The sequence below is a fragment of the Nelumbo nucifera genome, chromosome 4, assembly GCF_055504915.1.
Source record: "Nelumbo nucifera cultivar China Antique chromosome 4, China Antique-T2T, whole genome shotgun sequence".
NCBI lineage: Eukaryota > Viridiplantae > Streptophyta > Magnoliopsida > Proteales > Nelumbonaceae > Nelumbo > Nelumbo nucifera.
The window spans coordinates 59,923,723-59,983,738 of NC_142652.1; the positions used below are offsets into that span (position 1 = coordinate 59,923,723).

The window sequence follows — 60,016 nt, forward strand, 5'->3', positions numbered from 1 at the left end:
CATATCCGAATAAAGATCTGGACTAGGAGACTCCTAATTAGATTAGGAGGTTGTCTTTTTAAGGCTATAAATAGAGAGCAGGGCGGATCTGAAAAAGACACACAAAAACAACACAGAGAAGACAACTCAGTTTGACTGTTTCTGCCTTCAGTTCTTTTTCTCCATGCTCTTGCCGCCCTACCCTGTTTGTTCTCAATTTCTTGGAACTGATCAAGATTGGATCTTGATATTGTTTCTTGTTAGAATAAACAATTCTGAAGTTGTGCTCACTACCCTATTTGATTCTTGATGAAGAATCACAAGTTCTTGGTGAAGAACTACCTGTTGATCCTACCTCATCCTAAGCTGTGTTATTTTCAGTGGAGGGAGGATTTGGTACACTCTTTGGGCGTGAACACTTGCGTTGGGAGGACTTTTTTGCATAGATTTTGTATCAGGTATATCCTTCCCTAATATTGGTTTCAGATTTGGTCCGGTTTGGTTATAAGAACAAATCTTAAAAATGCAGTTTTCTAAACTGAGAATAGGATTCCCCGATGGGGGAAAAGAAATTTTTGAAATTTTGTCCAACCTTCCTGCAAGGTTCAGCCATCCATATGATGGATCTCCCATTCCTTCAGTGGTATTAGAGCCAAGTTCAAGTCTTGAACCAAATTAGATCAGATCTGAATTTGCGCAAATGGGCAAGAGGCGTTCTACCCGATTTGCATCGTTATACTATAGAACTGTTATATTTATAGATCAGATCTGAATTTTCAGATTATGGGCGAATGATCTGGAAAATAAATCTTTATTATTCTGTTATATTTATAAAACTATTCTATGAATGTTTTTTGAATATTTAGGTTGCACGTGTGATGGAGATCGAATCTTTCTGGTGCCAAGATTGGCGCACCCTACTATTTCTTTTCTATTCAATTTGGCCTGTAAATAATTTTTTTTTGGACAAATTATGTGGGAATTTGATGTGATGTAATAATAGAAAAATTAGGTTTTTCTACTTTTTTCCATCTGGAGATTGCTGGAGTGCGCAACAGGTGAGAAGAAGATTTTGCAGAAAGAAGTTATGCGATCTACGATTTTTTAAATATCGATTCTGCAATCTGCGTTAACTTTTCTTGCAGGTTTGCAGGATGTCCAAGAAAATCGCAGTGCAACCCTCTGATTTCATTTTCTTGATAATTTGATTATCTAGATTTAATTTATTTTTCAGATCATTATTCTTGAATTAAATCTTGAACTGGACACCAAAACTTGGGTCGATTTACACCAGATTTGGTCCAAACTGGTTGGACCGAATTGTTGGTTCGATGGGGTTGGTTTTTTTGACCCAAATTCGATTTAGGCTAGAGGGTTGATGGCCCACTTCAAGTTTTAATTCGGCCCACCTCTGTAAAAACCCAATTTTAATATGTTAAAACTGCATCCGCCCTGTTTTAGCTATATGGGCTAAACTACTTTTTGTAGTACAGCCCATATACCTAGATAATCTTATATGATAATATTATGGGCTCTATTGGGCTGATACTGATTTAATCAAATTAATTAAGGGTTTTTACAGATATTTTAATTGATTGGATCAATTTGTTTCATGCATGTGATGTATGGATGTGTGATGTGCTACGTACATGGGCCATAAGCACTTGGCCCATGTTAATTCGGTAGTATCTCTTTCGCACACCATGGTTGAATGCACATCATGCCAATGGTGTCCATAATATCATTGGATGATCTCCCTGCTTGATGGGCTCCACATCAACTTCCTCCCCAAGAGGAACCGTGCGGAACCCTAGCCATTTAGAGCCCATTTAAATCTAGCTTTGAGAAAGTCAGTGGGAGCCACTTTGGTTTGACCTAAATAAAACTAGGGCATAATATTTTGTTCCCTCCACTAAAATATAAGTGCATGTGATAGGAAAATTCATATGATGAACTCTCTAAAGGCCTTCCATCATTAGCATGAAGATGGGTCCTTCAAGTAATGAGGAGATGCACCATAAAATTGGGCTATCCATTTGCTGTTGGATCTGTTGGATTGTTTCATAAGATGATAGGGGCGTCATAGACCAATGTGGGAGGGGCCTATCCTAAAATGGAAGACTCTCTCACGGTACCTTAGCGTTCACGAATATGATGGGTAAGCACTTACTAGATAGAATGGTTTAACTTAAAATGGCAATGAACTTTGTCTGACAAAGGCCAAAGGAAAAGCTCATAAGATGAGTGGATGTGATCATTCACAGATGGTGGTGGGGTTATGCAGTTGAAACAGTTGGCTCCATGCACTGTATGTGATTTCCCACATTTCTAGAGACAGTTCGTACTCTCCGTCACTGAGATAAGAGGGAAATCTTAGAGATGAACAAATGGAAATGGTACATAGATTAAAAGTCATATTTATGTTGATAACATGAATCAAATAAGTTGTGGATTAATATTTGTTTTGTCTTTTATCAGAAATGGCAAACGAACAATTTGCCAAACTGTTGGACGATAATAATCTTAAGGGCCCAATTACGTTGACTGGTTTCGTAACCTTATGTTGGTTCTGACGTCCAAGAAATTGAACAAAGTTGCCAAGAACCCTGCTCCGCATCGTCCGGGTGATAGGGCTTCTGAGGCCCACAGAAGGGAATATCAAGAATGGGAAGAGAAAAACTCTCTTGCCCAATGCTACATCATAGCCTCCTTAGACAATCAGATACAGCGACAATTCGATCAGATCGAAGTGTCAAAGGATATCTTGGATAGTCTAAGAATAATGTACGAAGAGTAGAATCGTTCTACCTGTTACAAGGTCCAAAAGCAGTTTATGACTGCACAAAAGTCCAAGAACCAGCTAGTTCATGACCATTGTCTTAAATGATGGGATACATCAATGAACTGGAGGCTCTTGGATCTGGGCTAGATCATGTCACCAAAGTAGATGCCATCCTGAACTCTTTGCCTCATTTCTTCAATCAGTTCATAACGAACTATAATATGAACAAGCTAAATGTTAGCCTTCAGGAACTCAACAATATGTTGCAGATGGCCGAAGAACTGATAAAGAAGGATGGGCCCATAGCCATGCTTGTTGAAGGTTGCAGATCGGGCAAGAAGAAGAGGAAGGCAAAGAAGAAACCTCAGAAAAAAAAACTAGCAAGCCTAAAAGCAGAAAAAGGACAAGGCATTAGATGTCTGTCACTTCTACAAGCAAACCACCACTGGAAGAGGAATTGTCCTCAGTACCTGGAAACCAAGACATAAGGTAATTTCTAATCCTTTGTCATAGAGAACAATATGTTGGTCACTTCTGTAATACATTGCAGGGGTTCAGGACAAGTAGAAGACTGAGTGCGGAGAAGTGATTCTTTACTTGGGGACTTTTGCAAGTGTTTTAACTATAGCCATAGGAACCATAGAATTGTAATTTAGAGAAAGAATTATTACATTAAAATATTGTCTTTATGTACCCAATTTGAGAAAAAATTTTGATTTATGTTTCAAAACTGTGTGTGGATGGTTATTCTGTTCTTTTTAATAATGTGATTACCATCAAAAGGAATAACAAATTCCTCGCATATGGAGAATTTGAGAATGGTCTCTATGTTCTCCATCATTCTCTTGAAGCAAATATAACCGAAACTATGTCAGATAATAACCCCAAGAAAAGAACTCGTGATACAGTTAATCCCACGTGCCTATGGCAGTACCGACTTGGCCACATAAACAAAGATCGTATCACAAGGTTGGTAAAGGATGGTCCTTTGGATTTTCAAACTGTAGAAGATCTTCTAACCTGTGAACCTTGCCTTCAGGGTAAGATGATGAAACGGCCATTTATCGGTAAGCCTGAAAGATCAATAGGCACACTTGACTTTATTCATACTGATGTATGTGGTCCCATGAATGTTAAGACACATAACCAGCACATTTACTTCATAACATTTACTGATGATCACTCAAGGTATGGTTACGTGTACTAATGAGACATAAGTCTGAATCATTTGAAAAGTTCAAAGAGTTCAGGCAAGAGGTCGAGAAACAGTTGGGGAGACACATTAAGGCCCTTCGATCAGATCGAGGAGGCGAATATCTCTCGGATGAATTCAATGACTACTTAAAGGAAAATGGGATAGTATCACAACTAGCTCCTTCAGCTACATGATGTGTGTGCATGCTACACATTATTTTTATTGCTCTCTACATGGTTTTGATGGTAATTCTTAATGATTTTTACCCTAATTGAGCAAGATTTCAGGAAACTAAGAGTTTGGGACAATCTAGGGTGAAGAGAGCGTGAAGACATGTTGATATGGAAAAAAGGGAAGCATTTCGACCCACCAAGAAGAAAGGCCCAGCCGAAACCCTATGGGAGAACACTTCGGCCCACCAAGGAGAGAGGCCCAACTGCAGCCCAACCGAAACCCTATGGGAGACTCCAAAAAGGTGGCTAACTTTAGTAGAATTAGAAAGGAGGAGAACTCTAATCCAAAGGCTGGAAAGAGAAGTATAAAAGAAAAAGAAAGAGAGGAAATTAGGGCTTGACCCCTTGACTCAAGAACAGAAAGGAGAAGTGCTAGGAGGAGGATCACAAGGCTACTGAATGCGAATTGAAGAGGAGATCGAAGATTGATGCAAAAATCCTAAGTTGTCTTCTTCTTTGATTCTGCGAATTCGGTAACCTAGATTCAATTACGGTTTTCTTGTTGAATCTTTCTTTCCTTCTTTCTATTATGCGAACCATGATGGAGGTTAATTCAGATTTGTAATTAATATTTTGAGCTGATCCGATTGATAGTGATTTAGTCTTGGGATTTCTTGATTAGGGTTTTCGATTATAAGAGTAGTTTTGGCCGAATTATTCTTGTTTCTTGGATTACTTGAATTGCTTGAGAAAGGGTTTAGGTAATCAGATCAACTAATCAAGAAAACAGATTGAATGTATCTTAGAGATAATATGCATGATTCGTTTGGCATTCATTCAGCAAGAACTGATTTCCTTTTTATTCTTTGTCCTTAATGCATTTATGGCGACTAAATTCTTAATAGAAATATAGGAATTGTTGCTCATAGATAGAGTGGGTTGTGCTCGAGAGAGGCTACTCATACAATTAGGAATTAGCCAACCCATGACTGAATTCAACTTCGATTTGACAGCTTAATGGTATAATTGCTGAACCGGTTCTGCTAGTATTTTTGAGAAGCACTTATTCTCATCATTAAAGGCGGGTTGATCCGATAATACTTAGGATAATTTTTTAATTAGGAGTTAAGTTTTTCTTTGTTTAACCTTTCGGATTGTCAGATAACAAAAGGTTGATTCAGTACTAGTAATTGTTGGATTAATCCCTATGGGAACGATACTCTACTCATCATTATATTACTTGATCGACTAGTGCACTTGTTAGTGTAATCTAAACGCATCACTACACCACAGTTAAACGGTGTGTCAGAAATGAGGAACCAAACTTTATTGGATATGGTCCGATCACTTCTCGTCTACTTGAAATTACCTACATCCTTTTGGGGATACGCATTAAAGACTGTGATTTACATGCGAAATCGGGTTCCAACCAAACCTGTTCCAAAGACTCCCTATGAGCTTTGGACTAGCAAAAAACCAAGTGTGAGACACTTAAAGATTTGGGGCTGTCCGGCACATGTTAAAAGAACAAATGCTAACAAATTGGAATCTAAGACCAGTCGTTGCCTATTTGTAGGTTACCCAAAAGGCTCTGTAGGGTATTTATTCTATGACCTAGGAGAGCAAAAGGTGTTTTGTAGTTGAAATGCCCATTTCTTGGAGGAAGATTATTGCTTGAACAATTATCATCAAGAAATTGTTCTTGATGAAGAGAGCTCAGGGGTAGTGGGAGATGTTCTATAATCTCCAGTTAATAACCAACCTAGGATATCTACCCAGGCATCCAGGTCTCCAGTTCTTTACGGCTATGACAAAAAAAGTTACTTGGTGGAAGCCACGACCAGTGAGGAGGATCCAGTGACTTATACGGAAGCTATGTTGGACATTAGGGATGGGATATCCATCACATGGATGCCCAAGTCTTGCGGAATGGACTGGGTGAATTTCAAAAAAATTTCTCCCATCTTGTAGGGAATTGAATTCCCTATTTTAGAAAAACATATTTTTCAAGGATCAATCTTGAACCATGAACCAAACCAGATCTGAACCAAAAGGAGTAGAAGGGAGGATGTACTTGATACGGAGAATTAGTATCTCCCAATGGAGGTGTTCACGCCCAAGGAAGGATCCAAAGACTGTTCCCACTGAAGATGGCGCAGTGCAGGATGGAGCAGAATCAGCAATGTTCTTCAAAAGAACTTGACCCTTCGCAAGAATCAACTGGATGGCTTGTGAGTACAGATTCAATCAATCTTTTCCCAAAAGATTGGTATCAATATCAGATCTTGATTTCTCCCAAGAACTAGAGATTAAACTAAAGGTAATGGCGGCAACAGGAAGGAGGCGGCAATAGAGATTTTGTAGAGGTTTGCAGAAATCTCTCTTCTGTGATTTCAGCTCTGAAGACAAGAGTCATAGGTTGCATGTCTAAAGGCTTCCGCCCCCTCCTCCTTTTATAGATTTAAAGGGATCAGCTCCTAATCCTATTGGGAGCTGCTGATCCAAATTATATTTGGATTAGAGGTCCCTTTAAGTGATAAGGGATAACCCTTATCTTATCTGCAAATCAGATCAGCCATCTCCTAATCTAATTAGGAAGCTTCCAAATCTAAATCTTATTTAGATCTTGGACTCTCTAAGTGGATAGGGTTTAGGCCCAATCCTATCAATTGATCCATTTCAGAATTCGCCCCCTTTAATTGACTGATCAAATCAGCCCAGTTCGAAATGGGCTTAAGGCCCATTTATGGTTATGTACTCACTTAGCCTTCCAAACTGCTGCCTAGTTGGGCTTCCTTGTATGGCATGGGACCCAAACGTTGATCTACACATCAGCCACATGGGTTCGGCCCAGCCTTTGTTACAAGGTCCTGGCCGAATACACTGTTATGGACAGTGCACCCCCTGAAACTCATCTTATGGGCTCTATGGGCCCAACACTTAATCTAAGTGGTCCCTGGGCCAAGCCACCTTGTAACACCTATTGAACCAAAAGGAGTAGAAGGGAGGATGTACTTGATACGGAGAATTAGTATCTCCCAATGGAGGTGTTCACGCCCAAGGAAGGATCCAAAGACTGTTCCCACTGAAGATGGCGCAGTGCAGGATGGAGCAGAATCAGCAATGTTCTTCAAAAGAACTTGACCCTTCGCAAGAATCAACTGGATGGCTTGTGAGTACAGATTCAATCAATCTTTTCCCAAAAGATTGGTATCAATATCAGATCTTGATTTCTCCCAAGAACTAGAGATTAAACTAAAGGTAATGGCGGCAACAGGAAGGAGGCGGCAATAGAGATTTTGTAGAGGTTTGCAGAAATCTCTCTTCTGTGATTTCAGCTCTGAAGACAAGAGTCATAGGTTGCATGTCTAAAGGCTTCCGCCCCCTCCTCCTTTTATAGATTTAAAGGGATCAGCTCCTAATCCTATTGGGAGCTGCTGATCCAAATTATATTTGGATTAGAGGTCCCTTTAAGTGATAAGGGATAACCCTTATCTTATCTGCAAATCAGATCAGCCATCTCCTAATCTAATTAGGAAGCTTCCAAATCTAAATCTTATTTAGATCTTGGACTCTCTAAGTGGATAGGGTTTAGGCCCAATCCTATCAATTGATCCATTTCAGAATTCGCCCCCTTTAATTGACTGATCAAATCAGCCCAGTTCGAAATGGGCTTAAGGCCCATTTATGGTTATGTACTCACTTAGCCTTCCAAACTGCTGCCTAGTTGGGCTTCCTTGTATGGCATGGGACCCAAACGTTGATCTACACATCAGCCACATGGGTTCGGCCCAGCCTTTGTTACAAGGTCCTGGCCGAATACACTGTTATGGACAGTGCACCCCCTGAAACTCATCTTATGGGCTCTATGGGCCCAACACTTAATCTAAGTGGTCCCTGGGCCAAGCCACCTTGTAACACCCAGGGACTGTGGGCAGATGCAAGATTAGCCCATCAGGTATTATCCTCAATGGTCTTACACTTAACCTCTCAGCCCATAATGATCAAACACTGCCCGACAAGGGAGAACCTCTCCCTCGACTGCAAGGAACAGTGTTGCACTCTCTGCTTACATGGATCCCGGGAATTAAAACCTTTAGCAAATCATTTCGAAACCATAACATATATATATATATATATATATTTTGCAAAACAAAATCTCAACAATTGAAATCGGCTGCCGGCAGTCTTGGTTTCCATCAGAGAGAGTGCTTCCCCGATCATTACCTTTGTCCGACAAAGGGGCTGATCCTGTCACTATGATCATCCACTCAGATGAATTCTTGGACTGTCCCAACATACCCAGGTTTTGACCCCCGCTAAGGATCTCACTGATTGGTACATCAAAGACAGCCCAATCCGACACCTAGTGTAGTGTCATAATCGAGTCTAGGGGTCAGGTGTAACTTTCCAGTTTTGCCCGTCTTTCTCGAAGGTCCAGGGCAATACTGGAAATCTGGTCCGGTTCAAAGGTTCTATTAATCATACACTGCATGTGCTTCGGGTCTCACCCTGGTAGCTGAAACAAGCCACCCCAACAGTTGGCAGCACACCAGTGTTAGCCTTGGCAGGATAAATCTCCCCAAACTTACCCAATGGCTGTGAACATTCTAAACTAACACAAGTCTCATTAAGTATCCAGTTTAAGGGTATTACATAGAAACACACCACAGGAACATGAATCAAATGTGTACTTTATTCAATTGCAATAAACTCATAAAGTACATCATTCTGATTGAAGCTAAGGGCATACAAAACTGTCTAACAGGACATGGATTCCTTGAAGTGGGTAGATGCCATGAGAGTTGAGATGGACTCAATGGACACCAATGGAGTCCAGACTCTAGTAGATCCGCCCCCTGGGGTAAATGCAATTGGTTGCAAATGGATCTATAAGAGGAAGAAGGGCCCCGATGGTAAGGTTGAAGCCTACAAAGCTAATGTTGTAGCGAAATGGTACACTCAGAAAGACGGAATCGATTATGAGGAAACATTTTCGCCCGTGGCCATGCTTAAATCCATTAGGATCCTGCTAGCTGTAGCAGCATACCATGACTATGAGATTTTTCAAATGGATGTCAAAACCGCGTTCCTAAATGGAGATCTTACTGAAGATATCTATATGCAGCAACCGCAAGGTTTCATAGCTGTAGGTCAGGAACACATGGTATGTAAAATCAACCGATCCATAGATGAGCCATGTGTTTACAGGAAGACTAGTGGGGATAAGGTTAAGTTCTTGGTTCTCTATGTAGACGACATTCTACTCATTGGCAATGATGTAGGAATGTTGACTACGGTGAAAGTATGGATTTTGCAACAATTCTCCATGAAAGATCTTGGAAAAGCCTCTTATTTCTTGGGACTTCGACTCTATAGAGATAGATCGAAGAGGATAATAGGATTATCCTAGTCTACTTACATTGACAAGATAGTCAAGAGATACAGTATGGAGAACTCCAAGAAAGGAAATGTTCCTTTCAGGCATGGAGTCACTATCTCCAAGGGTATGTCTCCCAAGACACCTGAGGAGATTGAGGGCATGAAGGAAGCTCCCTATGCCTCTGCCGTAGGGAGCATCATGTATGCCATGTTGTGCTATCAACGAGACATTGCTTAGGTCGTGAGTGTGGTAAGTAGATACTAGTCTAACCCAGGACAAGAGCATTGGACCATTGTGAAAAACATAGTGAAATACCTTCAAAGGACAAAAGAGTTATGTCTGGGTATACCAATGCCGATTTCCAGTCAGACCTAGATGATAGAAAGTCTATATCTGGATACATCTTTATGATGGGGTCTTGTGTAGTTAGCTGGAAAAGCAGCAAACAAGAGTCCACTACAGATTCCACAACCGAGGTCGAGTACATTACCGTAAGTGAAGCTTCCAAGGAAGCTGTATGGATGAAGAAGTTCATTCAGGAATTAGGAGTCGTTCCGTCCAGCACATCACCCATTCCACTGTTGTGTAACAACACTGGAGCCATTGGTTAGGCTAAGGGGCCACGAGCCCACTCGAAGTCAAAGCACATCGAGAGGAAGTTCAATGTACTACGGGAGATAGTTGGGAGAGGGGACGTCATGATTTAGAAGGTAGCATCATTGGAAAATGTAGCAGACACAATGAGTAACACACTAACATAGAAAATGTTTGAGAAACATATGGAAAGTATGAGACTCTGGCTTGTACCCGATTGGACTAAGTGCAAGTGGGAGATGTTAGACAGTGTACGCCCTTAGCTCTAATCAGCATGATGTACATTATGACATTTATTGTAAATGAATAAAGGACATATTTGATTCATGTTATTATGGTGTGTTTCTGTATAATACCCTTAAACCGAACACATATGAGACTCGTGTTAGTTTAGAATCTTTACAGCCATTGGATAGATCTAGGGATGAACACTTGTGTTGGGCATGAACACTTGTGTTGGGATGAGCTTTTTGTGTGGATTTCGTATCAGGTATATCCCTCCTAATTTTGGTTTCAGATTTGGTCCAGTTTGGTTACAAGAACGAACCTTGAAAATGCAATTTTCTAAACTATGAATAGGATTCCCTGATGGGGGTAAAGAAATTTTTGAAATTTCGCTCAACATTCCTGCAGGGTTCGGCCATCCATATGATGGATCTCCCACCCCTTTACTTTACTCGGATAGTCTTACTAGGGCTATCCCAACCTCAACGATGTTTAATCACAAAATAACCAATTACAAATACAACAAAGATAAACAATAAAACACAATAAAAAGCCTTGACAAACGGTAGATATGCAAAATATAACACAAACTATTCAAATGCAATAAAATGCACAAACAATAATAGGTCGCTGCTTAGGTAGAGATTTTCTCCAAGGATAAAAACTCTTTTATCTTAGAATCCCTTTTCAAGATTGCTTTCTTGTTCTTGTTCTTTCTTTATTTCAAACATTTTACTTTTTGGCACAATCCACTTCCTTAACATTTTCAACTCTAACACATATATTTATAACCAAAAATATTCTTAGAGAACATATGTTTGTTACAGATTTTTGCAAGAAGAGATTAATCCTTCCTAAGAAATGTTTAGAGCTTTTTCCCAACATGATTGATGGCTTAGTAGAAAAGGAAAAAGTCGTTGATCCTTGAAAGTTCAAATGGTAAGAAACTTCTTTGTTTTTGTGAAGTAATTCATTGGCTCGAACTGGTAATTAATTGCTTCAACCTTGTTAAGAGTTTGTAGCTAACTAATATATTAGGTGGTCAACTACTACTTGTAAGAGATAATCCTTTTTCTCTAGTAGTCAACTACTTGATACACTTAACTTCTTGGTTGACAAGGATAGTCATATATACCCCATTTCCATTAGTCAACTACTAGCTAGGCCTAGTGTGACACTAGGCTTGATTCTCATGGATAGTCGACTTCTCAGTGACACCATTTTCATCTATCACTAGTAGTTGACTATTACTTGATAGGTAGTAAACTATAGGATATGACCAATTTTAGAAAACTTTAATTGGTGACACTCAGAGTCATAAAATTAACTCCTTAGACTTTCGTACTTAGAAATTTCACATTTTAGCTTAGATAAAGTCAAGGAAAGCCTAGCCACCTAAAACTAATTTAACCATTGATTAAGATCTTGATAATGTTGAAGTTAGTTACAATTAAGCCCAACGTTGTGCATCTTGCAAATGATTACACTAAGTCATAAATAAATAAAATATACATAGAAACCACTAGAGCTTGGTGCCTTCTTCTTCTTTCTTATGTTGTCATGGTAGCACATTTTCTTGCTTTCGTGGATCAGAGAGTATTTAATTCATCATTTGAATCACCTACTCCTTTGTGCCTCAGATTATCATTTGCTTCATCGAGTCTCTTTAGTTCAACTAAAATTCATATACTACAATTGTACAGTTAACTTTCAAAACTATTAGTATTCTTAATGAGTTTGTTATTATCAAAACATATAGGTTCAACATTTACACTATACATATTTGTATTTGTACTCTTCCCAGACTAAGCTTAAGCAGTATGAAATTATAATAGGTTAATTACTTGTATATACCCTATACATTTAGGAAAATACTTAAATGTACCCTAAACTTTTAAAACCTACTTATAAGTACCTTGTTGGCCATCCCCACATAACATATATAGGACCATCATTAATGAACTGCTTAGAGCCATTAATACTTGACTCCAAATATTTTTATAATATATTGCCCCACAAATTCTATGACTAAAAAGTAAAAACCAAAACCTGGAAATTTTCTAGGTTAAAGAGATGGACGATGAAATAAAACTAAAATTCCCAATTGATGTTTTTAGACTCACCTGATGAACTCAGTACAAAAAGAAAAGAGCAGGTTCATTGGAATTTCCAAAAAACTACCTTTCCTGTACTATAAACATGACAAAATGTGTCTAAAGAAGAAGAAGAAGAAGAAGAAGAAGAAGAATGACATATTTTGAAAACTTAACCCTAGAAAAGTCTTATGTCATTTTACATTTAATCTATTAGACTTAACCGTGGAAAAGTCAACAAGGTACATATATAAGTTGTTTTAAAAAGTTTAGGGTATATATAAGTAGTTTCTCAAATATACAAGGTATATAAACAATTAACCAAATTATTATTTGGAATAAACCCCTTAAACCTCCTCTATATTTTCTAAAAAAGTCTTAAACCTCCCCTTTAAGTTTGACTTGCCCCTAATCCTCCCTTGACCTTTAGGCCCCATTCGCTTTTCAGTAAGTTACTTACCTGGGTAAATGCAATTACCTGGGTAAGTTTTTCCTAGGAAACACTTACCCAGGTAAGTGCATTTACCCATGTTCTTTTATTTCTCAGGTAAATAAGGCAATGCCTATTTTAGTTATAGAAATCCATTATTAAAAATGGCATTTTTGTCACATTCAAGTGTTGGCAACTTTCCCCCTATGTGGGAAAGTTATTTACCCACCAAGGAGATGGGTATCACTCAAGAAAGTGATACCCAGGAAAATAAACCTTCCCTGGTCCCCACATAAAGCTGAAAAGAGAACATGGGATTCTTGGTCAATGGGAACCAAAATCTCATTAACCAACTTTTCCCCCTCTCCAAATCCAAAAAATGAACGCCCCCTTAGGGATAAAGGGACTTATACACCCCCTTCTATTACTTTACCATTAGAAATCTAATAGCCTCTGCTGATGTCATGGACTTAAACATATTATAATACTAATTTTGCCCTTATATAAAATTATCACATGTTTAATGACTAAAATACCTTTAAACCATAAGGAATCCTTAACCTTAAACCTCTCTTTACCCAAAAATTGGTTTGTTTATGATGTAAAAAAATGAAATACTAAAATACCTTTACTCATACTAACAGTTTAAGGGTAAAGTTGGAATTAAGAAAAATCTACTAACTTGATAGGAGGAATTAAAATGGGCATAATAGACAGTTAATGTCTCTATCCACTTAAAAGTAACGAGATGGATTTATAAGTCCCTTTAATGGCTGGGACCACACCAATAAGCACTTATTTGCGTTTGGGAAATGAGCTCAAAATAATTGCTTATTACGAGAATAAGCAAAAGCCCAAATTTTGGGGCTTATTTTTAAGTACTTATTCAATAAGTGCTTATTTTCCTTTATGGCTTATCTTTCTCCACCACATCCTTTTAAAAATGCCTATACTACCCCTATTTAAAATAAGTGCTTTTTCACCAAATGCTCCTAAATGCTTATTAAAATAAACACTTATTTTTAATCACTTATTTTTCAAATAAGCACTCCCAAAGCGTAAGGTCTTCAAGGGATTTACCCTTTCATTTAACCAAAATAGAAAAAAAAAAGAAAACAACACTATGCAACAAGCAAACAAATAGTTCTAAATTTTCTAATTATTATTGTTCTTATTACCATCCATCCCATCTTCATCATTATTTGGGTGCTCTGGTTATCCAAGGAAGAGTCACTAAGGGAGAAAATTAATTCAAAGTTAGCAGGTTGGAAAAGCAATTCACTCTCTCTTGCCGGTAGGGTTGTTCTTATTGACTCTGTGATTTCCATGATGCCCCCAATTCATAATGAGAAATTTCAATGTCCCAGCAAATGTTATTGAAGATATAAACAAAATCCAAAAAAGAAAATTGTGGAGTAAGTCCAATGGGAAAAAGCCATTACACCTTATGAGATGGGATAACGTTTGCTCCCCAAAAAGATGGGATGGTCTGGGGCTGAAAAAACTTCAATGGGTAAATGAAGCAAATATTGCAAAATTAGGATGGAAGATTTTGAAAAGTAAAGATAATTTATGGGTCATGGTGGTAAAGCACAAATATTTGAAAACAAACAATTTTTGGATTGTTGGTATTAAAAAGGGAATGGGGTGGAATCCCCCAGTCAAGGAAAGTCTTGAAAAAGGGAATGGGGTGGAAGTTGGGGAATGGTAAATCAATATATTTCTAGAATGACAAATGGATGGGAAATTCATCCCTTGTAAAAGAAAATAATGGTGAAAACATTGAGAATCCGGAGCTACTGGTTAGTGAATGTATTGATGATCAGAGGAAAGTACAGCTGTTCACGGGTCGGGTTGGGTCGGTTTACTGAGGTTTTTCCAACCGACCCGACCTGGTTGGGTTACCTGAGATGGAAACCGAAACCGACCTAGTGTTAAGTAAAACCGACTTTGTCGGTTTGAGTCAGGTTGGGTCGATTTGGGTCGGTTTCGGCTCTAAGTTCATCCATGCCCCCCATGACCCATGTGCCTGTGTGGTGCAAGTTTGGGTTGTCAGATATTTCAGTTTTTATGTAAAACTGAAATATCTTTATTTAACAGTTTTAAATTTAAAATATATTTAAATTAAAATCGAAATATATATTTAAATAGTTAAGTAGGAACTAAGTCGGTTCAGGTCGGGTCGGTTTCAATTTTTACACAAGAAAACCGAAACCGACCCGAACCATCGGTTTATGAATTTGTACAACCCGAAACCGACCGGTACTGATGAAAACCCGGTCGACTCGGGTTGGGCCGGTCCGGGTTGGGCCTTCTTATGAACAACCCTAGAGGAAAGTTTGGAGAGAGGAAAAAGTTAGAGAAATTGTTTCTACTTCTTCTTGACAGAAAATTAGACCCATCTTTGTTCCCTCAGTGAATAAGGATGATGAGCTTATTTGGAGATTGGAACCAAGAGGTAATTTTTCCATCAAGTCGGCTTATATAGCTAAAATTATGGAAAATAGAGACACGAGTGATTCATTTAATTGGAATTCTAAAGTTTGGAAACTATGCTTCCCCCCTAAATTGAAAATTGTTCTTCTTCTTCTTTTAAGGGGTAGGCTTCCCTCTAGGGAGTTTTTGAAGAAAAAGGGGTTTAACCTAGAGGACACTTGTGATAGATGTGGTTAGAGGATATCAATCATATTTTTTACCAGTGCACTTATTCTAAACAGATTTGGATGATGATTTACCCTTACCTAGACAGTCCAAAAGATGAAGATGGAAATATGAAGGTTTGGTGGGAGAGAATTTTGAACCATAGACAAGAATATAAACTAGAAAAAACAGCTTTTATATTATGGTTCATCTGTAAGAGTAGAAACAAAAAGATTGTGGAGACTCCCCCTCCTCAGGTTTTGGAGAAAGCAAGAATGGCTTTTTACGAGAATGTAAAAGTTCATCAAAATGAATCCGATAGAGAATTTTCAAAGAAGTAGCTACTGTTTATTTGGAAATCCCCAAAATGCAACACAATCAAAATTAATTTTGATGCATCTTGTATGAATGGTTTCAATTGTGCTATGAGGACCATTGCTAGAAATTATGGTGGAAAAGTTTTAGATATAAAAGCGTATTATTTGGGTAAAGCCACAATTAATATGGCCGAGGCCTAGGCTGCATGGGAAGCCCATAATCTAGCTTTAAACTTCAAAGATTGTCCCATAATTATAGAAGGGAACTCCAAGCTCGTCATTTCTTGTTTTCGTGGAGAAACCCAACTACCGTGGAACATACAAAACATCATTGAAGACTGCACTGCTTTGAAGACCAAGTTCGAGTTTGGTTTAGAGTACCGACATGTCTTTCATGAGGCGAATCAAGTTGCTGATTGGGTTGCTCATCAGGATCAATTCAGTCCTTCAAACTCCTTAAATTTTAGGGTAAAATACAAAAACTTTCCCTGAGTTTTCTAACAATCATGAAAACCTCCCCTGTAGTTTCACTTTAATAAAAACCTCCCTTATACTTTTTAGGAAATACTCAACTACCTCCCTCCCTAGACAAAAAAGCCAATCAAATGTGTTTGTTCTTTTAAAATGCTTATTTTGCCCTTATGCCTATCTATTTATACGTAGATTTATTAAAATACCCTCAAAGCACTATTCATTTTCTTTCGAGAACTGAGAACCAGAGCCACCAACCTTCTCTATTTCTTAAGTTTGCCCTACTATCTTTAGTTTGCCATGTCCATCATATGCCCATGGCCTTTTTCCTAAACAAAGCCAATTTAAGAGACTCCTGATCAACGCATCTTGAAAATGTCTCAGTGGATTGGCAATGATAAGGGATCCACCATTAGTAAGTAGAATTTTTGGAGATCAAATGATCTGTAAACATGGATCTTCTATGCTTCTGGTTGGCAATAATGAAAATCCAAAACCCCTCTGTGCTTCAAGCATCTTTTCTACATTTCAAGCAATCCATCGACCTTATAAATCTCAAAAAGACAATTGTTTCATCAAATTTTAGAACACCATGCATAATGAAATTAAAGAAGTTCAAACCTACTTAATTAAGAGCATAAGACAAACCATTGCAACTACGAGCCTTAACACCAAGCTTCAGAAGATGGCGTATATTAATGGTTGCAGCATCTATCAACATAAGCGCTTGTTGTTGTATAGCTGGACCAACCTTCTTCGCTGCAGCTGCGAGGATAGACACCATCTCTTTAATGGAGGTGCACTTAAGCAGTTTGTCATAAGCATACATCTTTAATGGAGGGCAAAAGAAAGGACAAGGACGAAGAATACATACCATAAGATAGAGATCATGGGGTGACGAGGAGGGGCATGTTTTTGAGTCCATGTGTGGGGGAAGCATTGTTGAGGAATGATAGCTGGTCTTGGACCTAAATCTCATCATTCAGATCGATAGCACCATCATAGAAAGGAGAAGCCAAAGTAGTAGCTAACAAAGATGATGTGGGCGGAGGAGAACCCACGACCATGTTGTTCATGCCATTTATTTCCACCGAGTAGGAGGTAGAGGAGCTGGAACCAGGACTTACAAGGTTGGTCTTGGTTGGGGATATCTAAGAAGGCGGAAGCAACCTAAGGCAACAATAGTGAGGTCGATGTTTGCACAAAGAGCGAATAAGCAAGGTTGAAGCCGTCACCATGCATCCACGAAGAAGGATCCTGTCTAAAATCGAAGGAGTTGGAGTTGCTGCAAAGAACAGAGATGAAGACAAAGGCGTGGATGGTGTTGGCAATAATTTAATAAATATAAGAGCAAAATAGGTATTTAAAAAAAACAAATACATTAAGTTGGATTTTCTGTTTAAAAAAGGGAGGTAGTTGCATTTTTTTAAAAAGTATAGGGGAGGTTTTTGTTAAAGTGAAACTATAAGAGGTTTTTATGATTATCAGAAAACTCAAGGGAGGTTTTTGTATTTTAATATCTAGGATCTCCCTCCCCCTCAAGGTTTTATATGTAAGTGTGATTCTTGGGGACGTGCTACCCAGGCTTGTGTAGCACCGCTTGGATTTATCAAAAAAAAAAAGGAAAGAAATCAAGAAATGGATTTTCATAATCATGGTTAAACTCAAGTGGGTTTTCACTTAAAGGGTCTTCATCAAAGAAAATGATGGAGATGAATTTCCTAAGAGTCCGTTTGGTTTGCGCGACTGAGATGGTTTCCCACGTTTTGTTTTGAGCGAACTGCTGGGATGTGATGAGAACTGGGTTCTCATTTTTTAGGATGTGGGGTCTCACCAAATAGGTGCGACCCCACTACGAAAAGAAAGAAGTGTGAAAATTTTATCAAAGGGAGGCAACCATCTTCTTCTTAGCCATCATCCAACCATCTCATCACCGACGCGATCTTTCTCGGAGGTAAGCTCATATTTGAGTTCCTCTCATGATTTTCGTTTGTTTATATACATTTTTTACCTATTTTCATGAATGAACTCCCCACGAGATTTCCGTTCGTCTTTTCATTATATCATTTTTCATCCCATCCCATCCTTTCTCGGCAACCAAACAGACACAATCATGATAAAAAACCCAAGCATCATGAAAATTTGGTATTATTGGTTGCTCCTTAGTTCTACTTACAAACCGCCTCGTGGTCGGGCTGGGGCTGCCCTTTTGGTTAAAGAAAAATCTTCTTACTTCTCACTGTCTCTGTGCAGCAACACATTGCTTCTATGCTACTAAACTTTTATATTCTTATCTTCTTTGTTTCCTATTATCCACCGTAAAAGAATAGGATGAAATGTAAACGGGTTCTTATGGAAGGATAATTTTCAATGGGCCTGCCTGTTGACACAGTGTTTTTCCGAGGTCTTCTCGTTAAACGGGTTGGCACTTTGAAAACGTTGAGCTCTATTTTAGGTTTTAATCATTACATAACCTGGCTATTTTCTGTCTGGTTTCTTGTGGTCTTTTCCACATTTAACAATTCAAAACCCTACTTTTCTTCTGATTGGATTTATTAGCAATATTAGCTTTGTTTTTTCTTCCCACTTCTTTATTTATTGCATCAGTTTTTTGTGGGTTTATCAGATATTTCTCTTTCTCTAACAGAATTTTGTTGCCCTTTTGATCAAATAGGTCGGAACACTCTCAGAAGCCCAGTATCTATTGTGCAGCAAATCTCTATCGAGTTCTTCTTCCTTCTTCTTTTGATAATCCTTCTTCTCTTCTTACTTCTGTTTTCTGCGTTTCTGATACTCCTGAAGGTAGTCTGTTCTGCTGGCTATTTGGCTCCTTTTGGGTTCGTTTCATTTTTCTTTGCTTACCTCTCTGGTCTGACACATCTGCTCGCTTTGAGAAAATGTTCTCTTGCAAGCGTTCCATCTAAAATTATTCTTGTCTATCTAATCTCTATAAATTAATCGGTGGATGTCGGTATTTCTCACGGCAATAATTCAGATCCAAATTTCAAGGCCTATTCTGGAGAATTCAAATACCCTTCGGTATTTAAACTGGAAATCTCTTTGAAAGAAAAGAGAAGGGATGGGGAACTAAAAATGGGAATGACTTCCGGATCTCTACATATGTATTTATCATCTTGAAGACTGGTTTAGACATAGATTTCGGAGTGTTTTGGTAGATTTATTGTTCTTGTTCTTCCTTTAGGGTCCCTTTCCTAGTTCTTTCCCTGTGATGAAATTCTTTGAAGCAAACGAGAACTAGGCAAATGACTACAGATGAGACAGGTGATAGCTCCTTGTGGAGTAGGGAGCAGGAGAAAGCTTTTGAGAATGCCCTGGCAACCCATCCTGAGGATTCTGAAGATCGATGGGAGAAGATTGCAGCAGATGTACCAGGGAAAACTCTTTCAGAGATCAAACATCATTATGAACTCTTAGTTGAAGACATTAATGGGATTGAGTCTGGTCGTGTGCCTTTGCCTTGCTATGTTTCTTCAGAGGGATCAATGGACTATGCAAGTGAGGCTGGGGCTGCTAAAAAGGGAGGTAATTTTGGCAATTTCCAAAATGATTCTAGTCATGGAGTGAAAACACAAAGATCTGATCAAGAACGCCGTAAGGGGATAGCTTGGACAGAGGATGAACACAGGTAAACTGATACCTGTTGATGTTTCTTTATTTTCTATAGCCCAAATGTGTAGATATATCCTGCGAAAGAAATACTGGTATATAACTTTACTTAGAGATTGGTTACTGTTTCATTATTTTATTGATTAGTGTGTCTCCATACTTTTAATTTAATATAATACCATGCTTTTGAGGAAATTTGTTTCCAACCTTGTGTTGTGCTTCACCTAGAACTATTTAATTTGTAGTTGTAGTTCTGCTTTTTAAAATATGGATGTATAGATATTTCCTGCAAATGAAATACTGAGAATTATTTATCAGAAAAAAATACTGAGAATTGGTCTATAGTTAAAGATTGTTCTTTATTGTAGATACACCATCCGCCTTTGGCTACTCCTATTCTTGTTTAAGGCCTGGACTTACTCCATGGGTCCCTTCTTAGAATCCGGCTTCTCACATGTTATCATGTTTCCAGACTTCCATTCTTCTTGTTTTGGTTCAATATATATTTCCTTCTTATTTTACTTTTGTTCTCTCTTATGTTAGAAGTATGGAGACAGCAAGACACACTATCAATAAAATAATGAAAAGAGTAGCAAGATAAGCAAGAGAATGGTCTCAACAAGGAGAGTATAGAGGCAGAACCTAGGTACTCAAGACATTGCAATGAGAAACGACTAGAATTTATCCCTAGATCATCTGGTTTATGATTTTCATAGGAATTAATAGCTTGGCCTTGAAATTTATCTTGGTCATTATACTGATTCACCTGTGTTGAGTGAAAGCTCCACTATGTGCTAGTCTGGTAAATCCCAATCAAATGAGGTGCTAGGTTCATGGTACTAAGGAAGTTGTTATTTTCAGTTTAGGGTTAGGATGGTTTCTAAAGTAATATCAGTTGACTAATTTACTGACTTAAAACTATATCTTTATAAAATAATTATTGCACTATCTTTGCAGTGTTTAGCATTCTCAGGAATTAGAATAGATAAGATGAAAAATCCATAAAGGGGACCAATTGAACTATCAAAAAGTAAACAAATAAGGGGACTAATTGGTTCTGTTGCTGGTGGTTTTGGTAGAGTGGCAGCATTAATTGTCTAATAACTATGGTAAATTCGCAGTATCAGTAGATGGTACTTCTGGGTGTTAGCATTCAAGCTAAAACTTTAAATTTAAGGATGACAAGTATCATGTGGTTTTCACAATTTTAAAATTTCATTACATTTTCTTTTATATCCATAAATTTTCCAATTTTTCCAAGATTATTGGCATTCTGATTTTACTGTGATAGAATCTGGTCTATGGGCTTGATTTAGAAGCGAGAATGAACCTTGGTTTGGATTAGTTTGAAAACATTTATAATTATTTGTAATCATAAATAATATGTGGTTCTTTGTCCTAATGCATCATTACTGTGAGGAATTCATTAAGCTGCAGAAATGATTAAATGCGTTATCAAATAGGTCAAGCTGTGAGGAATTTATTGTAATCTCTTTCTTATTATAATAAAGTTGATTTTATCATAAAAGGGGCTTGAATGCTATTGAAGCCCATGATTTATTTCATTTTTTTCACCTTGCTTGGTTGCTTGGAGTACTAGCTTACAAACAGGGATTCATCTGTTCTACTTTCCTCTTAAGAAGTGCCTTTTTGTTACTGTATATGGATGTTTTTGGGTTGCTTGGATGGATTGAATATTTATGTAAAAACATGGATTCAAAAGCTAAATCCCCATATTTTACTCAATTCTGCTCTGCTGTAATGGATTTTTGGAGACTACTGGAATTACTCTTTCAATTGTCTCCAATTCCAGTTCCACCCTGATCCCTTATCTAAAGACAGATTTAATGAACTTTTTATGTGATGCTCCATATGAAGAAATTTAGCTGAGAATTTTCTGTAGGAATTGCTGGGAGGTTTCTAATAGTAAAGGAAATCAATGGCTGTTTGCTAGTTTTAAAATATGCTTTTAATGGTTGAAATAGTAATATACTAATATCAGCCTGTTCTTTGTCTTCTAATGTATATGAGTAGAAATAAATTTTGAGAGCTTTCTAGGGTAGGGTTCAGTTTCTTTCTATGGTCTTATGAGGGTTACTCTTATGATTTGTTCTATAGTGACTTGGTAGATTTAAACTATATTATATTGGAGAGATTTACATCTTGCATAACTCCTTTAAGTTGTACTAGGCTTAACTTTGTTGTGTTTTCTTGGCATCTTTTGCCCTCCAAAGATCAGTCTTTCTTTAGGTAGTTCCCAGCGAACTTAACTTTTTTGGTAATATAAATAAAAAAAATTATTGATTAAAAAATAAAAAAGAAAACTTTATTGATAAAAGAAGCAAAACTACATCAGGAAGGTGATGAGAGATCACCAAAAGATCAAAAACAAAGCACAAAACAGAAAACCTGAAGAGATCTTTTGCAACAGAAACAAGAGAGTTGCAGAAATTAGGGTTTCAAGAGAGAGGAAGAAGAGAAGAGAAGAGAAGAAGAAGAAGAGGAAGAAGAGAGAAAGTGTCAAGAGGTGTGTGTTATTCACTGTTCACACCCTCAAAAGATTACTTTATAATTTGAGAAAATAATAATTACAAGAAGGCCCCTATATGGGTGCCCAAATACTGAGAGAGTACGAGAAAGGAAAAAAAAACAAAAGACACCCTTGTCTAGCCATTCTCAACACTCCCCCTCAAGCTGAGCATATATGTCAATCATGCCTAGCTTGGCAAGGTTCTTAGTAAACTTTGGATGGTGAACACCTTTAGTGAGGCAATCAGTTAGTTGGCCTTTTGACCTTACAAAAGGAAGGCAAATCTCTCCACTAGCAATTCTTTCTCTAATAAAGTGTTTATTCACCTCAATATGCTTTGTACGATCATGTTAGACAGGATTGTGAGCAATATTTATGGCTGCTTGATTGTCATAGTATAGTCTCATTGGAACATTTGCTTGGATGCCCATCTCAGTCAATAAGGTCTTCAACTAGAGTAGTTTAGACACTCCATGAGCCATTGCCCTGTACTCTGCCTCAACACTAGAACAAGCAACCACAGATTATTTCTTACTTCTTCAGGAAACCACATTGCCTCTAACTGAGGCACAATAACTGGATGTAGATCTTCTATCATCGATGGACCCTGCCTAATCAACATTTGTGTAAGCCTCAATCTTTAGATGGTCGTGGTCGGAATACAACATCCCTTTGTCAGGGCATCCTTTCAGGTAGGCTAAAATTCTGTTAACTGCCTGCATATGAGATGTCCTGGGTTCATGCATATATTGGCTAACCACTCCAATAGCATAGGAAATGTTAGGTCTAGTCAAACAAAGATACAGAAGGTGTCCCACCAATCTCTGATATACCTCCCTGTCTGGAAGAACTTTTCCTTCGGTAGAGTTCAACTTGTGGTTGGGATCAATTGGAGTTTCTACAAGTTTACACTCTAATTTCCCAACCTCATGAAGCAAATCAAGTACATATTTCCTTTGTGACAGAAAAATCCCCTTCTTGGATTTTGCAACTTCAATTCTAAGAAAGTATTGGAGATCACCAAAGTCCTTAAATCTCAAATTCAGAAGTAAGGAATGACTTTAACTGAGAGATACCTGTGATATCGTCACTTGTCACAACAATGTCATCAACATATACTATCAACATTGCTACTCTACCATCAACTCTTCTAATAAATAAGGTGTGGTCAGCTTGAGATTGAGAAAAACCAATCTTTAAGATGGCATTCCTAAACCTGTCAAGCCATGCTCTTGGAGATTGTTTTGGCCCATACAAAGACTTCTTTAAGTGGCATACTTTTCCATCACTGTTAAGAAAACTTACCCCAGGTGGTAAGTCCATATACATTTCCTCTTGTAAGTTCCTATTAAGGAAGGCATTCTTTACATCTATTTGATATAGAGGCCATGAGTAATGGGTGGCAGGAGACATGATTACACGAATAGAGTTCATTTTAGCAACTGGAGCAAAGGTTTCTAGATAATCCATGCTATAAGTCTGAGTGTACCCTTTGGCTACAAGACGAGCTTTGCATATTTCAATTGAGCCATCTGCCTTGTGCTTAACAGTATAAACCCTCTTACACCCAACAAGAATCTTATCTTTGGGGCAAGGAACAACCTCGTAAGTCTGGTTCTTTATTAGGGCCTCTATTTCTTGGTTCATAGCTTCCTTCCAGTGGGGGCACTACATTGACTCTATAACACTTCGAGGGATGGAAACAGAAGAGATAGCAGAAATATAGGCACAATATGAAGGTGAAAGAGCTTCATAAGACACATAGTTAGTGATAGGATACTTGTTACATGTCCTCTTCCCTTTTTGAATGGCAATAGGAAGATCAATGTTAGAATCAATAATAGGATTATCAGGAGGTTCAAGATTACCTGAATCCGGGGAATCAGATTGTGATAGGCATTCTACTTCAGAAGCCACCCTCTTATTGCGCCTAATGAAAAACTGCTGCCAGGACCGAGGTCGATACACAGGAGGAGGAGGAGGAGAAGGAATAGAGGTAGGAAGAGAGGGAGGAATAGAGGTAGGAACAAGAAGGTAGAAGGGAATCTGATCTTCACTTGCATTTTCCCCTTGAAGAGAAGGACAAGGTGACTAGAAAAAGGAAGAGGATTCCAAAAAGGTAACATCCTTAGAGACGTATCTCTTGCCAGAGAGAGCATCAAAGCATCTATAGCCTTTCTGGATTGGAGAGTAACCAAGGAATACCCACTTAATTGATTTAGGATCAAACTTGTGTCGGGAAGGACTCATATCATGAACAAAACAAACACAATCAAAGACCTTAAGGGGTAGATTAGAAGGAGGTCCATCAGGGAAGAGTAGTTGATGAGGAGAATGAAGGTTAAGGACCCTTGATGGGAGTCTATTAGTGAGATATACAGCTGTCTCAACAGCATCACCCCAGAAACGAGTTGGAACATGAGTTTGGAACAATAAGCCTCGAGCAACTTCAACCACATGCCTATTTTTTCTTTCAGCCACCCCATTTTGTTGTAGAGTATGACAACATGAACTTTGGTGAATAGTGCCCTTGTCTTCAAGAAATCTATGCAAGTGATGTTCAAAGTATTCCTTGGCATTGTCAGATCTTATTATCTTAATTCTTTCTTCAAATTGTGTCACAACCATATTCATGATTTGAACAATCATAGGAGCTTCATCTCTACTTTTCATCAAATAAAGCCATGTATACCGACTGTAGTCATCAATGAAGAGAATGAAATATTTGCACCCCCCTCCATACAGGGGACAACATATGGGCCCAAACATCAGTATAGATCAGGTGGAAAACAACATTACTTCTTTTACTGCTTGCAAAATATATGTTTCTACATTGTTTGGATAAATGACAAACTTCACATTCAAAATTCAATTTGGACACAGAATCAAACAAGTTTGGAAACAAAAACATGACAGTATTGACAGACATATGACCAAGGCGACAATGCCATAATTTCAAAAGACTAATTTTCTCATTGGAACAAGACTCAGTCTGGCTTGACAATCCATGCTCTGAAGGTCTATCCAGGAGGTGGACTCCATCCACTTCATGCCCACTTCCAATCGTCTTCCCTGTGCTCAGGTCCTGAAAAACACAATGGTTGGAAAAGAAAGGTCATTGAGCAATTGTGGGCTTTTGTTAGAGAACTAATAGACAATAAATTTTTTTGTAGCTGGGGCACATGTAGAACAGAGTCAAGAGAAAGGTTATTAGTGATTTTGACTTCACCCTGACCCGAGATTGGGGTTTGAGATCCATCAGCAACAGTAATCTTGCCCTTCCCCGGGGTTAACTTATATGAGGTAAAATGTGAAGGCATACTAGTCATATGGGCACTGGCCCCAGAGTCTACAATCCATGGGCTAAAGGAGGTGGAACAAGCAAGTGTAATACTTGTCTTGGCATATGAACTAGATAGATTACTAAGTCCAGAACCAAATGAGGAGGATGTACCACCCTTCTATAGTTGCAACAATATATTCCTAAGTTTGTCCATCACATCAGAGGAGTCAAGCACATCCGAGGGCTGAGCATCATTACCAACTATAGCCAAGTGAGCATTGCCCTACTTCCTGGTTTTGTACTTCTCCAGCTTTAGATGAGGATTGAGCTTCCAACACCTTTCTTTGGCGTGTCTTGGCTTCTTGTAGTACTCACAAATAACATCCCCAACCTTTTCTGCAATGGGATGTTTGCTAGTATTTTGCTTGGGTCGTGATGACATAATGGTAGAATGATCACTCATAGAGGATTGCATCATGGCGGTTCTTCGACTTTCTTCCCCTTGTACAAGAGAGTAAGTAGTAGCAAGAGAGAACGCTTGCACTAAGAATGTGTTGCCTGGTGAAATCAAACTCTGGGTTTAAGCCTGCCAAAAAATCAGACTGTATTCTCCTCTATGTACTTCCGATAGTACTCACCATCTTCAGGGTCCTTCCAAAGTAGAGATTTCAAGTGATCCATTTCTTCCTAGATAAACTGTAGAGAAGAGAAATACATAGCAACAAATCTCTCCCCTTGACGCATATTGCAAGCTTCCCTCCAAAGTTGATACACTCTAGCAGTATTGTTAACTTAGGAATAAGTAGCAATCACCCTATCCCAGATATCCTTGGCAGATGGAAGAAACATGTAATTTTGGGCAATATGAGGTTGCATTGAGCAAATCATCCATGTCATAACAAGGGAGTTGTCCTGTTCCTACCTTGCAAATTTCGGGTTTTTAGGACTTGGCTTCACTTCCCTTCTTGTGATGAATCCCAGTTTACCCCTCCCAATAATGGTAAGTTTAGCAGACTGAGACCACTCTAAAAAATTAGTTCCATCCATTTTAACAGTAGTTATCATACCACTGGAAATATCTGCAATTCCCGAGAGCATGCCGGGAACCATTTGAAAATCCTTGGATGATTCCATATTCTAACAAGACACCTTTTCACCAACCAAAAATGACCCCCAACACTTTAACCACGGTTCCAGACCCAAAAACCAGCTTACCACACGGTTAAGAACCAAAGGAAGCCCGAAAAAACTAGGTTGGCGGAAAAATAGAAGGAGAAAAAAATCTCCCAAAAATCACACAGTGCTCAAAAAATTATGGAACCACATCCCGTAAATCCCAAATTGAAAAACGACCTGAATGGTCTAGGTTTTACAACAGAAAAGTATCATTAAACCTGCTGTACATGGCTCGACATCAGATCTGGAATTTCTGCGATTTTTTTCTTAAAAAATCCACCAAAAATCATGAAGCTTCATATGATGACAAGAGTCATACCAAATTTTTTCTAAAATCAGGGTGAATCAAACTGTGCTGGTTTCATAGACTGCTGCCGGCACCTGTACAGACTGCTGATGTCATCTGGCGGCGGTCTGACATCAATAGTTCACCTCTGGGTAGGAGATCTGCAGAGAACAAATCCCAGATGCTTCTACCTGCTCTGACACCAAGTTGCAGAAACTAGGGTTTCAAGAGAGAGGAAGAAGAGAAGAGAAGAGAAGAAGAAGAGGAAGAAGAGAGCAAGTGTCGAGGTGTGTTATTCACTATTCACACCCTCAAAAGATTACTTTATAATTTGAGAAAATAATAATTACAAGAAGGCCCTTATATGGGTGCCCAAATATTGAGAGAGTATAAGAAAGGAGAAAAAACAAAAAACACCCCTTTCTAGCCATTCTCAACGAAGAGAAAAACTAGATTAATTCAAGAAGGCTCCAAAAGCCAACACCCAGATCTTCCTTAGAAACTCTTTCAAATTCTGGAAGGATTAGAACCCAATCCATAATCCTTTTGCAACACATTAGTGTTAATTTCTCTCCAGAAAATGATCTGTTCTAAAAAGTTCTTCTATTTCTTTCCTTCCACAATTCCCAGCAAATAGTAAAAGGGATGCAGCTCCAAACAATTTTTGCCTTGGTATTTCCTCTCATGGCAGGCCAATGAGCAAAGATGTTTCCTGAATATCTTGGATCCACCCATCTAGTCTTAATAGGCCAAAGAAGAAACCCCAAATAAATCTTGAGTAGGGGCAGCCAACAGACAGATGAAAAACATTCTCCTCTGCATTCTCAAACAATGATGCCAGTTTTTCTAGTACTTAATTTGTATCATTATCTGAGTAGGTACAGGCTTAGGTTATGTTTGGATAAGCTTTTGCTTTTGTGTTTTTCAGAGCACGAAAGCACGAAATATGTTTCATGCTTTTGTAATTTGGTAATTATTGTTGTCAAAACATGCTTTTGAGATTAAATGCATAAATAAATTTTTGGTTATACCATGTTGCTTTACCATGTGTGACATGATAAATTCCATTTGTCAACTTGTTATTTGTTGAAATTTATAATATACAAATGTCACATGACAACGTAGTTGTGCCATGTGGCATATATTCTGCCACACATGTGGACATCAAACTTGGCATGTATTTTCCTTTTTTTTATTTTTTATCAGCAACAAGAACAAAGCTTTATTGATTAGATAATAAATGTGTCACTAATTTGACACATTTGTCATATTCACAAATTTGCCATGTGGCATAATATTTTTTTTGAAGGATAAAGAAAAAAATTAAAATAAAAGGAGGTGAGATACAACAGAGGTGATAAGATATCACCAAAGAGCCAAAACACCCTCATACACCCAAAATAAACCAAGGAACCCACAGCATACAACTAGGAAAACCCAACCAAAACCGAGCAAATTACCCTAAACATACCCAAAGCAGATCCCAAAGAAACAAGGATCACCGAACCGACAACTGATCCTCAACAAAAAACTCCTTCCTGAATCGCCCCCTTTCAATCTACATCTGTGAGAAAACCCTCCTGGTCTGAGACATCCTCATCCCATCCCTTACTTCCTTCCAGATGAATTTTTTTCTTCAATTTCTCTTCCTTTTTTTTTTCTTTTTATGAATTCTTCGAAGTTCCTCCTAGCAAACCCCTCACCCCCCAAGAAACACAGACCTAGACTTTTCCTGATCATAACCTCTCTCCACTAATTTCTGGAGAGCTACACCATCTGAATCTCCGTCAATAATATCACTACTTTGCGGCAACCTGTTCACACCAGAATCAGGCTTGATCCCACTCAGCTCACTTTCCTGATGTTCCTTCATCTGAAGGGGGACCGAAGACTGAATTTGCTTCGTTGCCTCCCTATGATCTGTACCAGATGTCCTATTGCCTCTCACTCTGTTTTTCCTGTACACCCATTTGTATTTTTTTGTAGGTCCTCCTGTGGCATAATACTTATGGGCATCATGGCATGTCGAAAATTTTGTCACATGGCATATATTTTGCCATATTCACAAATATGCCACGTGGTATATATTTATGGGCATCATGACCCATAATTGTGTCTTGTGTCACAATTTTTTCCATGTGATATATACATTTGCACCTCATGCCTTTTTGTGGATTATAAAGCACGAAGTAAAAAATAAATATGAATTTGTGCTTTTTGTTGCACAAGTATTTATACTTTGGGTATTTTGCTTTGAAAAACACATGTTACCAGATTCTGAACCATTCTTTTCGCTGTTGAAACACAAAAATACTCTAGCTAATGTTTTGGTCTTAACAGATCACATACTTCAGAGGAGCCATTTACCATTTTATTTTTGATTAGAAAAAGAGAATTTAGCTTTTTATTAAATTGGAAAACAGATTACAGTTTCTTTATCTACTCTGCATTCCAGAGTATTACAATATACAAATAAACCCAGATTATGTAGATCAACATCCCACTGTTGTGATACAGCCACCTACAATTTAGCCCAAAGTAGAGTAGGTCTATTGAACTCACTGTTTTGCTAGAGTATCTGCCAGTCCATTCCCTGTCCTTTTAACCCATCCAAAGGTAGAGTTAAATCTTTTAGCAGGAGAATCGATCTCCCTGAATGCAAATCTGTACTTCCATGGTGCTGAGTTTACTTGCTTAGCCCAAGCAATAACCAGAAGTGAGTCCCCCTCCACCTCCAATTCTCTAGCTTCTAATTGTTCTGCTAATTTCAGGCCTTGTAGGAGTGCCATTGTCTTTGCCTGAACCGAGTCTCCATACCCAATTGGTCCCAAGTACAAGGCCACAATTTCCCCATTGTGATTCTGGAATACTCCCCTTATTCCTGCTCTCCCAGGGTTTCAAAGGGAGCTTCCATCAAAGTGCAGCTTCAATTTATGTAGTTCTGGAGGTTTCCAATCCATCTTAGTAATCTCTTTATGTGTTCCCATCTGAGTCACTTCCTTCCATTTTCTCATTATATCATTTATTGAGATATCTTTGAATGTCAATAGTTTTTACCCAGTGTGCAGATCCGATTTTGATTGTTTAAATTACTTCCTCTCCTGACTTGCTCTTCTCATTGAAAATCCTTTGATTTCTCTTCCTACATAGTCCCAACTACAGCTGCTCTTGTTACCTTCCATAAGTATTTCACCCTTTTTTTTGTAGCCGTATAGAATTAGAGTTGAATAAGCTAACCACATCTTGTGGAGGGTCCCATATGCAGCCAAAGAGTGAGGAAAAGTAGTCCCAAACGCAAGATACAAAAGAGCAAGAGATTAGTAGATGAGGTAGGGTCTCACGACTAGTTAAACAGAGGATACAAACATGAGGAGAGAGGCACTTAACTGACCTTCTTTTCTGATGCAAGTCACAGGTATTAACCTTTTCAAGAAACACTTCCCAACATAGGGTTTGCACTTTAGGAGGGATTGGCTTACACCAAATTTCTCTTACTGGAAAAGTCTCCCCCAAGGGATCTAAATGGGTAAGGGTGTTGAAAAAGGAGGCACAAGTGACCATCCATGGATGGAGACCAAACTCTCCTGTCCATAGAATTTTGATCCAAGAAGACTTGCTCCAAATTTGAAAGCAGAAGAACTAGGGATTCACATTCGTTGTCCCTTAAACCCCTTCTAAAGCCAAAATCTCAGTTTAAACCAATCTTTGAGAGTAATCCAAACCTGGCAACAGGCTCAGTCTCATAGTCTAACAAAGTATAGAGAGAAGGGAATTGCTGTTTAAGGGGTGAGTCCCCTAGCTAAAGGTTTTTCCAAAAAAGGACTTTGTTTCCACACCCCATATCACACTGAATATAATCAAGGAAAGAAGGAAGTACCTCAAAAATTGCTTTCCAAGGGGAAAAAGAAGCTGCCTGAAGAACTAGGGATTCACATTCGTTGTCCCTTAAACCCCTTCTAAAGCCAAAATCTCAGTTTAAACCAATCTTTGAGAGTAATCCAAACCTGGCAACAGGCTCAGTCTCATAGTCTAACAAAGTATAGAGAGAAGGGAATTGCTGTTTAAGGGGTGAGTCCCCTAGCTAAAGGTTTTTCCAAAAAAGGACTTTGTTTCCACACCCCATATCACACCGAATATAATTAAGGAAAGAAGGAAGTACCTCAAAAATTGCTTTCCAAGGGGAAAAAGAAGCTGCCTGAGGTGCTATTCTTGCGTCCCAACCATTGTCCACTACACCATGGATGCTTTCAATGATCTTGTGCCACAACCTTTCACTTTCTAGGGGAAATCTCCAAAGCCATTTTCCCAAGAGAGCCGTATTCCTCTTAACCAGATTTCCTACACCAAGTCCTCCTTGATCCTTGCCTTTACATACCTGTTCTCATTTTACCCAATGGTCTTTCCTTTCATCTCCCGGCTCCCACAAGAAATCTCTCATTATTTTTTCCAATTGCTTTGCAATTTTTACCGGGATCCTAAAGGTGGATAGGTTGGCTAGAGTGGATCTAATCAAAGTGATTCTTCCCCCCATGGAAATGTAGTTCCTCTTCCACATGGCTAGCTTCCTAGAAAATCTTTCTATTATGGGTTTCCAAGACTTTTAGGCTTGAGACTCTCTGGAAATGTTCTACTAGGACCTTCAAGTTTCTTAAACTGGATTCTAAGCAATCCTCACAAAATATGATTATGTCATCCACAAACTGCAAGTGAGTTACTACAACCTGATTTCTTGCTACCCTCCACCCTCTAAACTGGTTTTCTAAGTCGGCCTTTATAATCAGCCTACATAGCACCTCCACAACCAGGGTGAAAAGGAAGGGGGAAATGGGGTCTCCTTGCCTTAGCCCTCTTTTTGTTGGGAAGAAATCTTTTGCCACACCATTGATTAGAATTGAGAAATGAGCCGAACTGATACTGCCTTTGATCCATTTTTTCCATCTTCCATCCAACCCAACCTTTTCTAATAAACCTAGGAGAAAGGACCAATCCACCATATCATAAGCTTTCTCTAGATCTAAGTTACAAATTATGCCTTTGCCTCCTTGTTTTTTCCTTTCTGTTACACATTCATTTGCCACAAGAATTTGATCAATTATTTGTCTCCATTCCACAAAGGCTCCCTGATTTTGAGAAATTACCTAGGGCAAGATGCTCTTAAAACGTCCAGCTAGGACATTAGCAATGATTTTGTACAAGCTACCCACCAGATTTATTGGCCTATAATCCTTTGGAGATTTGGCATCTTTTCTCATGGGCACTAGGGCTATGAAGGTTGCATTTGCTCCTGGTGAAATCTTCCCTTTGATGTGGAACTTAGTGAAGACTTCCATCAAATCAGATTTTATTATTTTCTAGCAATCCTGAAAAAAAATCCATTGAGAAACCATCAGGTCCAGGGGCTTTGGATCTCTCCATTGAGAAAATTGCCTCATGAGCCTCTTCCACACTGAAGTGCCTTTCTAGGAGGGCTACTATCACTTCCGACACTCAAGACCAATTCAGATCCTCCAACTCCATGATTCTTTTACCTACAATGGAAAACCGTGATTTTAAAATGATCCACAAAGGTCTTTGTAATTTCTTCCTCTAAAGTTATCATCCGGCCTTCAGTTTCAACTCTAGAAATTTGATTTTTCCTTCTTCCATTTGCCACTGAGTGAAAATATTTTGTGTTCCCATCACCCTCTAAGAGCCATTTACATCTCGATGTTTGTCTCCAGGAAATTTCTTCATCTCTCAAAATCTCCTCCAACTACACCTTTAGGTGCCATCTTTCCAATCTTTCCTCCTTAGTACACACTCTTTGGGCTTCCTTACAATCTAACTCCTCTATCCTTTTAGCAATTAGTTATTTTTTTTTTCAATTCTTCCAAATTCTTCCATATTCCAATCCTTAATCCTTTCTTTCAACCTCTTTAATTTTTTCATGAATCTCACCCCTTTGTTGTTGGCATTGATCCCATCTTCCATCTACCACTCTTATTTTTTTCAATGAACTTTGGGAGTTCCAACCACATGTTTTCAAATCTAAAAGGAGTGGGACCCCCAAAAGAGTGCTCTTGGCTAAGGCTTAGGGGACAATTGTCAGAGGTTACCCTAGGAAGTGCTTTCAAGGCTAGGTTTCCCCAATGTTCCTCCCACTCTATAGAGAACAAGAGCTTATCCAGTTTTGATCAAACTTGGTTTTCGTGAAAGTTGGACTAGGTAAAAGAGGCTTGCAAAAGGCGGGGTTCTTTTAGCTCTAGAGACTCTACCAGGGCATTAAACCTCCTCATACTAGTGGTTATGGTTTGGTTTGGGCTATTTGTTTCATTTGTATATCTTATGACATTGAAATCTCCCCCCAAATACCGATGTCCCTCCCACAGTCCCTTAATTGCTGCAAGTTCCTCCCAGAACAAGTCCCTTTCTCTATATGAGTTAGGGCCATACACATATGTTAATACCCATTCACCATTCCTTATTGTCTTGGCTTTTATTGATATTGAATACAACCCAATTAATTCTTCTACACGTTCCACTTCCTCATTCCTCCAAATTGTGAGAATGCCACCAGAAGCACCCCTAGAAGGGGCAAAAGACCAGCTTAACCCTCTGCTATTCCAAATGCTTCTTATGCACCTTCTATCTAAATTTGAAAGTTTTGTTTCTTGAATCATTACAATTTCCGGTTTCTCTTTCCTTAATACGCTTCGTATAACTCTCATCTTTTTAGCACTACTTAATCCCCTCACGTTCTAGCACAACATTTTCATTTCACTTTTCTTTGTAAGCCCCTTCTACTTCCCGCTTCTAGTCACCTCCTTACTTCTCCCTCTTTTTGCTTTCAGCCTTTTCATAAGACACCCCACACACTAACTTTTCCACTTCACTCAGTTTTCTCTTCCTTTTTTATTTTTTATTTTTTTAGTTTTTATCTACACACCCTTCCTTCCTAAGGTAGACTTTGAGTTTTGTCTGTTCTTTCCCAGTGTTTTTTGGTCTCCTTCCTTTCCCCTTTGGCTGCTCCCTTGATGCTCTTGCTCTATCAATATTTTTATTGAGTTCCCCCTCCTCCTCTGCTTCACCCTTTGCAAACTCCCATTTTTCCATTCTATTTTCAGCAGAATTTTCCATCTCAATTAAGGCCTCTTATTTCCCCAAGACTAGATCCATAATCTCATTTTCCCCTATATCCACACTTCTGCTTTCTATTGGTTTTCCTGGCACACTTAGGTCCAATTCCACATCAGGTGTAGCTTCCACAACTAGATCTGCACAAACAAGATCAGCAAATTTAGCAGAAGGAACAAGAGGAACAACAAGCGAAGGAGAACAAGGGGAGGCAAAAATAGAGGACGAAACTCCTTGTAATGGAAGAGGAGATCCTTGCCCAAAGGTAGACTGTGAAGGGTTGTGGTCCTCTTCTGCATTCACCTGGACCACTAACTGGATTTGTTCGTCAGTTGCACCTCGATTTGGGCTCGTTCGGAGGCCCACATCCCAACACTAACACCTTGTTCCTGAACTTGACCTGTTCCTACCTCCCCTACTTGTTTTTGCCATTGAGTTATCTTGGATTACCTTTGGGAGACCCTAAGAAATGTAGTTTTTGGAATCCGGTGGTGGAAAGATTTGAGAAGAGACTTTCTTCTTGGAAAAAAACTATCTTTCTCTTGGTGGGAGGATTACACTGATTAGGGCCACCCTAGTCAATTTACCCATCTACTTCTTATCAGTGTTCAAGATTCTAGCAAAGGTGTCCAATAGGTTGGAAAACGATGATGAGAGAATTTTTGTGGGAGTTGGGAGAGGAGAAGAGGGACCATAGAGTGGGGTGGGAGGTGGTGGTTAGAAGCAATAGGTCAAGAGGTTTAGGGATTGGGAATATTAGAAAAAAGAAATGTGGCCTTATTGGGGAAACGGTTATGGAGGTTTTCTTTAGAGGAGAAGCCGTGGGCTAAAATAGTGGCGAGTATTCATGGGCTGGAGGACAATGGATGGGATGTTGGAACTCCGGCAAGGACTACAAGTGCTTCACCTTGGAAAGCCATCCATGACTTATTACCTGTCTTTTCCCCTTTAATTAGGTATGATTTAAACTCAGGCAACCTCATAAAATTTTGGGAACAGACTTGGGTGGGGAATTCCCCATTGGAGGACAAGGTTCCGTCTTTGTATGCTCTCTCCGACCTAAAAAATGAGCCCATATCCTCCTTCATTGTTCCTTCTTCCTCAAATTCTGGGTCTGGTTGGAACTTGGGCTTGAGAAGGGCTGTTAGAGATATAGACCTGAACAACACTTTGGCTCTCCTGGGTATTCCTGGACCCCACTAAGGAAGACACTAGAATTTGGACCCCCACCCCCTCAGGTTCCTTCTCTTGTGCTTCCTTCTTTAAAGTCTTGATTCAGTCAGATAATCCCGTAGGCTTTTCTTTCCTTGTTAAAGAGATCTGGTGCAAGCCAAATCCTCCTAGGGTTGGAAGTTTTTGTTGGGAATTATTTCTTAATAGAATCAACACTAGTGATTTGCTTCAAAGAAAGAGACCCAAGACTTGTTTATCCCCTCATAGGTGTATTCTTTGTAAAGTTGATGGGGAGACTGGTTTTCACCTTTTGATTTCTTGCCGGGTTGCCAAAACTATTTGGGGATGGGCCTTTTCTCTCTTCGGGCTTGGGTGGAACCCCCCTGTGGATGTGCAGAGCCTTTCTTGTTCTTCTTTTTTCAGGTGGCATTTGAAAAGGGGTAGAACTATGTGGAGATGCCTAAGGGCTGCAGTGTGCTGGTCAGTTTGGGAAGAAAGGAATTCAAGACTTTTCTCTGAAAGAGAGAGAAGTGTTGAAAATTTGATAGAGCTGGTTCACATTAGGGTAGTTCAATGGCTGAAATCATCGGACCTATTCATAGATTTTACTGTGGATGATCTGCCAAGGAATTGGAGAGAGATCGCTAGTAGTGCCCAGGTCAAAATGGGTCTAAGTCTGTCTTGGACCCCTGCCCCCACTAGATTTATAAAGCTGAACTTTGATGGTAGTAGTAGAGGGAATCCTAGGAAGTCAGGCATTGGGGGTGTATTTAGGGATGAGAATGGGACTGCTTTAGCTCTGTTCTCAGGCCCAATCAGGAGCGATGACTCTCTCAGGGCTGTGAGATCTTTGCAGTCTTGGAAGGTGCCCAAAGAGCAAAAGATATGAACATTAGAAGGCTTGCAATTGAAGGGGATCTAGAGGTGGTGGTAGGGTGGCTGCAAGAATGACAAGGCTGGACTATGGAACTACAACGACAAAAGGAGAAAATTCAGATGGCTGGTTAAGGACATGGAAATAAAGTTCAGTTGGGTGAAGAGATCTGCTAATTCGTTTGCTGATGGGTTAGCTAAGCTAGGGGTGGACAGGGAATCTATATTTTGGGCTAAGTTGTAATTCTGGTTTTCTCATTGTGGGGGTTCATGCCTCTGCTGGGGAGTTAAGAGAGTTTATCTCCCCCTTTGTATAATTAATTATTCTGATTGATTAATGAAAGTTTTGTTATTGATAAAAAAAGCAAAGAATGCCCATAATCAAATTGTAGATAAAAAGGTTCAAATCACATTAGCAGATTGCTTTTTGAAAATATCACACGATTTATAAACGAATTATTGCATCCCTATTTTGAATCACGATTTTAAATTGAGTTGTGCAATTTAACATGAATAGTGTTTTTGAAGAGTAAAAAATCTTTCCCCTTTTAAAATTTCTTTTATTTTATGAGGGGTATGTATATAATTTCATCTCACCTTTATAAGTAATTGGATCTGCACTGTTCCTGACTGGTTGACTGGGGATATGGAGAAACCCTCACCAAAACCCTCATTTGAAGAAGCTTCATCTCCATGTTTCAACCTTGAGCTCCCCTGCTAGTTCGCTGAAAAGGTTTGAAGCTTGAAATTTCTACTTGTAAAAACATGAGCTCCACCTTATGTTCATCTCTTTTTCAACACGAGGGACCTTTATATTTCATGAACAATGGGGCTCCACCCTATATTTTCTTAGAGAGTATTTGTGAAACTGAACTTTGATGGTATTTTTTCTTCGCTCAGTAAGGATAGTTTTGATGACTATTTTTGCTGCTTGACTGTTTGTTTGGCTTATAATTGGGTATTAGACTTTTTGAGTCCAATGACATAGTTGATAGGGCCCAAACTAAGCAACCCCTAAGCTTGACCTGGAAATTATATACATATGGTAAATATTATTATATAATATTTAGATAAAAAACTTTATATTAAAATATGGATAGAAGTTTCTATATATATTTTTTAGAATAGATAAAATTCAGTAAATTTAATTTGTAAAAAAAATCATAGTTTTATAATTAACATGGGCAAGCCTGTTCCTGTCCTAGGCCCAGACAAATATTGTTACATTTGAGGTGTGGGTCGGGCTGGGCCCTAAAAGCTGTTAATTCATTATCAAAATCTGGCCTGAGATCTTTTAGTTTTTTGGTTCATTGGCCTACACAATGGGGGTAGCCCAGCCCATCCCCCATAGCTTGATTGGCTTTAATGTTATCTAAAAATAGTTAAAAACCCAAAATTAATGCATGAATGAGTTGTACTCAGTTTGGTCAGTCCAATTACAAATGTCACATCACATTGTTATTGTTAAAAAAGTTACGAATATCACATTTCTCTTAGGGGTGCAACTTGGGTGGGTTGGGTTAGGTTGAGGATCAACCCAAGTCTAGTTTGAAGACTTAAACCTTGAGCTCAGGCTAAGGTTAATTTAATTATGACTAAAAAAGTTAATCTATAGATTAATTAATTATGGTTATGGCATAATTTTATATATTTACTAATATTTAAGTAAAAATTACAAAAAATTGTAACATCTAATCATTAATAAATTAAAATAAATAAAATAGAACACAAATAGATAATATGGAAACATAATTATTTTATTAAGTAATTAGCAGTAATTTATTTTTTTGTTAAAAGTTATTAATATAATTAACCCAAGGGTTTTTTACAAAAAAAAATTAACAATGTTTCATTGATTGACAAAATCAGATATGTTTCTAAACAAATTGCAAAAGTAGTGGGGACAAAAGGTTAATATTTTGTGGGGCTAAATTGCCGTTTCTTAAAATCATTTTACAACTCTTTCCCCATTCTGTCACTCTCTCTTTCTTGCTTCCCGTAATGAAGATTTTGGGTTTGTAAGGCTTGCTGGAGGGAAACTGAAGAGACTTCAACAATATTTGAAGTTAAAACACCTTCTTCTTCTCCTCCCCCCACCTAATACAGCAACATTGGAGCACACCAATCAGAAAACCTCCCTTGTTCATCATTTGTGAAAGTGCACTGAATATCATCCAAACTGTCTCTGTGTGTGGCTTAAATACTTTCATCGGTTAAAGTAATACAAGATAGACAAGAAGAAGGCATAAGAGAGAATGAAAGAGAAACAATCAATTAAACTTGAGGAGTATGAGAGTTTCCTTGAGAATCCCCATTACCACAATTTCACCATCAAACGACTTAACCAGGTCTTATTATTTCTTTAAAGTTGTATTGGATTCCTCTAGTTGAAGAAAAAGAGCTCCTTGAGTTACAAGTAGATATGGAATGAAATTACAAGAGAGAGACTTAAAGGTTTCTGTTGTTTCACTTTCTCTTGACAAATCAAGAGAGAGAGAGAGAGAGAGAGAGACTTAAGGGTTTGTTAATTTTGTTTAGTCTTGGTGCCATGATGCCATGTACTTACCTATCCTCAGACTCAATATAACATTTTGCTTTTTATTGTTGGAAAAAGAAAGAAAATGGAGCTGAATACCTATTTTTTTTCTTTTCTTTTTTTTTTTTTTGATAGGTTTTTGTTATGTTTATTGGCTATATACATAATTACATATATATATATATATATTTGTGGTTACTGACCCCAAAAAACCCCTTTTATGCACTAGTGGAGCATTACAAGACATTTCTTTTTTTATTTTTTCATAAGTATTATTAGAATTCGGCCTGCCCTTGAATTCTGTTAGAATGATAACAGATAAAAGAAAGAGGAGAAGAGAGAGAAGAAGAAGAGAAGAGAATAGAAGGGGGGAAAGGTCTGGTTTGAACAAGAGAGAAAATCAGTCTCTCACATTCGGCCAGATCTGTTTTATATTTCTATTAATCTGGAAATGACACCTTTTCCCCTACTTAAGTGAGGGACATAAGGACTAACATAACTTTACACATCAGCAACTTAATCATAAGCATAAAGACAAAATTACCCCTACACAGTTGACAATAACAAGCATTTTAGTTTTTTTTTAATTCAATTTTATCAAATTATCAACTTCTCCATATTCTTATTGTTACTGCTGTGGAACAGATTATTTCTTCTTGGATTGGATAAATATGGGAAAGGAGATTGGAGGAGTATATCCAGAAACTTTGTGGTGTCCAGGACGCCTACACAGGTGGCCAGCCATGCACAGAAGTATTTTATTCGCTTGAACTCAATGAACAAAGATAGAAGACGAGCAAGCATCCATGATATTACTAGTGTTGGAAATGGAGACATAGCAGCGCCCCAAGGGCCAATTACTGGTCAAAACAGCGCACCCAGTACAGGAGCATCAACTGGTAAATCCAATAAGCAATCACCTCAGCCCCAACCTGGTGCCCCTGGTGTTGGTGTCTATGGCACTACTACTATAGGCCAGCCCATTGGAGGACCTCTCATTTCAGCTGTTGGAACTCCAGTCAATCTTCCTGCCCCAGCACACATGGCATATGGTGTTCAACCCCCAGTTCACGGATCTGTTGTTCCTGGTGCACCAATGAATGTGGCTCCCATGACATATCCAATGCCCCATGCATCTGCTCATAGGTAATTTGGCTGCTAAATCATCTAGTGTACAAAACATAGAGAATAGATGGCTGGTGCTGGGTCCTACATCAGGAATAGATAGCTGAGGTTGCAACCACAGGTAGTCTGGTGCCATTGTATCTCTAGAATTAAGTTTGTTCAATTCTTATCATGTTGAAATAAGGTGTAGGGGAACATAGTATGCATGTGTATAGGCAAATGTGGAAGAAGAGGTGGCTATTTAATTAATAGAGCAGCTTGTAGTGTATTTCTTTCATCTTTTAGGTTCCTAACATGCCCCTCACCACTACTACTATTGTTAGGTGACAGGAAACAAGGTATGGTAAAGAAAGTTGTAAAGAGCCCTATTCATATTTTCACTGTTTCAGTGGTGTAAAAAACTGATAAGGTACCGTTGCTCTGATATCTGATTGACTTTCTTCTTATTCCTTGTTTACTTTGTCATCATTACCGTTATAATTAAGACTTGTCCTAACTACATGGTGTTAGCTACATGAATCCTATTCAACTATTATGTTCAGTTGCATATCTATTGTTAAATTATGAACCTTAAAATCATTTGCCACTATCCTCTACCCATGTCCTTTGTCTGCCTCTAGTTCTTTTAATTCATAAGAAATGTTGCTGGTGTGGTTGATGGTCTTCTTTAGTCTTGTATTTTTTTTGTCTTTATTTTAACGTTAGGCTTTTATCTGTTTGTTGTACAAATTTATTTCTACTAATTTAAATATGGAGTGTGACTATGGTGCAGTTGAAGCAAAAACATGTATCACGTTAAAAATGCCACATTGTCTACTTAACAGTTTACTGATTGGTTTGCATATTTGCTTCACAGTGCAGTTTCTTCATTGTAGCATTTGCTTCAATGCTCAAATGTATAGGAGTGCAAATGATAATAGTGTAAAGCCCACGTACACCTGATTATGCTCTCAATTCATTTGTTCTCATACTTTTGCACTCCCATAAATGAAATTGTTGTGCAAAATAAGCCAACCCATAGTTATTTAGGTTTGTTATTTCTGATGTTGCTTTGAATCGGCCTTGATATCCTTGGTATTTTATGGCATTCCTTTCCTTGGGGGGGGGGGGGGTTGGAAATTTGCAATGAAGGTCCCCTCATTTGCTGTTTCTATGAATTTCAATACTCTCGAACCGAAGTCTCTTGCGGAACAATACATTTCTGTCAGCCTGCCTGTGCCTAGGATGGGAGTGGGACGGGAAGGGAGATGTGTCCTCGTCTATAAGATGCCCTTGTCCTTGTATATATCTTAGAGCTAAATGCTTTAGCCCATTAGGCCTGAATACTGGGATGGACTGGCTCTATGGCCTGAAGGCCCTGAACTACCAATTCCATTCCAAAATTATAGCCCAAGGCTAAAGGAGACCTATACTCGAGCAGGGCTTGGAATTACTTCTGCTGCCCAATCATATTTACTTCAAATCCCCTCCCCTCCAGACATCATAACCCATTTGGCCGGACTGCCTTTTCTTTGACCAGATTACCTACATGTAAATTCAAAAACCCAGTCTGGGCCCAGCTCAAACAAACACCTTTCACAGACTGAATGGAAGTCGGGCCATGTGCAGGAGAAAAATGTGCAACATATCCAGACACGTCCTTATTCGTTGAACAGCCCCAAGTGCAGTAGATCCGGGCTCCCGTGTTTGTCAGCCCAGAAAAATGGGTCAAAAGTACTGGGCAACGTAGCACATCCTCAGGGTCACAAAAGATCCAAAATCGAGGCTCCCTTGTTTGTCAGCCCAGTTGTTTAGTGAAGTCTAATAAACCCAGGAGGGGGTGGCTGGGTTTCTGGGGCCTTAGAACCCTAATGGCCCTTACATGTTCTGTTTGTATTGATTATGGAAATTTCTGAGTGGTCATTTTTTTATTGTTTTTTGATTTATTGCCAGTTGTATTTTCATATGTAAAATTAAAAGAGAAAATCAATAAATGATAAGTATTTAATCCAAGGTTCAAAGTATCGTTACGTATCGGCCCGTATTGGCTGATATGTATCGTTTCGGGACCTTTCTGATACGCCCCTACAGTGGGTGTATTGGGGGTCTGACCGGTTCAGGGGATGGAGGGGTCCTAGACTGGTTCCCCTGAACCAGTTTTGAAAAAAAAATAAAAAAAGTAAAAAAACAAGTATCGAAACGCCCGATACGCTGATAGGGGTGTATCGGGTGTATTGATATTTTGAACCTTGATTTAATCTATTGGAGGGTTGAAAACCAATATGTATTGGTCACTGATATTTTGAGTAGGGACGTAAATGGATCAAATTCAAATCAAATAATATGTGAATTCAAATCTGATGAGAAAATTTGATATCTAAATTCAATTTGATATCCAACAGATATTGAAAATGTTAGAATGTTCAATTTGATTCAAATTTAATTGATTAATTATTTATATAAATAATAGATATATAAAATAAATATTTTATTTATATAAAATATTTAAGCATCTTATACATTATATATAAAAATTAAATAACCGGTTGAATTTGGATATTTATCGAATTGAATCAGGCCATATCCAAATTCAATTTGATTACTTAAATGGTATGAATAGGATATTCGAATTTGATTCGGTTGTGTCGCATCTTAAATTGGAAATAGGATATTCTAATATCATTGACATCCCTAATTTTGAGCATTGGTTGAAAATTTAAAATAGGCATAACATAAAACACACGTGTGAGATTGATCATTTCCACTCTACCTGTTGGGTACCTGCCTTACCTTCTATGGGGTGGATTTTTTTGTTTGGAAAGTGGATTTTGAGGCAGGAATGAGTTTTGGGATTTTACAACCTGTACGGGTATGGGTAGGGTACGGTAGTAGGCTAAACCCAAACCTCCCAACCCGTCTCAAGTCTTCATACACATCTTGGACAATGGATATTATGTAGGGTAAAGGAGTTAAATATAACTTGAGTTTTTTTAAATTGACTTAAATATACCCTGAGTTTTTTAAAAAAGATTTAAAATACCTTATAACTCTTTTATCCTTCATTTTCTTTCAAAATTTCAAAATCTACCCTAAGATTTTCAAACTGATGTGAGTGGTGGTCTCTCTCGTTCTGCCATCATATTCATTTATCAAACCATACAAATAATACAATTATTCATTAATGTTCACTAAATAGCACAACTTGGGTGGAAGCTTCTACTCCCATTCCCATTTTGGATGCCATGGATCCAAGGGTCTTTCTTCTTCTTGTGTCTTTCTTTACTCCCTTACTCTCTCTGAAGATTCACCTAGCAAACCTATCGCTAAAATCACTGTAATGAGAGTGGTCTATTGTGACATATGCTCAACATCTTTTTTAGATAGAGCTACTTCTTACCAGGTAATAAAATTTGACACAATAAATACATTCAAGATTCTTCAAATTCTCTTGTGTGGACTTGAGATTTTAGTAGGTTTAAACTACCTGAACAGATGTAAAAGTTCGCATGGACCAAGGTTCAAAGTATCAAAAATGTTAAGCATATGGAAAGACAAATTTAAGAGATGTATTGGGATACGCCTTGGATACACATGGATATGGACTAAAATTATGATACACATGAAAACACTACAGATACTCCAATAAATCATAAACATACATCAATAACATTAAATATAGGGCCTAAATGAGCTATATATACATAAAAATCACATTTTTTACTGATTTTTATAAAAAAATTACATAATCAAACATACGAAAATATAAAGGTATTCTCTAATAAGGTTATAACTATAAAATATAAGCTTAACAATTATTTAATGAAACATTTTCTAAATTTTTTAAACAATTATTTATTTCTTATTCAAACTTATTTTATTTTTTATTAAAAAATTAGAACAAAAATTAAAAAATAAAATGTAACAAAAAAATAATTTCATGGATGTGATAGATCATCCATAGATTTAAAACATGCTAAATATTATGGTTAAATCGCACCAAAAATTAGAAAAAATAAATATTTAACAATAAATTTCAATAGATATATGAATTAAAAATTGGAAAATTTTATTTTAAAATTACAAAAAGTTTAAAAATAAATATTTTTTTGTTTCAAAACAATAAATATTTTTTCATACTGAAAATTAAAAAAATAAATACTTTTTTGTTCAAAAAATTACAAAAAATAAAAAATGAATATTTTTGAAATTTCAATAGATCTATGGATATGGTAGATCACCCATTGATCTATGACACAATTATTCTTCATGGGCACATTACACCAAAAATATAAAATTTTATTTTTTGTTATATTATATTCTTTCTAAATTTTCTTCAAAACATTAAATAGTTCTATTTAAAGCACAAAATATATAGGGATTTTCAATAGAAGGAGAACATACATACATACATACATATAGGGATGATTTTTAAAGATTTTACAATCCAAGAATGTGTAGGGATAATTTGGTGAGTTTGGGAGAAAAAGAAGGCTTTTGGAGAGAGTTAGAAACCTTTTTTCTCAAAAAAATTTAATTTGTTTTTTGTCTATAGGAAATCGTATTGTATCAGTCGATACACCCCGATATAGCTACAATACAGTCCCGATACACCCCAATATGCTGCAATACAGGTCCGATACACTCTCGATACACCCTGATATGGGGCCGGCATGATGAAAAGACATGATACAAATGATTTTGTAGCATTTCCCATGCCGATCCCTTAAAGATACGATACATTTTGGCTGATACGTTGCAAAATTTTGAACCTTGACATGGGCTGTAAGTTCAATGCAAATTCACCAACCACCTCAAAGAGGCTCTCCTTCTTGGTCAACAGAACTACCGATCGATTTGGTGCTTATAGTTTAGAAATCCCATCTGTTGATGGATTTGAATGCGCAGGCGGTCCATCCATAGAATCAGTTTGCCAAGCAAGCTTGGTTGGGAGTTCATCTTCCACATGCAATGTTCCTGGTTTAAGAAGGAGATCTGAAATGGCAATTGAGTCCAGGCAAGTCGATCTTTGCATTTACAGATTAGGTGCATTAAATTACAAACCATGCAATTTCTTCTTTCACCTCACTTCTCTGTTTGTTCTCTTTCATGCTTAGAAGGGCAAAATAGGATTTTAAAAATTTTAAATGAGTTGTTTCATTGATGGAGGTATGTTTATGTCCAATGGGGTCAGCCCACAAGGTATATTTAAGTCTATTTCAAAAACTTAAGGTATGTTTAAGTCAATTTATGAAAATTCAGGATATGTTTAAGTCTTTTATTATGTGTTGAATTTAATAATGTTTTGAACCTTAACTGAAGGACAATTGATGGTTCATGTGTTTTCTACATGTTTCAATCAGATAGTTGAAAATCTTGATCTTTTTTTATGGTACTTTTTGCTTGTTCATTACTTACGTATAATAGGAAATAAGAGGAAATTAGATGTAGAGTTTTGAACCCAACATACGCCACCCTCAAATGTGGAGAGGGTGGGGTCGGGGGTTGCATTTTTATGTGCAGGGATTTGGATTTTGAAAGTCCAACCCATTGTGAATTTTGGGGAAGGTATGGGTTAAGAGGTTTGGAAAGTGAAGAGGATCTAGAATTTACAAAACCCAGCCCATTGCCATTCCTAGGGTGAAGTTTAATTTTGTAGAAAGTGATTCTCACATGTTACCATTGATGTTCACAATTACTTGCTCAAGGGGGTAACTCATATGTGATGTGAAAACTCAAACTCTCACCAATTTGTATTTATCAACCCAAAACGTTTCAGGTAAGAATATCAATGGCACCATAAACATCCTTTGTTTAAATTGGCTGCTAGGCATAGAAATGAACGTTTGTCATGTTCATACTTCTGTCTCATCCTGGAGATTGCTTATTGTAACCGCAAAATCTCAGGCTGACACCTGAAAAGCATGAGAGTATAGTATGAAAGTAGCCATATTATGAAAAACAAAAAGTCTTGTTTAGTAAAGGGTTTGGCTATGATAAAGGCAAAACTAGTAACCAATCAACTGCTACTAGAGCTGTAAAGTGGGCTGGGCTGCTCATGGGCTGGCATGGCCTAGCATGACACAGGTTGTGTCAGGCTCGGCCCAAACCCCCGTGCCAGGTTGAGCTTGGGTTTTGAGGCCCATGGGCTAGCATGACACAATACAAACAAATTGGACGAGTTGGCACGACCTAAGCACAGTATAGTTCAAATGTTATGTCAGGGTTTTACATAAATACCCCCAAGGGCTATTTTTTGCTTTTGGGGGGTTTTACTTAAATACCCCCTCAGCAACTATATAACAAATAGTTTGGAAGGCATCTTGGTAAAGTGACAAATACCTTTGTGAAAGACCAAAATACCTCACCTTCATTCTCATTACATCAATTTTCATACTCTCACATACTCATGATTTCTTAGTTTCTTACTCCCTAGCCCCTAATTCTTAGCTTTATTCAAGATTCAACAAGAAGCCTTACTCAACTGTCTCAAATTAGTAGTTTGGGAAGCTTATAAGATTCATCAGTTGAAATCGAGTTAGGATACTAGATTGACAGATTGGGTAAGTGATAATTAATTTTCAATTTTTAGGATTTTAATATTTAAAAAATTATTAAAATGTGTCTCCTCTCAAAATCCCTTTTCCTATAGCTTTGGTTACGATGACGTCCAAGCAGAGTCTGATAACACCAATGCTGGTGTTAGTGCTATTGTTGTTGATGAAGCCACTACTATAGTGTTAGGGATGGCAAGAGAAAGACTAGTGAAGTCTAGACCATGTTTAATATAGAAGTTGAGGAAAAGGGAAATATAACAGTTTAAAAAAATGTAGAATTGATTTTAGTTACAGTGGCAAATGTGGCACTAGTCATTTGGCTAGACGCATGGTCAGTCATTTGATAAAAAATAGTGATGAAAATCAAACACAAAGTTGGTGTATTTTTTTTTTGTACTTTTCAATATTCATAAGAAACAACGAGGCAAGAACTAACAAAATATATTATACATGTTGAATAACCCTTTTTATTAACTAAAGACCATTAGAGTAGTTGCTTTAAAATTTTTTGATTTATATAAATAAAATTTTATTTCTACTTTGTCAAAATCTTAATTCTAAAATCGCACTTACATCGGATACTTGGAATTTCAAATATAGTATTAGTTATATTTGTGTCACCGGCATTTTATTGATAATTCATGGCTTTTATAAAAAAGAATTTTAAGTTTTACATTACTTGAATTAGGGTGTCAATAGTATTTGAAAATCCAATTACAAAATTAAGATTCGATATAACCGAATCTAATTTGTATAATTCGAATATCGTAACCGGTTGAATTTGGATCGGATCTGATTCGATTCGATAAATATCTGAATTTGACTGATTATTTAATTCTTATATAATATATAAAATATTTAAATATTTTATATAATTTATATATATATGGTAATTAAATTATATATTTATATACTTTATATAAATAAAATATTTATTACTTACCTAAAATAATTAATTGGTCGAATTCAAAACGAATCAAATATTTGAATATTTAATCAAATTTGAATTTGAATATTTCACTATCCGTCGAATATCAAATCGAATTCAGATGCCGAATTTTCTAATTGGATTTGAATTCGGATATTGCCTAATTCGGTTCAAGTTTGATTCGTTTACACCCCTAACCTAAATGGCAACATATTGGCCTAACAATTCTTGTAACTAATTTAAATACTTTACATACTTATGGTATTGAAAATAAAATTATATCTATTAATTTTGATAATGCTAGTAGGAATGATTCTAGGCATGTCAATGATGCACGAAACTCCACATCCGAATTCAACATTCGATCCTATTGTCTTGAATTTAGATGATGTCTTTACATAATAATATTTATCTATTTTAATAAATAAAATTTATATAATCATATTTATAATTATAACAAATATATTTCTATATGTTATATTATATATGAATTTATATATAATATGTTTAATATGTTATACTTAAATTTATTTATTATAAAAGTAATTAGATTTTTAATTTCTTTTGTATTTAAAAATATTAAAGCAAAGTCAGATTATATCTGAATTTGATCCGAGTCCATTAGGATTTGAATTCAAATCGGATTGGATTTTGGATCAGATTCAAATGTAAGTTTTCAATAATCATATCAAATTCAAATTTTGTTGAACCCAATCCATTTACAACTCTAAATGATTTAGCTACAAATATTTTAAATTTTCAATTAAAACCATTTTTAAATGGAAAATTATTTCATATTAGATGTCATGTCATATTTTAAACCTGTGTACAACAAGTTTTAAATCAAGGTTTTAAGTATTAGAAATGCAAATTTTATTGAAAGGACAATTTTAAAAGACATATCGGGATGCACCTTGGATACACATGCATATTGGAGAAAAATCAAGATATGCATGGATGCTCATGAAAACACTATATATATTTTAATAAATTATAAAAATATATCAATAAGGCCTTAGTAAGGTACGCATACATAAAAATCACATATTCTAGTGGATTTCATGAAGAAAATATCTTAATAAATATATAGGAAGTTAGGAACACATTCAAATTTGTTTAAGTATCTAAAATGTCATGTTCACACTTGACATTTCACATTTGAATTCATATTTCCTACTTCTAAGAAGCAAAAATGAAAAAAAAATTTATCTAACTCCTTAAAATAGAAATCATTCACAAGAATGAAAGTGATAACTCTTTTTGTATTCAAATGGTTATTTTTTATTTATTTTATTTTAAAAATAAATGAAAATTCAAAAGTTAAATTCTTGACATAAAATTGTATGGGATTAAGGATATATCAAATTATATTAACCAACCATAAAACATACATTGCACAACTTCTAAGTGAATATATAATTAATAATTAATTCCTTTTGAAATAAGTACTATCTATTTTTTTTAATTCCAAAAACAAAAAAAAAAGATAAATATTGAAGAAACTTCAATTGCTTTGTGAATATGATAGATCATCCATATATACAACATACTCAATCCTTATGGTCTTATCTCAAAGAAATATAAATATTGAAGAATTGATCCACTACAGTATCTAAGGCAGTTCATAAAAAGAGAAGAAATAGGCCGACCTACCGAGCAACACGGGGAGGCACCCTAGACTAGCAGGGAGCAGGAAAGAGATCAAGCTTCCTAAGACCAATAACCACCAGAACGGCCCATCCGGGTGGTAGTGTTGTCCTACTACTTAGTAGTAGACCTATTCATGAGTCGGGCTAGGTTGGGGCAGGCTTTGTATATGTATCAACAGAAAACACTCAAGCCCGAGCCTAGGTCTGGCCCGACCATTGGGCCTAAGTCTTGAGCCGAGCCTGTCCCTCATATAAAGCCCGAAGCCCAGGCCCGAGCTTGAGCCCGACTAGAAATTTGAAAATAGAAAAAATTTTCTTTTTTTTATTCAATAAAAAAATGTTTTATTTATATTAAAAACCTTTAAAACTCAAAAATAGTAAACATCTCACTATTACATGGAAAAAAAGAGAAGAAGAACAAAGAAAAAATATTGTATATATATTTTTATTAAATAAAAAATATTTTTATTATTTAATATATTGTATCAAGTCGGGCTTGGGCTCGGGCTCGAGTCAGGCTTTTTTTGAGAAAACCCGAGCCCGACTTGAAAAAAAGTCGGGCCCAGTGCTTTAGGCCCGAGCTTGAGCCCGTGGGCCTAAAATTATGACCAAGCCTGACATAATAACGGATTGGGCCGGGCCAGCCCATCGAGCTACCTGACCCATGAACAGGTCCACCTGGCAGTAAAATTCCCTACTATTAGAGTATTGGAGTCATGTGAGGCGACCAACTCGAGTCTTGCAAATGCTACGTAGCAACGTTGAAGACCAACGACAAAATAGCTGTAGACATCGACTTGAAGCTGCCCCCAGAAAACATCGATGAGTGAGCTTGTCCAATGGAAGACACTGTCCTAGTGCCGGTCTCAAAGGCCGAGCAAGAGAAGACAACACAAATAGGAGCTCGCCTAACCGAACCAATGCACTCCAATCTGGTAAGTTTCCTACAAAATAATTTAGATGTTTTCTCTTGGTTGGCAGTAGAAATGCCTGGCATAAACCCTTTCATAATAACTCATAAGTTAAATGTTGACCCCTCAGTTAGACCAGTCCGGTAGAGGAAAATGAACCTTGCCCTGGAAAGATGGAAGATAGTAGACGAGGAAGTAGGGAAGCTACTTACAATAGACTTCGTTAAAGAGGTCCAATACCTAAGCTAGATTGCAAACCCAATACTTGTGAAGAAGGCCAATGGTAAGTGGCGCATGTGTGTCGACTACACAAACCTTAACAGAGCCTGCACGAAGGATAACTTCCCACTTCTGAGAATCGACCGCCTGATAGATGTGACCTCAGGGTTTGAGCTATTGAGTTTCATGGATGCATACTCCAATTAGAACCATATTTCGATGGACCAAACTGATGAAGAAAAAACCACATTTGTAACTGAAATGGGCTTGTACTGTTACAAAGTCATGCTCTTTGGCCTAAAAAACATTGGAGCGACCTTCCAACGCCTTGTAAACAATGTTTTTTCAAATTTAATTGAAAATAAAGTGGATGTTATGTAGACAACATGGTTATAAAAACTGAGTTTTCAAACTCTTTAATTGACGACCTAGACTGCATTTTTAACGTTTTTAAAAAGTACAACATGAAACTCAACCCAAACAAGTGTGTCTTCAGTGTCACATCAGGCAAATTCCTTGGATATATAGCTAGTCGATGTGGCATCGAGGCTAACCCGAAAAAAATCCAAGCAATATTAGACATGAGACCTCCCAAGTCAGTTAAAGAAGTGCAAAAATTAACTAGCCAAATAACTAGCTTGAACCAATTTATGTCTAAGTCGGCTGGGTAGTGTCTACCATTTTTAAGGCCATAAAAAAGAATCAAAGTTTTGAGTGGACCGAAGAGTGTCAACTCACCTTTGATGAGCTAAAAAGTATTTAAGTTCGTCACCTTTGTTGACCAAACCCGAACCTGGGGACGAGCTTAAGTTCTACCTCTCTGTGAGTGATGAGGTAGTCAACTCGGTCCTTGCTAGGAAAGTAGAAAAGGTACGACCAACATACTATGTAAGTAAAGTGTTGCACGCTGCTAAGACTAAGTACCCATACATTGAAAAGTTGGCCTTCGTGTTAGTGTTAGCAGTCCGAAAGCTAAAACCTTACTTTTAGGCCCACACTATCGTGGTCTTGACCGACCGACCTCTGAGGCAAATCCTCTAGAAGCTTGAGGTCTTAAGGAGATTTTGTTGCAAGGTGCACCTTCAAATCACCGACCCCTAAAGTTGTTGAGCTAGTAACCACTTTAGAGGCATTGACCAGTGTGGCACCAGCTCTGGCCTAGAAGCCCTGGCCTAGGATGAGGAGCTCTGGATCTTCCATGTGGACGGCTCGTCCAACCAGTGCAGAAGCGGAGCAAACAAGGTAAAGATGGAATACACCCTCTGGTTCACATTTCTAGTTTCGAACAATGAAGTTGAATGTGAGGCACTCATAGTCGGGCTATCACTGGTGAGGGAAGTCAGGGCTAAGCATCTTGTGGTTTGTAGCAACTTGCAACTAGTGGTTAACCAAGTGAATGGATAGTATGAGGCTCGAGAACCCGCCATGTAGGCCTACCTGGCCAAGGTAAGGGAGCTCCTACCCAACTTCCACTCTTGGCATATCTAGCAGATTTGAAGATCAGAGAGCACAGAAGCCGATTCATTCTCAAAGTTGCCTAGTGTGATCAACTCTACTAAAAGGATGGTTTACATAGAAGACCTGCCACGCTCAACAATAGAAAGGGTGGCAGAAGAGGTCGTCCCTATGCTGACAATAGAGCCGAGCTGGATGGATCCGCTCATTGATTATCTACACCACGGGACCTTGCCAAAAGAGTGTAATGCGGCCCGAAGGGTAAAGTGATAGGCAGCTCACTACATATTCGTGGCGAGCAATTGTACATGATATCATTCACGCTCCCCAGCTGCACTACTTACGTCAAGCTAAAACAGACAAAGTACTGCAAGAAATTCATGAAGGTCTCTATGGAGGACACTTGAGGGGCGGGGCGCTCGCCTAAAAAGCGCTACGACAAGGCTACTATTGGTTTACACTGAAAGTGGAGGTGATCGAACTAGAATAGAAATGCAACAAGTGCTAGCGACCCCGCCAACATCCTACATCAACTTGAAGCCGACCTAAAGTATCTCACCAGACCATGGCCTTTTTCACAATGGGGAACCAACCTACTTGGCCCCTTTTCACCAGTGACCGGGCAGAGGAAGTTTCTAGTCATGGCGGTTGATTATTTCACAAAATGGGTAGAGGCCGAGCCACTGGTAACTATTACAACTCAAAACATGCAGAATTGTTTTTGGAGAAACATCATATGCAGATTTGGACTACCAAAAGTACTAATCTTGGACAACGAGTAAGCAATTTGAAGACATCAAGTTTCAAAACTAGTGTGCAGAGATGGGCATACAACAGAATTTCACCTCGGTCGCTCAACCTCAAGCTAACAGTTAGGCCAAGGTAACAAACAGGGCGATACTCCGCAGCCTTAAAGCTTGGCTATCTCAAACTAAAGGTTTGTGGGTGGACGATCTAACCAGTGTCCTATGGGCCTACCGAACGACTATTAAAATGATGACCGACGAAACACCTTTTAGCTTGACATATAGAATGGAAGCTGTGATTCCAACAAAAATTGAAGTGCCGACCTTACGATTCGATACTTACGACGAGGAGACCAATGTGGACGATCTACGGACCAACCTCTACTTGATAGAAGAAGTTTGTGATATTGCCTACATTTGGACCGCAACATACCAACAACGAGTGGCTTGGTACTATAACGTTCGAATCAAGAGACACCAATTTAGAATTGGTGACCTAGTATTCAGGAAGGTTATGGTGCTTGAGCCCGATGTAGGAAAGCTAGGTCCGAACGAGGAAGGCCCTTATAGAGTCTTTAGAGTAACCGGTGAAAATGCATACGAGTTCGAAACGTTGGAGGGGAAGCTAGTACCGCACACATGGAATATAAACAACTTGAGGAGATACTATTTGTGAAAGAAGTGTTCCAAGCTATGTCCGCGAATTTGCGAAATTTTACTAAATATGAAAATGAAGCTTAAGGGATGCCAAATTTCTTTTCAGCACTAAGGCACTAGGGCCGACCTCCCAACAACTCAGCCAAATAAAACTTAAGGGATGTTAAATCGCTTTTCAGCACTAAGGCACCCGGGCCGACCTCCTAGCAGCTCGACCATATGAAACTTAAGGGGAATCTCAAATCACCTCTTTGGCTCAAAGGCCCATAAGTCGAACTGCTTCTACAAGCACGTCGGCCAAAATAATTCATGCAATGCAATATTTTAGTAGAATTGAAAAATACAAAATAAGAGTAGGCAGCATGTACTAAAACGAGTTTCATTCATGTTGCTGAGTAAGTACATCAAAAAAGGAGAACCCTTAAGAAATAAAGTTTGTAATAAAGGAGCACACAAGCTTTGAGAAGCATCTTACAGGAGCACATAGGATCCTAGAAACATTAACTGAAGAAGAAACCCTGCCCGACCTACTCTTCATCACCACCCTACAGCTTATCATTGACATCGCCTACCTCCTCGCCCTCTCGTTCATCGTCTCCCTCCTCTTCTTCATCAGGAGTCAAAGGCTCCTTGTCAATTTGCACTACTAGCTCATTCGGCACATCTTTCATAGATACACTGCCAAAGTCAAAATTAGGGTGCGAGATCTTCAGGAAGTGGTGGCAAAGCTTGAAGCCTCTTTTCATTGCGGGAACAATGTTGACAACATGCTCCTAGGCGTACTCGGGCAATAGACGGAAACATTCGACAGATGCAACCTCAGCCTGATGAACTATTGTCGGTCTTCTTAAGCGTCGTTCAACTTGTGCTGCATTCTTGCACAGCAATGGTCTCCCTGGCCTCGTTCAACTTGTGCTGCATTTCAACTAGCATTCTTGGGCAACAATGGTCTCCCTGGCCTTGTTCAACTTATGCTGCATTTCAACACTCAACCTGATGAACCATTGTCAGTCTTCTTCAGCATCGAGCTAAATCTCCTGCATCTGAGACTGCAAAGCATCAATGTTCGCTTGCAGCTCGCATCTCTCTCTTCGGCCCGAGGTGACCTGATCTAGTAGAACCTGACCCATAGTGTTTGCTTACCAAAAGAAGAAAAGTACAATTAGTACAAAGGCCATAGAACAAGAGAATAGAAGCTTCAGCAAGCAAAGAGACGAACCTGGAGAATGCACCATGTCATCTTAGCACTGACCTCAATAGGGTTCATGCCACGACAGTATTGGACATCCTCAGGGAGGAGCATACCTCTCCCCATCCGAAGGGCCACCTAGGGTTCATGAAGGCAGTTGAGCACAGAGACGTTGATGTTTGGAACGAAGCGAGGTATGTTCGAGGGGTAAGGACCGGTAGGTCGTCCCTCTTGTCTGACCTAGAATGAAGAGGCGGTAGGATCCATAGGAACCTATTCAGCGTTCATAGGGTCGCCACCTCCCTCAAGGTCGACAACATTAGGAGAGATTACCAATGACCTCGCCTCGGCACTGGCCAAGGTGCCCACCATTGATGAGCATTCAGCCATCCTCTTCTTCCTAGATGTCCTCTTCTTTGTTGCGGCCAGAAGTGGTTCCATACTGATGTAGACAGTAAAACAAGTTACATGTAGTACTTCAAGTATACAACAATAAGCACAAGAACTACCAGGCTAGAAACAACAAAATAAGTTGGATTTTTATGGGTTTCAGACCTGAACCTGAAGTGAAACTCCGCTTGGAACAGTTCCACTACAGTAACAATGGTAGAAAGCTGGCCTCCCGTGCGACACACAGCGATGGAGGGATTGGAAGGTGCCAAAATGGCTCGACTCCTCAAAACCCAAGCTCCCAGTGCTTGAAAACCCAAGCTGGAGTTGAGCTACAACTCAAACAAGAGAGAAAGAACCGAAAGAACCCTACAGAAATAGCCCCCTTCTCTTTTATAAGACTCACTGGCTTGCTCGACAAGCTAGTTAAAATATTTACACATAAGCCTCTAGAATGTTTCCCTCTCACCAACAACTCCTTAGGAATAAAACTAACTTCAAATGAACACCTAAAAGATAACTTTTGTTACCAAAAGACCCAAGAGACCAAAACCCAACAGAAATGCACCCAACTGCCCCTAACAAAAAACCTAACTTATAAAATGACGAAAATACCCCTGGTCCCAAATTGTCAACAAAGTTATCCAAAGACAACAATTTGGGATCCCACTACAAAAAAAACATGAAAAACAGAATACATTCATTCACACATTTCCTTTTTTTTGCCTCATCATTCCCATCAGGTTAAAAAGAGCTCGACCTTGTGCGAGAAGCAATTTTAATAGCCTTGCACATGTTTCCATCTAGCTTCATAAACTCCTCTTCACTAATCCAAGAATTATCAATTGATGGTTTCCCTTTCCACTTGACCAAGAAGCTAAAATAGGAACCATTTCGAGTGTTGGTGACTCGGACATCTTCTACACCCTCTACTTGTTCAAACTCATTAGAACTACTAAACCTTTGTGCTTGTCCTCGCCCATCCTTTGTTGCTGGTTCTAGGTTCCCATGGTAATCAAAGAGGTCTACTACATAAAATATGGGTGAAAGGGACAAATCAGTTGGTAGCTCAATTTCATATGCATTGTCACCAAACCGTCTCAGCACTTGACATGGACCAATCTTTTTCTGCTTCAACTTATGGTAGGCCCCAACAAGAATCCTCTCAGGCCGCAAATAAACCATGAATAGATCACCCTCATGAAACTCTTTCATCCGACGATGTTTATCCTTAGCTTCTTTATACCTTTGGTTGCTTTCTTTCAGCTTCTGTCGTACATTCTCTTGAATCTCTCGAATGGATTCAGTTAAGGCTTTGACATCATCACTCACTCGCTGTAACCCTGTTATAGGAGCTAGATCAAAAACACTTGTAGGTGACAGACCGTACACAACCTGAAAAGGAGTTTTCCTTGTAAATCTATTAACTAAATCGTTGAAGGCAAATTCAGCTTGTGGTAGGATAAGATCCCGTTGCTTTATGTAGTCTCCAACTCAACAAGTTGCCTAAGCTTTGGTTAACCACTTTAGTTTGTCCATCTTTTTGTGGGTGAAATGTACTGCTATATTGTAGGGTAGTACCCATACGCTTCCATAAAGTTCTCCAAAAGTGGCTAAGGAATCTTGTATCATGATTTGATGTGATAGATCTTGGCAATCCATGCAATTGAACAACTTCTTTGAAAAACAAGTTGGCTACATGAGAAGCTTCAGAAGTCTTTTGCAACCAATAAAGTGGGCCGTTTTGGAGAAACGATCAACCACAACAAAAATAGAGTCATTACCCCTAGCTCTTCTTGGCAACCCCAACACAAAATCCATAGTGATATCAGTCCACGGTGCTTCTGGTATGGGTAAGGGAAGATACAGACCTATATTTTGATGCTACCCCTTAGATGTTTGGCACTTGTGACATCTATCAACATAACAGAACACATCCTTTTGTAGCCTTGGCCAAAAGTACCTTTCGGAGACCATTTCAAGTGTCTTGCTACCAAAATGTCCCCTGCAATGCAAATCAGCAATGAGTAATGCCCTCGAGGATCCTAATGGAACACATAACCTATTGCCCATGAATAAGTAACCATCATTTCACACAAACTTGGCTCGAATATCCATGTCACCTGCTGCATAGCTTCTACAAATAGGGCCAAAATAAGGGTCATCTTGGTATTGGTCTTTGATGGAGTTCCCACAATATTAGTAGACATTGTTGACACCAAGTGAACTCTCCTACTAAGAGCATCAGCTACCCGATTTTGTTGTCCAGCCTTATGCTTCAAAACAAAATTATATTCTTATAGAAAGTTAACCCATTTAGCATGTCATCCCTTTATCTTCTGTTAGGAGTTAAGGTGTTTCAATGCTTCATGGTCTGAATACAACACAAACTCTCGTTAGATAAGATAATGCCTCCAAAATTTCAACGCATGCACAATGACATAAAACCCAACATCATAAGTGGAATACCTCCTCCTAGCATCATTGAGTTTCTCACTAAAGTAAGCAACTGAACAACCTTCTTGGCTAAGGATAGCTCCAATCCCAACATGGGACGCATCACATTCAACTTCAAAGAGCTTGTTAAAATTAGGTAAAGCCAATACCGGAGCCTTTGTCATCCTCATCTTTAGTTCTTGGTAGCTTTTCTCATCTGCGGGAGTCCAAGTAAGCTCACCTCCTTTCAAGCATTTTGTAATGGGTGCCACAATTGTGCTGAAATTCTTTATAAACTGACGATAAAATGTTGCTACCATGGAAACTATGAATTTTAGTTAAGGTCTTTGGTGTTGGCCACTCTTGAATAGCTTGAACTTTTTCTTGATCCACCTCAATCCCCTTGGTTGAAACAACATACTCCAAAAACACCAACCGACCTGTCATAAAATTACACATCTTTAAATTTATATATAGCTGATTTTGTCTCAAGACTTCTAGGATTGCTCTCAAGTGTCCTAAGTGGCTATCATGATCTTTGTTGTAGATGAGTATGTCATCAAAATAAACTACCACAAACTTACCCATGAACAGCCTTAAAATTGGCTCATGAACCTCATAAGGGTGCTAGGAGCATTAGACAATCCAAATGGCATAACCAACCATTCATAAAGACCTTCCTTAGTCTTGAATGTAATCTTCTATTCCTCCCCCTCTCGGATACAAATTTGATGGCATCCACTCTTCAAATCTATCTTTGAAAATACTTGTGATCCAACCAACGTGTTTAACATGTCATCAAGGCGGGGTATGGGAAACATGTATTTAAGTGTAATCTTGTTAATGGCACAACTGTCAACACACATATGCCATCTACCATCTTTCTTTGGTGTGAGCAAAGCTAGTACAACACACGGGCTTAAGCTCTCACGGATCAGCCTCTTCTTCAACAACTCCATTACTTGTCTTTGGAGCTCTTCATGCTTCTTAGAGCTCATTCTATAGTGGGGTAGGTTAGGCAATGTTGCTCCATGCATTAAATCTATATGATGTACATCTCTTAGGGGAGGAAGGCCATCAGGTAGTTCTTCAGGCATCACATCAGCATACTCATGAAGTAGCTTCTTCACCAACTCTAGAATAGGTGTTTCTTTGCTAACTTCTTTTGTAGCCAGCACGTAAACAACATCCAAACTCCCATCTTCTTGAGCCAATTTATTTGAGGTGAAGAGAATAGTGGTTGGTTTTGTTTCTTTCTTTGGAAATGAATCAAGTTGCATTGGTTTAAGAGTTATCTTCTTATTGTCTTTCACAAAGCTGTATGCGTTCTTGTCCCCATAATGAATGGTCTTACGGTCATATTTCCATGGGTGACCCAAGAGAATATGGCATGCATCAATTGGGACAACATCACACCATACCGATTCTTCAAATGTATTACCAATAGAAAAATTTACTAGGCATTTAGAAGAAATTCTTACCTCATTTCCTTGGTTGAACCACAAAATACGTAATGGTCGGGGGTGTTGAACAATCTTGAGCTGTAATTTATCCACCATCTCTTGAGAAACAGGATTCTCACTACTCCCATTGTCAATAATCAGGTTACACAACTTCCCACCAGCTGTACAACCTGTTCTAAAGATATTCTTTCTCAACCAGTCCCCTGGTAGTGGTTCTTGAGGTACCACCATAGAGTGTCTATTACTAGAGCTTCACCCTCAATATCCCCATCCATGTTTTCTTCCTCTAAAGCATTAGCTTCAGTATTTTCAGTGACTTCATCAACCAAATGTGTTTTCCCTTCAATCATTCTCTTAGGACATTCATTTGAACGATGTCTCAACTCCATACATCTAAAACATCTAATAGTAGTTTGCCCTTGATTGCTTTTTGTTGCATTTGAAGTCCCTTGTACTGTAGGTCGTGTTCGGTTGATTGCACGACCCCTACCAGCCCCAACACTTCGACCTACTGATGAAGATGTACCTTGGACAACACTTAGCCTCCTCCTTGAGCTCCAACTCAATTAAGCTTCAACCTTTAGAGCTAGCTGCTATGCATCCTTTACCTTATATGGACAATGTAGGCTGACTTGATCTTATATTGGCAACCTCAAACCACTAATATATCTACATGCTTTTTGCTGTTCAGTTTCTTACATTTTACTTTGAAGAGTTAATCTATTAAACTCTTTTATGCACTCCTTCACACTGTTTTCCCGTTGCCTTAAATTCTACACCCTTTAGTAAAGAGTTTGCTCGTAGTCTGGTGGTAAAAATTGGGATTTTAGCTTCTCTTTCATTCTTCCCCAGGAACTCACCTTTCTTTTCCCCTTCCATTCTTTTTCCCTTTGGTAATTTTTCCACCAATCTAAGGCTGTCCCATGCATCTTTGCTGTTACAAGCTTCACTTTTCATTCTTCATTCGTTTCTTTCCAATCAAAATGATTTTCAATGCTGTCCAACTAGTTTAGAAACGCTTCAAGTTCCAACTCACCATCAAACTCAGAAATATAAAGTTGAACACCATGACCTTGATTTGATTGTAAAGCTTGCACTATTTGGTCTTCCCATCGCTGGATGTTATTCCTTCCGTGTTGATCACTTTTAGGTTGCTCAATGTCTTCACTTAATTCTTCACTAATAATATCAGTGAGTTGTTCATCAACTCTAGGAGCTTGTCTTCTTCCTTCCTAACCCCAAATCATTTTCTACGTCACCATCCCTAGCAAGAATTTTGAGCTACAAGTTGAGCAAGATGTTCAATTTATTCTTGCAGTCCTCTTATAGCCGCTTGGAAAACCTCTACAGTGGCATGTTGTGGTCTTCTACCACCCCTACCACGTCCACCCCTTGCAGCCATGATAATATAGAAAACACAAGAAGGAGATGAACTT

At 38.2% G+C, this 60,016-nt stretch overlaps 1 protein-coding gene across 2 annotated transcripts; it reads left to right on the forward strand.

Annotated features, from left to right (window-relative positions):
- The first annotated feature begins 18,491 nt into the window (after positions 1 to 18,491).
- On the forward strand, positions 18,492 to 40,450 carry LOC104613384 (transcription factor SRM1). Of its 2 annotated transcripts, XM_010281171.3 has the most exons (3): positions 18,492 to 18,703; positions 18,957 to 19,928; positions 39,525 to 40,450. In XM_010281171.3, exons 2-3 carry the CDS (start codon positions 19,546 to 19,548, stop codon positions 40,027 to 40,029), a joined length of 888 nt encoding a protein of 295 aa, XP_010279473.1. In that variant the 5' UTR covers positions 18,492 to 18,703; positions 18,957 to 19,545; the 3' UTR covers positions 40,030 to 40,450. The 2 variants fall into 2 exon arrangements, with proteins under 2 accessions (XP_010279473.1, XP_088760612.1); XM_088904486.1 differs by lacking the exon at positions 18,492 to 18,703 and having other exon boundaries at positions 18,747 to 19,928.
- The last annotated feature ends 19,566 nt before the right edge of the window (positions 40,451 to 60,016 follow it).

Excerpts from the sequence above, each read along its gene's own strand:
- LOC104613384 (XM_010281171.3), top strand. The coding sequence starts at position 19,546 with ATGACTACAGATGAGACAGGTGATAGCTCCTTGTGGAGTAGGGAGCAG. Across the intron at positions 19,929-39,524 it reads TGGACAGAGGATGAACACAG|ATTATTTCTTCTTGGATTGG; the intron begins GTAAACTGATAC and ends GCTGTGGAACAG.